The following is a 72,089-nucleotide window of genomic DNA, read 5'->3' on the forward strand; positions in this document are numbered from 1 at the left end:
TCAGGCCAATTTGCCAGATAAGTTTTGGGGAGAATGTGTCCTACATGAAGCCTACATAATCAATAGACTTCTATCTACTGCCATCAATAACCAAGTTCCATATCAAGTTCTGATTAAGAAGACCCCATCCTATCAACACTTGAGGGTTTTTGGATGCCTAGCATATGCCACCACTGTTGGGCCCAAGACAAAGCTGGAATCTAGAGCCAAGAAATGTATTTTTCTTGGCTATGCAGGTGGAACAAAAGGGTACAAGGTATATGACCTTGCTTCCAAAGAGTTATTCATATCTAGGGATGTTGTCTTTCATGAGCTGGTATTCCCCTTTCAACACTCTATGACTCCAGAAGTGAGATCGGAGATCATACTTCCTACCATGGTTCCTGCATTTCTTGAGGACCATGATGTGCCTCAGACTCAAGGTCAAACTAGCAGAGAAAGTGAACAAGCTTGGCCTCATTAGGATCTTACTCCTCAGCAGTCACCAGCTAGGGAAAATGATCACAACCACTCTCATTCAGCACAACCACCAAGTGAGATGCAGAGTTCAACTAGCAGTTGTGATGAATATGTTGTGTTTCCTCCTGAACTGCTATCCAATACAATCCATAATTCTCAACAACAAGATACCAGGAGATCCACCAAGCACAGGCGAGCTCCAAATTACTTGCAGGATTATGTCTGTCAAAGTACCAAACTAAAAACTTCTCCTCATCCAATGTGCAAGGTGATAGATTACAGTGGCTTGACATCATCCTTCCAGTCATTTGTGATGAATATATCTCACCAATCTGAACCTAGAAACTACCATGAAGCAGTAAAACATGAATGTTGGAGAAAGGCTATGCAAGATGAGATTGATGCATTGCAGAAGAATAACACTTGGCAGCTGGTGGATTTACCTCCTTCTAAAAACCCATTGGATGCAAATGGGTGTATAAAGTAAAATACAAGGCTGATGGCAGTGTTGAAAGATAAAAGGCTAGACTTGTGGCAAAGGGGTACAATCAGACTCTTGGTATTGATTACTTAGACACATTCAGCCCAATTGCTAAGATGACTACTATTAGAACATTGTTAGCAGTGGCAGCAGCAAAAAACTGGGAACTTCATCAAATGGATGTGAATAATGCTTTCCTAAATGGGGACTTAGAAGAGGAGGTCTACATGCAAATGCCTCTTGGATATTCAGGAAAGAGTAATAACCAAGTATGCAAACTGATCAAGTCCTTGTATGGCCTAAAACAGGCCAGCGGGCAATGGAATACCAAGCTCACACTTGCCTTACAAAACATGGGGTTTAAGCAGGCAGTCCCTGACAACTCCTTGTTTACTAGAGGTAAAGAAGAGTCCTGTGTGGCACTATTGGTCTATGTTGATGATATTGTGATTGCAAGTGCATATTTGAAGGTTATACAAGAAGTCAAACAGCAACTCAGCACAAATTTTCAAATAAAGGATCTAGGTCCTTTGAAGTATTTCCTCGGCCTAGAAGTGGCAAGGCACAGTAAAGGCATTGCAGTGTGTCAAAGAAAATATGCCATTGAGCTCCTTGAAGATATAGGTTTCACAAATGCAAAACCTGTCTATAGTCCTACAGTCCCTTCACACAAATTGAGCAAAAATGAAGGTGAACTTCTAGAGGATAACAGCCAGTACAGGAGGATCATTGGCAAATTACTCTATTTAACTGTCACCAGGCCTGACGTTAGCTTTGCAACACAACAGCTTTCTCAATTCCTTGACAAACCTACAAATCTGCATCTCCAAGCTGCCTACAGAGTGCTGAGGTATTTGAAAGCAGCTCCTAGCCAAGGACTGTTCTTCCCATCCTCTTCTGTCTTACATCTAAAAGCCTTTTCTGACTCAGACTGGGGTGCATGTGTTGATACCAGAAAATCTGTGACTGGCTTTTGCATTTTCCTTGGGAATGCTTTGATCTCTTGGAAGTCTAAGAAACAGCCCACAGTCTCCAAGTCCTCATCAGAAGCAGAATATAAGGCACTGGCAACTACAACATGTGAGATTCAATGGTTAAGATTTCTACTATCAGAATTTGGAATACAACATGATGGGGTGGTGGCCATATATTGTGATAGAAAATTTGCTATTGTAATTGCAGAAAATCCAGTATTTCATGAAAGGACAAAACACATAGAGCTTGACTGCCATCTTGAGAGAGAAAAGGTACACAAAGGATTCATCAAACTCTTTCATATCTCCTCTGAAAATCAGTTAGCAGATCCATTCACCAAAACTCATTGTCCAGCTTCCTTTCAGAATTATGTTTCCAAGCTTGGCTTGATAAATCTGTACAATCCAGCTTGAGGGAGGCTTTCAGCAGATTTTATCCTAGCATGACACTTGTCACCATCCTAGGCCCTTGGCAGTTTAGAAGTTGAAGTGTTGTTATAACTGCTTTTCCCACCTTTTCTTTCTGAGTTTTTTTTTTCCTCTGTTGTATAAATGAACTTCGGTGTGTATCTTTCACAAGCTAATGAGAAATTCCCTTCTTTCTTTCTCCCTTCTTTTCATCTTTCCTGAGCTCTGCAACATATTCAGTAGGTGATTATTATTTTTAAGAAATATTAAATAGACTAAATATTGGGCCCTGCCGTGCATTATATGACAAATACATAAATGCATGCTGAAATGTCTTCGTTAGTTCCTTGATGGCCGGCAATTTATATCATGGACCAAGGTCCACATAGTATTGTGGACCCTAGATCAAAACGATGTTGTTTTGACATTTAAGCGTTAATAGATTCTGTAGTTTCTCGTTCTTCATGTTTCAATACAACTTTTAATTTATTTTAGGTATAGAATCAATACTTTTAAGATACAAAATTTAATAACACGAGACATAAAACTCACAATACAAGACATACGCATGTTATATATTTATTTATGAATTTACTATCGAACTTGTAAAGTTACCAATTTGTTCCTCGAGGATTTTTCGTGCCCAATTAAGTCCTCGACTTTGAAAATGTTAACTATTTTAGTCTTCCGTTTGTTTTGTTGTTAGACATCTGTTAACTCTGGAACAAATTGGTAATTTTGCTATAGTCAATGGACCATTTCAGTAATTAACTTTCGGAAAAAATGGTGCGCGTAATGACCGTAATTAACATTTACGTGAATTTTTATTTTTTTTGGAAATTCGTGAATATTTAATATGTTCAAAATTAGAACTAATTACATTTACGCACCTTAAGCTATAAAACTACTCACCTTGAGTTTTGAACTGATATACCTTAAACTAGAAAAGTGACGCACCTTAAGCTATAAAATTACGTACGCACTTTAACCTTAAAAGGATGTCACAGAAAGTAGTAGCTTTTTTTTTTTTTAAGAAACCGCTACACTTTTAAATAAAAGTGTAGTGTTTTCTGATATATTTATTTATAGTTTTTCATCACACTTTTTTTTTTTTAACTTTACACTACAGTTTTATTAAAAGGTGTAGCAAAAACACATGCTTTTATGTTAATTTTTGTAATAGTGGGTAGATAAAAGTGAGTCCAATAAATTACTTAAAGCCCATTCTAAAGTATCCCTTCTAGATGGCAATTTATACCCTACACCACGGCGCGCGTTGCAATATGCGCCCAGATGCAAAACGATGTCGTTTTATTATTTTTTTTTTTTTTTGAAATTTCCCGCCCCAGTGAATGGCAGTAGTTTTTTCTTTAAAAAAACCCCACTGTTCAAGAATGTACATAATGTTATACTAGAATACACATAATTGTATACATGAATGTACATAATTATATAACAAAATATACATACTCTTTTTAAAAGATAATGCACATAATCTAACATAATACATAATAAACATAAACTTTTAACATAATACACATCAACTATTAACATAATACACACAAATTTTCTGATTCGGATGTACATAATTGTATAAAAAGAATGTACATAATTGTATAAAAAATGTACATAACTGTATGAACCAATACACATAACTGTATGAACAAATACACATAACTGTGTGAACAAATACACATAATCCCAGCAACTTCCTATCGCGCCTCCCAAAATGACCCCAAAACGACGTCGTTTTGGGAGGCGCGCGACGCACAGTGCTATGTGCGCCGTGGTGTAAGGTATAACGATTGTTTTAGGTCTTCCTATGTTTGAAGGCCTATATGTTTTTTTTTTTTTTAGGAGGAAGGCCATATGTTATGTTTTTTTGAAGAAAGAAGGCCATATGTTATAATCGTATGCATATATACATTTTCATATTTCGATTTCAATTATTAATTGTTAATTATGGAATGGACAAATTTATTGAGAAGTAATAGTGTACTCAAAAGTCTAAAGCTTGGAAAATAGCAATCCCAACTGGTCTCTTGGCTTACCGATTATACACCCTCAACTAGTTTATATTATGTTACTCCAGCGATAAAGTTTGTTGTGAATCATAAATAAAAATTTATATTTTAAATATATTAAAAATAAATTATTTATGTACTGAATGTATAATATTTAATAATATGAAAAATAATATACATTCAATATTCAAATGATCTATTTTCAAATAATGTACCTTTAATTTTTTTTTTTTTTTTTTTTTTGAGAATAAGAACTTAATGTACCTTTAATATTTTTAAAAGAGTTAATAACTAAAATGGTCCCTCGACTATGTTGTAATTACCAATTTGATCCTTGACTATTATTCTTACCCAATTAAGTCCTCAACTATGCAATTTTTACCTAATTTGATCCTCCGTTAATTTCTCTGTTTGTTAAGTGTTAAAATCAGGAGCAAAATGGTAATTCTACAAGCTTTTCCCTTTTTCCAAAGAAATATTTGCGTCGGCGTCAACCAGACAGCAACCTCCAGCAACGGCAACGTTGACCATAGGAGATTCTCCCTTCGACGACGAGGAGGTTACAGCGCCGACGTCATAGCGGCGTTAGCAAACCGGCGGCGACCTCCCTTCAACGGCGATGTCCTCCCTCCAGCGACGCGGCCTTAGTGTGAGTGAATCCCAAGCAGCGGCGTTAGCAGACCGGCGGCAACCTCTCTTCAACGGCGACATCCTCCCTCCAACGATGTTGTAGCGGCGTTAGCAGACCGGCAACGAGCTCCCTTCAACGGCGACGTCCTCCCTCCAGCGACGCGGCCTTAGTGTGAGTCAATCCCAAGCAGCGGAAGAATTATCTGTTACAGCGGCGACGTCGTAGCGGCGTTAGTAGACCGGCGACGTCCTCCCTCCAGCGACGCTGCCTTAGTGTGAGTCAATCCCAAGCAGCGGAAGAGGCTAGGAGTGGTCTCTAGAAGTCCACCACTCTCCAAGATTCACTCTCGGTTACCGCCCATCAGGACCCCCAAAATCCCCGGCACTCAGGTTCTGCTCGTAGAAGCCGTTGTAATTTTCCATGTATGTGTTGAACCCTTTAATTTTGATGCTCCACAGTTTTTGATGATCTGACTGATTATTGTGATCTTGCATAGTAATTACTTTGGATTAAGTACATAATGAAAGGGAAGTGCAGAATATATTCTGCTTTGCATGTCAAGCTAAAACAGGGTCATGAGGAACCAAAATTCACTATCGAGATACGCTTTTGGTGCTGCTTCGCCTAAAGGCTCATCATCATCACCCATCTCACCCTTAAGTCAGGTTCAGCCGTTCAGGAGCTCGGCTGCTTCACTTGGGGAAGAATGGGAGAATGCTTATAGAATTACAGTTTTGCCCCCCATTTTAACGGTCAACAAACTGATAAATTAACAAAGGACTAAATCATGTAAAGATTGTATAGTTGAAGACTTAATTGGATAAGAATGATAGTTGAGGATCAAATTGATAATTACAACATAGTCAAGGGATCATTTTGGTTATTAACTCTTTTTAAAATGTTCATTTTATTCATATTCATCCAATAGTGATTACTCTAGCTCAATAACACTCATGGACTATAATGATTTGTTCAAATATAAAATAAAAGATATTTGGACAATAACCCATATGAACAATCCTACATGGACAATTGTATACACTTTTGTAGTAAATAAGCAATCGTTATGCTATGGACCCGTGTCTAGCATGCACTGTGGACACGGTTAGTGGCACCGTTATCGTTCACTTTTTTTTTTTTTTTTTTTATAAATTTCAGACCGCTTCGTTATAGGTGTATATGTTCATAATTTTATCACTATATATTCATAATTGTAAGTTCATAATGTCAGAGCTCTGTGTTCATAATTCCGTAACTGTACATTCATAATTCCGTAACTGTACATTCATAATTCAATAACTGTAAATTCATAATTTTTGAAGCTCTATGTTCACAATTTTAGAGCTCTATGTTCATAATTTTATCACTATATGTTCATATTGTAAGTTCATGATGTCAGAGCTCTGTGTTCATAATTCCATAATTGTACATTCATAATTCCATAAGTGTACATTCATAATTCCCTAACTGTACATTCATAATTTCATAATTGTACATTCATAATTTTCGAAGCTCTATGTTCACAATTTTAGAGCTTTATGTTCATAATTTTATCACTATATGTTCATAATTGTAAGTTCATAATGTCAGAGTTCTGTGTTTATAATTCCATAACTTACATTCATAATTCCATAACTGTATATTCATAATGCCACAAACGAATAACGCCGTTAATGACGAGACAAAATCAATGTTTTTTCCTTAACAAAAATACCGCGTTTTCTTTAAAAACGACGTCGTTTTGGACTCGTGTCCACAATACATTGTGGACACAAGTCCACAGCATAATTTGCAGTAAACAAGTAGCATGGCCTTATGACCTATATGCACTAGGCCCATATTCTAAATGGAGAGACGTTATGCCATGGAACCGTGTTCACCATTCATGGTGAACACGGTTCCAACGGTGTTAGTGCACCGTTATCTTTTTTTTTTTTTTAAATTAATTACGTGACTGCCTACACATTCACTTTAGAACCATGCCTACACATTCACTTTGGAACCATGAGATTATGAATTTTCTGTTATGAGATTATGAATTTTCTGTTATGAGATTATGAATTTTCAGTTATGAGATTATGAATTTTCTGTTATGCGATTATGAATTTTCTGTTATGAGATTATGAATTTTCATTACATTCATAATTTCGGAGTTTCGGACATTCATAAATTATGAATTCATGCATGCACATTCACTTTGGAACCATGCCTACATATTCCCGTCCGAAATCACGGACATTCATAAATTATGAATCCATGCCTGCACATTCACTTTGGAACCATGCCTACACATTCACTTTGGAACCATGAGATTATGAATTTTCTGTTATAAGATTATGAATTTTCTGTTATGAGATTATGAATTTTCAGTTGTGAGATTATGAATTTTCTGTTATGCGATTATGAATTTTCTGTTATGCGATTATGAATTTTCTGTTATGCGATTATGAATTTTCTGTTATGCGATTATGAATTTTCTGTTATGAGATTATGAATTTTCATCAAATTCATAATCTCATAACAGAAAATTCATAATTTGATCAGTAACGCGCCGTTAACTCCACATCCGCGATTTTTTTTTTTTTTTGCCTAAAAACGACGTCGTTTTGACTTGTGTTCACCATTCTCGGTGAACACGATTCCACGGCATAATTTGCGCTAAATAGATCACAACTCGAGTAAACTCCAACCCAACTCAACTATAAATAAATACATTAAAGCAATCAAATGACATTTCATGGAGAAATTATCAATCGTTATGCGTTGGACCCGTGTCCAGCATGCTTGCTGGACACGGGTAATAGTGCCGTTAGGCACTGTTATCTCTTTTGTTTTTTGTTTTTTTTGTTGTTTTTTTTTTTTAAAAAAAAATTTTAGACCGCTTCGTTATAGAAGTATATGTTTATAATTTTATTACTATATGTTAATAACTGTACATTCATAACTCCATAATTGTACGTTCATAACTCTATAACTGTACATTCATAACTCCATAACTGTACATTCATAACTCCATAACTGTACATTCATAACTCCATAATTGTACATTCATAATTTTCGAAACTCTATGTTCACAATTTTAGAGCTCTATGTTCATAATGTTATCACTATATGTTCATAATTGTAAGTTCATAATGTTAGAGCTCTTTGTTCATAATTCGATCAATAACTGTACATTCATAATTCCATAACTGTAGATTCATAATCTCATAATTGTAGATTCATAACTCCATAACTGTAGATTCATAACTCTATAACTGTACATTCATAATCTTCGAAGCTCTATATTCACAATTTTAAAGCTCCATGGTCATAATTTTATCACTATATATGTTCATAATTGTAAGTTCATAATGTTAGAGCTCTGTGTTCATAATTTCATAATTGCATAACTGTACATTCATAACGGCATAACTGTACATTCATCATCCAAAAAAAATAACGTCGTTAACGGCAAAACGCGCGCGATTTTTTTTTTTTTAACTAAATGACGCTTTTTTTTTTAAAAACGACGTCGTTTTGGGCCCGTGTCCACAATTCATTGTGGACACGGGTCCAGGGCATAATTTGCCGGAAATTATTCTGTGGGCTCGGATCAATCTTGCAAGATGAATTCCGATTAAAAATACACAATTTTTATATTAAATATTCACAATTTACATATTAAATTTTTATAATTTTACATACTAAATGTTTACAATTTACAATTTTACATATCCAATGTTCACAATTTGAATTATGAACATTCAATATGTAAATTGTGTATTTTGAACATAGGTTCACCTTACAAGGTGGACCCGAGTCCATAGTATTGCTGTTGCATTTCATATTAGACCTTGTTTCCTTGTATTGCCTCTACAAGTACAACCCTTCTCTTTTTGGCATAAAGATAAAAATCATAGTTACTATTCATTAAAAAATATAAATTATAAAAAAAAAAATAACTTTTTCGTTTTTGTTTTCCTCTTTCAACCTTTTATTTCTTGATGTAATTTTCGTTCATTTAGTACTCAGGAATTGACTGATTTGACCAATAATTAAGAAAATTAATTAATAATTAAATAATATCATGTCAAGAAGGATAGATTAAAGAGAAAATATAAAAAATTGACTAGATAGTATTACTCTTACAAAAATGCACTCTTCATTGAGTTAAGTCGAAAAACTTATATACTACGCTTACTTCAACTCTTTATTTTGCTTTCTCAAATCTTCACTGGCATATGTACATAAATAATGCTACAATACAAGAAAAAATAAATTTAATTACAAAAAAAAAATATAGGTATTTAATTTACCAATGGGTTTTTGTGAGTATTCAAACAGTTACGGAGTATTATTTAATCTGCTACTATACCTATATGTATATTTTGTTTTAAAAAAATAATATATATGAATATATTTTATTATTCTCTTGCATGGTCGGTTTTAGCCATGTCTGGCCAAGGCGACAGTACAGGGTCCCTAATTTTTGAGGGCTCAATTTTTTTTTAATTTTTTAAAATATAATCTTTTTTTTTTAATTCATAGATTGATCTTAATTGTAATTGAAAATAAAATTTTAGAAGGAATTGACATCGAAATTTTGGTGAATAATTTTGTATTTAAATATGAACAAAAAATGGTACTTCTATATTAACTATTGAATTATATTCTTTCTTTGTTAAATTTTTATGCATAATATTTGAACAAAAAATTTTAATTACATTTTTATTTTTATCATAGAATACAATTTAAAAAAAATAAATAAATAAATAAAACCCTACTTTTCCTCTCTCTAATTTCTCCACCAAAACCTCTCTTCTGTCTTCTGAAACCTCGCCTCTCTTTTAGCCGCTGGCCTCTGGCCAGATCTGGCTGAAGCTTTGATGGAGCTTCGTTCCAGCAGTGGTCTTTGGCCGGCGGTCTCCTATTTCCCTTTGTTCTTTGTTTTTTTAGTTCAATAACTTCCATTGCCGATTCAGCCACCATCCCTTCAAGGAGGACACGGAAGCTCCAAAGCTCGAACTCAAGGATTCTGCCAGAGCTGGTTAAAGAGGTGGATTGAGTCTAGTAGATCCGTAAAATAAATCTCAAGAGGAGGTGTACTACCGCTTCCCTTTTCGTTTGTGTTATGTATTTGTCGATTTATCTGTGTTTTCTTCTCGTTCGTGTGACGAGTTTGTTTTCCTCTCGTTTCTTTGACGAGTTTCTCCCTCTCGTTTCTTTGACGAGGCTTTATGGAGCGCACATGAACCATGATTTGCTATTCAGCTCGGTCGGTAGGCAACCCTATGATAAACTGGTCAAATTTCAGATGGGAATATTGTCAATGAAAAGAAGAATGGAGATTAATACCCAGGTGTTGTGCAAGACTTTTCAACTAGTCGTGTATATGTTTAGCCAGATCATTGATGACTCTAAAGAAGCATTAAGTTCCTACAAGGATCTTAACTTCCAATTTGTAAAACAGTCTGCTATTCAAGTTTTCTATAACTTAGCTAAGAAAGTTGTTTCTATATCAGATTGTAACGATATCGTTTAACATTCCTATCTATATATATATAAAAGTCACTAATTTTCAACCAATCAAATGGCTCCATTTTCCCACCCAAACTAAACTACACCGTTTTGTATTGTTGTTTTTTTTTTACTTAATTTTTATTCTTAAATCAATTGTTTAGCCGAAATATACAGCTCAATACACAGCATTTTGGCCATATTCTAAAAGTCATAGCAATTGCGTGTAAGAAACCCCTTTACAGACAACTTTTCCAGTCCTAATCCCTAAGCACCTATGCCGCTCTGCTCTGCGTCTTTGCCGGTGCTAGCTGCTATTTTCAAGGCACCACTTCAGTTTTGCTATTTCCAAGGCACCTCCTAAAAAATTAATTTTTGTTAATGAGTACAACACAAGCAAGCATGTACATAAGAAAAGCCTATAAATAGATGGTTCTGTGGTGAAACCCACATCATTATTTGTTTCTCATTTTCTTTGCAGGAAAAAAGAGGCTCGGGGAGGCAAAGCTGAGCATGAATACACATGCTCAGAAAAGCTAATAGAAACCCTTTTTAAGGATTTCAATAGCATACCACCTCCATAAATTTCCAAAGTGTTCTTGCTGCCAGGGATTTCAATAGCATACCACCTCCATAAATCTCCACGTGTTCTTGCTGCCATTGACACCTGAAATTATTAAGAGCAAAGTATGATCATAATAGCAATTTAACTCAAACCCAAGTAAGTACATGCCTATTCTTACATTCTCAATGATAATGTGCTCATATCTTAAATAGTTATCTTCCATTGTTGTCTCTTAGTTATGGTGTGTTATGTTCATCATATTCATGCATCTTAGTGAAGCAAATATTCACATGGAGCTATATGTTAATTGCACTTAAATGAAAAGTATGCTATATATCAAAATATAAGAAAAGGAAAACGAAATTGAGTGTGCAAGAAGCTGATTGGACAACATCAGATAGCTATAAAATAACAGAAAAAGGATTCGAGAGTCAGATCCAAGGTTAAAGCATGTATGGAAGTAAAAAAATGGCACAAAACTATTTATGCTATATATAATATATCAGAATATAGGAAAAGGAACATGCTTGCACTCAAGCTGAGTGGAACGTTCAAATACATGGTGAATAGGAAAAGGAGCATGCGAACATTCAACAAGTCAATAATTGGCAGCAAGAAATCAACTTTCCTAAACCATCACAACAAGGCTCAATTTTCAGACACAAACTACAATATGAGGTAATTGATGGAATCTTCTGAAACTAGAAAGATAACAAGTATAGGAAGTTGGCATTACTGTACTTACAGCTTCAAATGAACTCTGCTCCCATTCTGTACGGTCCTTGAAAACCCATTTATGACACTTATCAGATGCAACTTTCCCCATTAACCTGCAATCAATTTAACCAATCAACCCACATACTGGTAAAATTTCTTGCCATTTTTACTCTTTTTTATTTGTTGGTTTACATATACTCCCTTTTTTAACTATATACATAGAGACAGTGAGAGGGATGGAGGGTTAGAATCCAATACCAAATCACCTATCCAGAACCATATAAATGACAAATCCAAGGAACAAAAAAACATCAAATGCAAGGCAGTCAAATGATCTGTTTACCTCATGCCTGTTTAAAATCCAATTTTCCTCCATATAAACTTTATTTTGAGAAAAACGAATATGCTAAATGGTTCAGAAATTTACACACCCAATAACACATTACCAATAATAGATTAACAGTTTGGACTGGAAATTAAAAAGAATGCAGTAGCAGTAATTATTATATATGGGCTGTCTGCGAAAATTATGAGCAAATTGACACATATGTAATAGACTAATAGACAACATCTATACCTATTTCATCAAATATTTGTGCCGCATATAATATATATATTGCCTAAAAATGTTCCTTTTATCAAACCTTCTGTAATTTCTGTAATTTCGTATATTAAAAAAACAAATACAGCTCAATACTGCAATTTTGAAAAAATGTATACAAAAGAAACACAATCTATTTACACGGAGAAAAATGAAGATTACATAGAGAAAAATGAAGAGAAATTAATAGGTGAAACCCTAACCCTAATTCTTATGTGGGGAGTGAATAATGAGGAATGCAGTAAAAATCGAACATGTACCTTACAATGAAGCGGTTCAAACACACCACCTGTTCGATGAATTGCCTCACAAGTATGCTAAGAGAGGGTCCTCGAGCATGAAAGCGTTGCGGGCTTAGAGCCGGAGACGGCGAGGGAGGAGAACTGGAACCAGAGAGGCTGCGACACAGAGAGAGGCATTGAGAGCGCCGAGGGCAGAGAGCTGGAGACGCCGATGGTGGAGAGCCGGAGACGCTGCGAGACAGAGAGAGAGACGATGCGAGGATAAGAGGCGAAGAGTGTCGTGAAGAAGGCAGAGGGATGGGTGTTAGATTTAGGGTTGTATTTGGGTGTGTGTGTGTGTGTCTATATACATATATACGCAGCCGATATGGTGGAATTTGGGTCGGGTTTGGGCTACAACTTTGGGCCTGGACGTTAGATTTTATATAATATACATATAATACATAATAATATGTATATAGATAGATTGGCCCAATTAATTAGAAATTGAAATATATATATATATATATATATTAATTTGATATATATATTTATTTCAGAAAATATTTTTAAAATTTTTTTAAGTGTAATTTTATATTTGAAAGACCAATATATTTGTGCATCACAATATATAAGCTCAATTATATAGTTTTATATACATGTTTTATGTTGAATTTATTGTTTGCCAAAAAAAAAAATGAGTTTACTTACAATGATATTTTCATATCATTTGGTTAATGTCATATACTATCGATTAATACTATTAGATTATATTCTTATATAATTGATCGAATTAATACCGTACAACGTACATGTGATATACTAGAATAATTTTAATATGTTGATATTATTGAATGCACATACATGTGGCATATTAGATTTTAGTGGATACCACTAAACTATAAATTTAAATTGCATGCTTTTATTTTTATTATTTTTAAACGCATTAGATTACATATTTATATCAAGATTATGTGGTCTAATAGTATCTGGGTTGAACTTTCATTTGGAAAGTTATGAGTTTAAGCCTTAGTGGAGGCGTTAATGGTTTTTTGTGTTTTAGTAAGTTGAGAACGTATATGAACAGATACTATATTGTAATAGAGCCAGTAGCATTCAAAAAAGATTACATATTTATAATAAAAATCTATAATTATATATTAATTCATTTTCAAAAAATAAATACGTAAAAAATTTAGTATTAACCCATAATAATTCATTTAAGTTTTTTGTTTTATGTTGTATTAAAATTTTCATACAATTTTTATTTTTAGTAATTACCCAAATTAAATATCAATTTTTATTTTAATTATAAATATTTGAATTTATAATCTTATCATAGCAAATCAACTTACTTATTAAATAACAAAAATTAATAAATAAAATAAAATTTCATATTTCGTTTTTATATGTAAAATTTAATAACATTAATAGTTTATAATAATATATCATACTTTTAATATTTTAAATATTTAATCCGTGCATCGCACGGGTGCAATACTAGTTTATGATTAATGAATTATTGTTGTTATAAATCATAGAATACAATAACTTGAATTCAAATAGATTTGAACTCAATTACCTCAATTATATAGATTTTCTAAATCTTCTAGACTTCTATCTTTATCTTTTAGAGGTGTTTTGAGATTATGTTTCTTACCTTTATAAATAGAAATATCTATCATTATAGCAAAATTTAAATATTAAAGAAATCTCTTCATATGTTCTTGTATCTCTATTATTGTCTTTGTATTTGCAGTTTACTCTATTATATTTAGATTTTATCTAATAACAAAAACAATGAAGGTGCAAATTAAATTATTAGACAGAGCCTTTATTTTTAATAGAACTGCATGTTCTCTTGTAGTGCTTTGAATTGAAAAATTAGTATTTTTTTAAAATAACAAAACACTCCCTCATAAGTTTTAAGATAGTTACATCCTCATTACTCAAACCGAAAAGAACTATTCCATCTCATTCATACCCCGTAGCTTAAGAAATTAGTAATTTACACATACTATACACGTGTATGTATACATAATAATTCTTGAAAATAAATGAGTTATTGGGATGTACAAATCAAAATAAACTCCATCGCCTAAACCGGCAATCTAGTACAATGTATTACATATAATGCTTGTCAACTTCATCGTATTTTTCTCGTCCATATGAACGAGGTTATCCATCCACACTAGTACAAAACAGGGCATAGGAGACTGGCATTTAGCTACTGTTTTAAAAAAAACAGTAGTGTGTTCTTAATTCAAAAATTCGCGGTGGCAATTTCGTAATAATTGATAAATAATCCGCGACTGTTCTTAGCTGTAACGGGTGCAAATTGAAAATTTAAAATAACGCTTTTGGATTTCGCTATTGTTTCTAGTTGAAACAGTAGCGAAATAGAAAAATAAAACGCCACCGTTTCTCTTTGAAACGGTGGCGGAAATTATTTTAAAAAAAATAATTAAAATTCTTTTTTTATTTCGCCACTGTTACTTCTAGAAACAGTGGCGAAATATCAATTAAAACCCCTAGCTACGTACCCAGCCTGGCCAGGAGCAATGACAAATAAAAAAAATTCAATCGCGAATTGAACGGCCATCTCCTCCGATCCGACGAACGCCCGAACACTACACACTCATCTTCAACGGCGAACGCCGCCACAGCCGGCGAATGCCCTTTCCTCCGCCATAGCTGCGGACGCGAACGCCATCTCCAGAGCCCTAGCGACGACCGTCGCCTCCGCCCGCCATAGCTACCGTCTCCGCTCGCCACAGCCACCGTCACTGTCTCCGCCCGCCATAGCCACCGTCACGGCCTCCACCATAGGTTTGTTCTTCATTTATTTATTTATTTATTTTAAATTTTATTAGGTTTAGGGTTTAGATACAATGTACAAATCTTGATGTAGTAAATTAAAGCATAAAGCAGCCAGAATTAACCTAATAAAACAACAATGAGTGCATAACTGGAATGACTTCTATGGATTCAATTAATAACCTCCTGGACCTAATCTTTGCTTTTAGCCTTTTGTGTTACCATAACCTCCTTAACTTGTAGTAATTCTGTTTTCTGTGTGCATATTAGAAGTTATTTGCCATATCATATTTGTACATTTTTTCTTGTCTTTAGTCCTCCTTTTATGTGGGTGGTCCCATAAAAATAGGAGTAGATTTGTTGGTTATTTCACTCTTTTCCTCCAGCATTTTCATTTACTGCAAACTTAAAAGTGTTTTAGTTTCTTAATCTATGTGGCATCTTGGATACTTTATTACTTATTGAACAGTAATTCAATTGCTTATGTTATTCCTTTTTTGTGTGGCCTTCTGATCAGTCTCTTGATGTCGATGAGGATACTTAATTCTCAGCAGTATGTCACTATAGTAGATGTCATTGGTAACTTTGTACAGTGGCCTATGCATTTAGTGACTTTAGATGAGGTATGCATTCTTTTATTTAGTTATTAAGTTAGTTTTCTTAAAATGTTAGTAAAATTACAATTATTTTATATTTGTAAAGTTTGCCAAAACAAAATAAGAAACTAACAGACCAAAGTGGTGATCTATCCGCTACTGGTACACGACCTCCCCTTGTTGATGATGATGTCTTACAACACTTGGGGGACAATTACAAGTATTTAGTCAATGCGTTGTAAAGCTTTCCATCTGATAAAGATTATATTGAGTTGGGATTGAATGAAGAAATCTTTCATCATAGAAACACAAGTTCTATTTTTGTGATGATGAAAGATATAAAGGATTTGATGCTGATGAATTGGCTAGACGTCTCAATCATACAAGTGTTTATATTGTAATTTTTTTTTAAACAAATAAAATTATTCTTGTATTTTATATATATATGTTTTTTATATTTATTGAAATTTCTTATTAAATATTTCTTAATTTTCATATTTCTTAATCGGTTGTGCAATCAGTTTAAAGTTAGGTCAATCGGGTTTGTTTGTCCAACTCAGATTTGCAACAGTATGCTTAAACGGAATGCCACCAATGTTATATCATATTTCATCCACGTCATGGAGCAGAACAAAGATAAACAATTTATTTTAGCACCATATCATCAAGAGTATGAAAATTGTTCTTTTACTTTATTAGTATTATTTCAAGTATTAGGTATTAAATTTTTAATATGTATGTGTGTTTTTTAAATGTAGATCACATTGGTTACTTTTGGTGATTTGCATGCGCTCAAAAAGCGTATGTTTCTTGGATCCCTTGCCTTCTGATCGCGACATTGGTGAAATTAAAGCTTCTATTAATTTGTAAGTAAATATCTTATTATTTATATAAGTATTTTAACTTCTATTATATTATTTATAAATTTTTATGTATGTTTATAATTAATATAGGGCATTTCGCTCTGTTCTTACGAATGGACGAATTAAGAACATCGATTGGAAGCCATTCAAAGTATGTATAGAAATTGAATTTAAGTTTTAATTAGTGTGATATTATGAATTACAATAAATTGCTTAAATTAATATATATATATATATATATATATATATATATATATATATATATGTATGTATTTTGTAGTGCCCGATACAACCTGGAGATTATGAGTGTGGATATTATGTCATGTGATACATGTTTGATATCGTGACAAAATATTCATCTATTGATGATTTGAATAAGGTAAGTGAATTTAAATACAACTATGTATAGTACAGTTAAGTTATATTTTATTAATTAACATAAATTTGATTACTTAAATTTTTTTGTAGGCATTTGAAAGCGATAGTCCGTACTCCATCAATGACATAAATGAGATTCGGGAGCAATGGGCAAAATACTTCTTTTCGGAGTGCGTGTAACTTTTGTTTTATTGATAAATAGTTTTGTTTTGATGATAGTATTGTTTTGTGCATGTTTTGATGATATTATTATATTAAAGTGTAATCGAGGATATAAAGTAGTATTGTGTTTTGATGATAGTATTGTGTTCAAGTGCATTTTGTTAAAGTATTGATGATTGTTTGGTGTTAAAAGTATTGTAGTGTTTCTATGATATTAAAGTGTGGCGATATAAAGTAGTGTATTGATAGATAAATTGTGTTGTGTAGGACTTTAACTGTAACAGGTACAACAATTATTTAAAAAAATAGTGAATTTAACAAAAATAAATTAAATAATTAAAAAAAAAATTATTCCGCGACTGTTTCTATGTCAAAACAGTCGCGGAAGACCACTGAATAAAGAAAATAAAAAATAAATAAAAATACAATCCGCGACTATTTGACATCAAGAACAGTTGCGAATTAATACCCAATTCGCGACTATTTCACAACAGTCGCGTAATGTCCGAGGCTTTTTGTGACGCTAGTATCTGCGACTGTTGTACAACAATAGCTAAATGTCATTTACAACAGTAGCAAATGATCAGATCTGTACTAGTGCCAGTAGTTGTTAGTGCTGCCATAACAACTTTACTAAACAAGATAGTGTTAGACGAGGAGCACCAAAGAAGTCATCATTCATACTTATTTTTCCAAATCCATACATTTATTTACAAAATTGTAAGCTTCGGTTTCCATTTTCACTAAACCGTCATTTGTTAGAAGTAGCCCGGGCAATTTTGTTTCAAATGAAAGTGCCTAAGGTCTTTTGGTCTGATGTTGTTCATACTGCATGTTTTCTTATCAATCGGATGCCTTCGTTTGTCCTTCAAGGTCAAATTCCTTATTCTTTGGTGTATCTGACGGAACCCCTTTTTCATCTCCCACCAAAAATATTTGGGTGTACTTATTTTGTCCAAGATGTTCGTCTTCAGCGTAGGAAACTTGATCCAAAATCACTTAAGTGTATATTCCTGAGGTACTCGTGTACTCAGAAGGGTTATATATGTTATTCACCTGACTTGGGGCGGTATTTAGTGTCGGTTGATGTTACTTTCTTTGAAAACATGGTGTTCTCTGGGAATGTTGGATCGTCTGGCTATGGGTCTACTCCAGATAATGACTTCCTTACATATACTATTACCATACCAGTCGAGTCTGTTTTTAGGCCCCAAATTATGCAGGTTTATACTCGGCGGCCGAGAGATGAAGTGGCACCGCTCGAACCGCAAGTGAATACTTCCTCCTTACCAGAATCTTCGTCAAATGATCTGGATCTTCCCATTGCCCTTCGTAAAGGTAAATGTCGTTGTCAAAACCCTATTTCCTCTTTTGTGTCTTATGATCATTTGCCAATATCATCTCGCACCTTTGTATCACGTTTAGATTCTGTGTCAGTTCCAAACACTTTGAGTCAGGCTATAGCTCATGATGAGTGGAGACATGCAATGGAGGAGGAGATGATTGCTCTTGAGGACAATCATACTTGGGATTTGGTACCCCTCCCGGCCGGTAAGACTGCAGTTGGTTGCAAGTGGGTTTATGTTGTGAAAATGAACCCTGATGGGTCGGTAGCTAGACTTAAAGCTCGTCTAGTAACAAAGGGGTATACACAAACTTATGGTGTTAATTATACAGAAACTCTCTCACCTATAGCTAAGTTAGCTTCCGTTCGTATCTTTATTTCCTTAGCTGCTTCTAATCATTGGCCTCTACATCAGCTAGATGTCAAAAATTCTTTTCTGCATGGTGATTTGGTTGAGGAAGTCTACATGGAGCAACCCCCTGGGTTTGTTGCTCAGGGAGAGTCTGGGAAAGTATGTAAATGAAGAAGTCTCTATATGGCCTGAAGCAATCTCCATGAGCTTGGTTTGGGAGGTTTAGTAGTGTGATTATGGAGTTTGGTATATAGAAGAGTATGTGTGATCATATTGTCTTTTTCAAGCATACTAATGTTGGGTGCATTAATTCTCCTGGTTGTTTATGTTGACGATATAGTAATCACAGGTAGTGATGCAGGAGGGATTGAAGCTCTTAAATCTTTCCTCAAAGAACGGTTTCACACAAAAGATTTGGGAGTGTTGAAGTATTTTCTAGGGATCGAAGGTGCTCGTTCTCGGAAAGGAATATTTCTTTCCCAAAGGAAATACGTGCTAGATTTGCTTGATGATACTAGGTTGTTGGGATCAAAAGCATGCGAAACACCTATGGAGCAGGGTGTTAGACTTGTAGCTGGTGAGGGGGATGCCTTTAACTCTCTCGAGAGATATAGGAAGTTGGTGGGGAAATTGAACTACCTCACCATTACGCATCTGGATATTGCTTTTCCAGTAAGTGTGGTAAGTCAGTTCATGCAAGCACCTACGCGAATTCATTGGGAAGCAGCAGTTCGAATTTTAAAGTATCTCAAGAATGTACCCGGGAAAGGTATTCTATATGCTGATCGTTGACATATGAGAGTTGAGGCGTTTTCTGATGCTGATTGGGGCAGGCTCGTTGAGTGACAGGATGTCTACAACAAGGCATTGTGTGTTCGTCGGAGGTAATTTGGTTTCTTGGAAAAGCAAGAAACAAACTGTTGTGGCTCGGTCAAGTGCAGAATCTGAATATAGGGCGATGACTCATGTGACATGTGAGATAACTTGGGTTCACAATATTTTGAGAGAAATTGGTATGGAAGTGATGAAGCCTATACGTCTATGGTGTGATAATCAAGCAGCTATACACATTTCGAATAATCCAGTGTTCCATGAACGGTCCAAGCATATTGAAGTAGATTATCATTTCGTGCGTGAAAAGGTCAACAAGGATTAATCTCTATGACTCATGTTTGTAGTGGCAATCAACTAGCTGATTTGTTCACTAAAGGGCTCAGTAGGGACAGGGTTGAATATATTTGTAACAAGCTGGGCATGATTAATATCTATGTTCCAGCTTGAGGGGAGTGTTAGAAATGAATAGACATGGAAGTTAAACAGGTTTAGGATGTGAATAGACATGGGAGTTAAGGTTGTGAATACGCTGTAGAGCTTCCCTTGTTGTATATATATATATACCAGTATTGTGGCAGTGAAGGATACACAGAATAAGAAATAATAAGAGACTAGATTCTCCTTTTTTAGTTTTCTTCATTAGCAATTGATGAGTATCAAGTTATTCCAACTGCGCAAAAACAATAAAATTCCTCTGTTAATATATGGTTACAGACCCACCACACTGTTCCATTGCAGTGATTATGGTTAGAATCTAACAACAGGATGAAACCACAAAAGAATTTTGAGCAGCTTTAAATTGTTTCTACTTCTCAAAATCATTCCAGGAGGTATTATTTTCTTAAAGACCCAAAAACTTAGGTGACAATCACTCCTGCTCTCCTCCAAAAACCAGTTGCCCATCAGCCGCTGCAGCAGCCTCAGCTCTGCAGACAGGGAAAGTTGGGTTCTTTTGGGCAACCAATGAAGAAGGCTTGGTAAAAAAGACGTGAAATTTCTGAAAACCATTGACAGATAGAGAAAAGGCATCAAGGGGTTTGGGTTTCAAAGCATTTAAACCATTCAACCTATGCCTTAAGCCTCCATGGGGTTGTTGGGTAAAAAGCTATAAACACTCAAATATATTAAATGAACCTCAAACTTTAAACTTATGCAATATTAGAGAAAAGAAAGAAAAAAAAAATCACTACAGAGTAGAAAAACTTATTCCAGGTGCTGCACTCAAATAGAAAAACAGTAGTATATTCCTTACACCACTTTGTTTGCATACATGTTACATACGACTAACTTAACTCCACAATATTAATTTCTTATCCTATACCACATTTCATATCCTCAAACATTTTTAATGCAACATCATCTCCCCAATTTTTAGCAACTGGCTTTAGAATTATTAAACTATAAGTGTGAGTAGTGGTCATGTTACCTTCCTTCAACAACTCAAAAATCTCCAATAAACATCAAGCCTTCCATTCCTCACGATACAGGAAAGAAGGGAATTGCAGGCATGTAAATTAGGTCGAAGACCGGTAAATATCATTGACTTATAAAGTCCTAGTGCACTCTTAACCTTGTTTGATCTGCTAAGTTTCAAGATCCTCTTTGATAATATGTCTTCATTTCTTTCTTCCAAGTTATAATATACCCTATTTCCACTTAAACTAGCAGCCCCTGCACTACTATTTATATCCTTTTTATGTACCAAACTCTTCAAAAGAGGCAACTTTTGCAGAAACATATTTTCATGCAATCCTTCTTTTTCATCATTAGCAGGAGCATTCTGCTCTTCACAGGATGACTCAAATTCAATGTTAACAGCATTAATTAGATTGTATACTAGATTCTTTGAACCTAATTACACATTTTACTCTTGGAATTGCCAACCACCCATCAGAAATACACATTTCAAGACCACTGTTTCTCAATAAAAACATCTTTTTGGGTCTTTTGACAAACAGTAGAAGAAAGGTAGAGAATCTGAGAGAATTTTGAGATAAGAGAGAGTGTTCAATACACAATACAAGCATAATCCAAAAAACTGACAAAAATTACAATATAAAGGACAAGAGTTTGTTATTTCTTCCAGAAGAATGCGGCTTCATCCTCTGCAACTCTCCGCAACACAGCTCAGCCCTATTGATGCAAAACGTCGTCGCCTGAGCTTCTCCATAACGTCTCTCATTCAAACGACACCGTCTGGGTTAATGATAACGGTGATAACTTCCTTTTGCTAAACGCCGTCGTTTCCATATTTTTAATAGGAGATCTCTTCAAACGCTTGCCCGCTGCTAATCCTTGCCTCCAGTACTGCCTTTTCTCCCCTTTCAATTGCCATAGCCATGACATTACCATCCCCTTCAGTGGATCCTTGTCCTCAAGGATCATGTATGTAGATACTGAGCTTTTTAAGGAGAATTGAACATCATTCTCCCATGTAGCACCTATCTTCTTATGTTCAAGTGTCATTTCAAAATAGCCATTGCAATTCCTCTAAGATCTCTCATCAATCCAACTAAAACATGTTTCACATCATCCGAGCGGAATAATGAGTCTGGTATTGATTCCAAACTCAGGAAAACCTGTAGAAGTGGATCCATGGATGCTTTAAACTTCAAAAAGCTGTCTTCCAGGAAGATCAACAAGCCAAATATGTAATAGAATGTTGTTATGTTGCGTGAACTTCTATAATCTCTTAAAAAAAGAAATTGTTCCCTACTACAGTTGGAGATTATTAACTGAGTAGTAATCAACTTCAAAAGAAGCTTTGCAGTCATATATCCAGTAGCCAATTCCAACATGAGATATAAACTCTGATCAATAACTTCATCACTCTCGCCATAACATTTAAGGTTGGTTGTAATTTTTCCCACGATGACATTTAAAATGAGCATATGATCGTGAAGCCCAAGAAGTTCAGACAATTTAGCATATAACTACTTAGATGAATGAATTGCTTGGTCTCCAACATATGATTTTTTGAAGATTTGAAAGAAGATGAAAATAGCAGCGTCAGGCCTCTGTTTGTTTGTTTCAGCATATCTCTAAGTATGCAAACCACTATCAGTGATATTTATCAACCGAAGAACACATGTTGAAAGTTCTGCATCATGGATTTCTTGTGATTCCCCACTGTAACCACTGAGTTGTTTTTTTTCTTAACAATAGCTGCAACTATATGCACTGTCCAAGCAAGTTTAGTTTCAACAACAGAAATGACTTAGAGATCAACAGCTTCCATATACAACTGTAGAAGAGGAGCTGTAATCTGCATAATATATGAGCTACAGCTCTCGTACTGAAATCTGCGAAAGTAAGGGACGCAATCAAGCTGATCCTGTAAAAGCACTACAATATCAAGGGAATTCTCTAGGGATCATGAAGTCCTGCCTGAAAAGAACTAAAGCTCGATGTGATAAACAATTGACAATCTCAGGTACAAACTCATTTAGCAAGCTTGGAGTGTCCTTCTTCAAATATGGTACAGATGAAACCAGCCTAGACCAGATTCTCCTTGACTATAGCGAAATTATCAATTGGGTCCCAAGTTAACGGTTGACTAACGATCAAACAAAAGGTTAGTAATTTGCTAGGTCCGAAATTACCAATTGTTCAATATTTGTGCATGTAGAAAAAGAAGATACATACCATTTTGAAAATCTTCAGCAAAATCTTCAGTCAGATGCTTGAAAACTCTGATTGATAGAAATGGTAAAATGAATAACGTTAAAGTCTATTTATAGACTACACAGGGTGATATTACGATTCAGTTCATAAGACTACAGAATTTAGAAGGCGTGTCGTGAACAATGGGACGACAACTTTATTTTACCTTTTTTTTTTCTTTTGTAGTGTTTCAAGGCTTTGACATCTGATGACATTTCGTGTGAAATCAAATGTACTACATAAAAAAGATTTTTGAAATCCTTTTTATGTAGCAAAATAAATATTACTATTCAATATATGCTATTAGAGAAAGCATATATGTACCATTTAATACTTTTTAAAAATCTTCACAAGTAAGGTTACAGGCTATTATAAAAAAAAAAAAAAAAAAGTAAGGCCTTAGGGTGACATGACCGTTCAGCTTATAGCAGCTTGTAAATAATATGTACATAACAAGGATTTCTAAATTCCTTGTTATGTACATATTATTTTGTAGATTTTGGAATCCTGAACAGATATGTCAAATCCTACTAGGATAGACAACATAGACAATATTTGCTTGGCTTATAAATTCTATCCATTTGTATATCGACTATTACAGCCAATCAAAAAAAACAAGTGTTTTAGTGAGTACTACAACGAATCCGAAACCTTCGATACACACTCCAAATTCACACCTCAACCATCAAACAAAAGCAGGCTAAGAATCGAATAGGGCGGGTTAACACAACAATACATGTCAATTAGTTTTATTCTTTGGTGGTGAATTATCTCAATTCCGTATGCCAGTACAACTATCATACTCAATTCCAGCACATGCGGTGATTCCACTTCATGTGAAACTTGAATATGATTACGTGTTTCTTCTGATACGTCATGCACTAGGTGTCACTCCAAACACTGATATAGAGATAATCGGAAGATTGTTTTATGTAGATGGTATGGGTATGACACACATGATTCCATATCATATTCATAACGCGCAAGAGTGGCAGTGTTTTGTTCATGAATCTTCCGGAGTGGATCATCTACACGTTTACGTTCACCCAATATTGAATGAAGCATACGAACCTTATGTAGATTTCAGTAACTTTGCCACCAACATTGAACAACAACAGTCTCACCATGGAGAAGCATATGCTGCTGGAGCATCAATGGCAACGACATTGCCATCTGCAGCTGGACCATCAATGGCAACGACATTACCATCTGCAGCTGGACCATCGACATCACGTGCATTCCAAGATTTTGACGAAACAGAAGCAGAACCTAAACAGATATTATCTCATCACTCCGATAGTGGTGATGATGAGGAAAATACAATAGCAAGTTTCCCAATGGATTTCGATTCATTTGCACAAACACACCAAAATTTGGGAAATAATCAAAGCCGCGTTCAAATGGTTCCTGATTCCGAAATTCCTTACTATCACGCTCAGGTATCATTTAATACCGGTTTTTCAGAACAGGACGATGAACAAATGATCTCGTACGACCCATCAACAAATGAGATCAAACACGGGATGGTTTTCTCTTGTTTCCAACAGCTCAAAGCAGCAGTTCAAATGTACAGTATAGCCCATAGAAGGGAATTCCGTCCTGTGTTCAAAAAAGCCAAGTCATGGCATGTTGTGTACCGAAATTCAGAAAGTACAGAACCCCCATGTAATTGGTCATTGTCTGCAAAAAAAAAAAAAAAAAAAACTTAAAAGGGATCACAGACGAACGGATTATCACAAGTTCAAAAAACCACACACATGCAGAAATGATTTCCACCAGGGAGGTTCGGACAAAATGTGCACAAGTGCACTAATTGCCGATTTGATCTATCCAAAAATCGCCGGCTCGCCGCTGAACCAGATTACAAAATAAAACACATCCGAGCTTATGTGAAACAACGCTACGGGTTGGACATTACGTACAAAAAAGGATGGAGCGCCCGTCAGAAAACGGTAGAAAAAATATACGGAAGTTTGAACAATTGTACACTAAGCTCCCAAAATTTTTGCAAACGTTGAAGAGTTCGAACCCATGTATGATTGTTGAAATAAAAGTCAACAAATCCGATAGTAGTCCGCCGTTTGGGCATTTTTTGTATGTTTTCTAGGCTTTTAAGCCAGCGATCGCCGGTTTACAATTTTGCCTACCTGTTATTAGTGTTGACGGTACACACCTTTACGACAAGTATAAAGGTCATCTCCTATTAGCGGTCAGAAGAAACGCTAATAGGGAAATATACCCGCTGGCGTACTCCATTGTTGATTCTGAAAACGGAGACAGCTGGACTTGGTTTCTCAATCTGGTTGCAACGCATGTCTTTTCCAGTATTCCTTCAGTTTGCATCATTTCAGATAGTTATGTCGGGATAAACGCGGCATTTAACAGCTTGCCTCAACTACGAAGTTCTCGGGTGAAGCGTCGCTTCTGTTTGAGACACATTAGAAGTAATGTGATTACCAGGTTCAAAAATTCTCGTTTAAAAGACCTAGTGTGGGAAGCCGATACTGCCGTTAGCAAAAGGAGATTCTGTTCATCAATGCAAAGCATACAACAACCCCAGCCAGATGCGTACAATAATTTGTCTGCAATCCAGCCTGAAGCGTGGACATTGTCTCACGATGGTAGTCACCGGTTTGGCCTAATGACAACAAATTCATAAGGGCCCTGTTTGGTAAAATAGTTAGCATATAGGCCAATTTTGGCTTATTTGATCACTATTAGCTTTTTTATTTGGTTAAAAAATCAATATAAGTGTTTGGTTAATTAGCTTTTTGTAACTCCAAAATGCTAAAATTCAAAAAGCTGTTCAAAACACTTTTTTCAATTAGCTTTTTGAGAAAGGAAATTATACCAAACAACTAACAGCTAATTTGCCAAACACTTTTCAACAATCAGCTAATGTTATCAACTAGTTATACCCTCTAATTAACCCAATCAGCTAACAGCCATTTACCAAACAGGGTCAAGGAGATTTTCACGGCGAAAACTCTGGTGAGGATGAAGAAGATGCTGGCTTTTTAATACTGTTTTCAAAGATTCAGATGGCGATGAAGCACAAGCTTCAGATGGCGACGCAGGCTACCATGGACGATGGGATGAAGCAACAATGATGGGAGAGTATACCTACGGTGAGATGCATGTGGGACATGCGTCCGATGTATTTTTATACATCAGACGCAAGTCTCACATGGGTCAAAAAATAAAAATAACAAACGCATGTGGAAAATGCGTTTCTAACATCAAACGCATCTCCCAAACGTTCATTTCTCATTCTATTTCAAGATTTTAAATCTTTCCATTTTTATCAACAAATATTATTTTCTGTCCATTCCAGTCTTTAACCCCATGTTTGTACCCACATGAGTTGGCCCATGCATGGTCCAAATGTTACTATACTTGGGCCAGCACAAGTCGCACGGCGCGGTATAGTATATAGGCCACATTGAGTGCAAATTTTACTGTGGATCATCCCATGAAGTAAGTATCATTCTAATTACATTTTAGTTTCATTTGACAATATTTCTCTGTTTTACAGTTTCATTTTCCACACACACTAGTTTCATTATAGCAATACCAAAAGTATCATTTTAATTCTACAACAGTTTCATTTGACAATAGGAATAAGGGTCAAATAGACCACTCAACTGCGCACCAAATTACAATTGGGCCATCAAACTCAAAGAGAATGCAATCGGGTCCCTGAACAACGCAAATGCATGCAATTCAATCCAAATTGACTTGTGTACCTGGAAGGTGGTTACCCAATTTTTAAAATATTTTTTAAATAGTTTTAAATAATAATTTAAATTTAAATTAAAAAAATACAAAAAAAAAAAAAAACCATTCGTTTCCGCCGGAGACAAAGAACTTCTTCGTCTCCGGCGGAGACGAAGGGGTTGCTTCGTCTTGGGCCGTCTCCCCGGCCATGGAGACGGCCTGAGAGTTGCCTGCCACTTCGTCTTCGCCGGAGACGAAGTGGCAGCTTCGTCTTGGGCCGTCTCCCCGGCCATGGAGACGGCCTGAGACGAAGCCACTTTCGTCTCAGGCCGTTTCCCCGGCCAGGGAGACGGCCTGAGACGAAGATCCCTTCGTCTCCGCCGAAAATGAAGAAGTCTTCTTCGTCTCCGGCGGAGACGATGTAGGTTTTTTTTTTTTTTTTTTTTTTTTTTTTTTATAGATTTTTTTTAATTTAAAATTATTAAAAAATATATTTTTAAATTTGGTAACCGGATCTCCAGGTAAACAGGTTATTTTTGGATAGAATTGCATGAGATTGTGTTGTTCAGAGATCCAATTGCATTCTTTTTTAGTTTGATGGCCTAATTGCAATTGAATGCGCAGTTGAGTGGCCTATTTGACCCTTATTCCTTTGACAATATACATTAGGGAAGAGGGTCAAATACACCCTCCAACTTTATGTAAGAAGTCAATTAGGCCCTCAAACTTTTGAAAGTTGCAATTAGAAACATTAACATATTCATTTAGTGCATTAAGACCCAAAACCCTAAATGTAACCTACAATAGCAGGTAAATAATTCACCGGCGGAACTCCGGCGACATTCCGGCAAAGGCAACCATGCTTAGCCAAACATGATGATTCCAAGTACGGTGAAGATACAAATCATCTAAACAATTATTACCAATTCAAATTAAACTAAGCTAATTACTCAACAGCACCAAATGAAATTGAAAGCTCTGTTCGTAATCATCACAGCAAGTTAGCAATTCGAAAATTGCTAATTGAATAGTAACATATTAGCTAATCCACACCAATTGAATAAAGGAAAAAACAATATGTAAAAGGAGGAGCACCATATTACATGTGCTGCCCAATTGGAGAGATTACTGCTGCCTTGCTGGAGTTACGAAGCTGTCGACCAGAGAATTTGCTGCCTAATCCAGAAAATCGCTCCTCAGCCCAGAATCAATGCCGCTGAAGAAAAAGTTACTGAGATTATAGAAATAATTTGCTGTGAAGGAATTTAACGCCGAACGAAACTCTACACCGCCAGATTTCGCTATCGAACCACATTTCTGCCCGCCGAACCTGTCGCTTTCTCCTTCGTTGGAGATGGCAATCAGTTTGGTTGCCATCTCCAATCGACGGAGATGGTTGGTCGCCATCTCTAGCAACGGAGAAGGCGAACTGGTCGCCTTTTCCGGCTACTTGCTGGTCACGCCTTTGCCGGAATGTCGTCGGAGTTCCGCCGGTGAATTATTTACCTGCTATTGCAGGTTACAATTAAGGTTTTGGGCCTTAATGTACTAAATTAATATGTTAATGTGTCTAATTGCAACTTTCAAATGTTTGAGGATCTAATTGACTTCTTATCTAAAGTTGGAGGGTGTATTTGACCCTTTTCCCTATACATTATTCCATGAGCTCTAATTTGTAGTTTCATTTTGAGTTTTTTCCCAAAATGGTCCCTCGACTATTGCTCATTCTCTATTTTACATTTCGACTTTCAATCGCACCAAATGTGGTCCCTCAACTTTCAAAAACTCACCCAATTCAGTCATTTGTTACATATTTCGTGATTTCGTCTAATCAGTGTTAAAATAGAAGGAATTTTCGTCCGTTTACCTATTGTACGCCTAATATATATTGAGAAATAGTCGAGGGACCATTTTGAAAAAAAATAAAATCTTTTGTTTATTTCATTTTTGTTTATTTTCATTTTTTTAGACTCTATCAAAATAGAATTTTTGTAGATTTTTTATCGCAAATATAAATAGTTAAAATCACACAATCCAACCTCAAAATTTTTAACTTTCTCTACAGACTTTTTCCCTCTGTCTGAACATACAAACTTTTCCTCTATTCCTATCAAGTTTTACAATAAGTTTCATAAATTTCATAAATACTCATATACTTTTTATTTTTATCATTCTGTGTGTGTGTAATATATATATATATATATATATATATATATATATATATATATATATATATATATATATAATCATACTAAAAACTCAATAATCACTATGTATCACATTAAATATTATTTTTATCATTGAAACTAACATTATTATTATTATTATTATTATTATTATTATTGTTATTATTATTATTATTATTTTGAGCTTAGACACACAAAGAGTGCAAAATGTAGGAAAATGTTGGACCGAAAGGTAAGTTTTTCCTGTAAATTTCTCAGCTGAGTCGAAAAGTAAAATCTCGTCTATGACCGGAAGGTAAGTTTACTTCTCAGTCACACGGCCGATAGTGCACTTCTAGGTCATAGAGGTGTTTCTGGCACTTCTCGGAACTAAGAAGTACGCTTCACTTCTCGGTCAATGACAAAATATAATGTTGGAAAATATTTTTAGAAAGTAGGCTTAACTTAGCCTACATGACTATTAGTTCAATTCCAAAGTTAGTACAAACTAATGCCCAGACCGAAGTACCGATCGGCACTCAGTTTAGGTAACCCGATCGTTTCGGTACTCAGTTAAGTTAGTACAAACTAGTGCCCAGACCGATGTACCGATCGGTACTCAGTTTAGGTAACCCGATCGGTTTGGTACTTAGTTTAGGTAACTCGATCGGTTCGGTTTATCCGAACTGAACCGAATAACCGATCGATTTTTTTTTTAATAATAAATATATACAATATCAGTTTTTTTTTTTAAATAAATATATACAATGTATTAAATGTCTAAAGTAAGATTTGAACCCTTGACCACCAAATTATAAATCAAAAGCTTTACCCATTAAGCTATAGGCACATTCATGTCAATATTTACATTTGTATGTTAATAAAGATATACATTTTTTTTATTAAATGTTGTACACTCCAATTGTAATGGACAAAATTGTCCCTACTACATTCTTGTTAGACTAAAATACCATTATACCTTTATAACACTGTTACTATTTAATTCTAAAACTTTCAGAATTCTATCATTATTATCATACACCTATATCTAATTATCTATGATCGATATCTTTTTCCTATTCTCTAATTATCATTTTATTAAAATCATTATATAATTACTTTAATTGTTGATTATATTTTAATTAAATTTCTATGAATAGTAAATCATATATGTGATTGTATGTATGTATATATATATATATATATATATATATATATATATATATATATATATATATATATATATATATATATATATATATATATATATAGGTCCGCACACGCGCCAATATATGTGACCGGGTACTATATTAGTATTATAGATATTTTATTTATTTATTGTAAAAACAAAGTATAAATTATATCAAAATTATTTACATTATTAATAAACAAAATATAAATTTTATTCATCTCTATAGTTTTCAAATACGATAATTAAAATTTACTACTTTAAAAAATTGCGAATATAAATCGCCATGGTGACGAAGGTCTTCGTCTGCGGCCATGGAGACGAAGTCTGCCAGAGATGATTCGTCTCCGGCAATTCTAGTTTTTTTTTTCAATTAATTAATTATTTTATTTAAAATTATTTTAAAATCATCAGTAACCGCCATTTCAGGTAAACAACTCATTTTGGACCTAGTTGCATGATTTTGTGTTGTTCAATAGGGGTGTGCAAACTTGGGATAATTTTCGGTTAACCAACCGAACCGACAAAGTTCGTTAACCGTTTTCGAACCGAACTTTTTCGGTTCAGTTAATGGTTAAAGAAATTTTAAAACTTCGGTTAACGGTTAATTCGGTTCGAAAGATCGGTTAACCGAAGTTTTTAATATATATATATATATATATATATATATATATATATATATATATATATATATATATATATATATATATATATATACCGACCGATTAACGGAAAAAAAATTTGATTTGGTGAATTCGGTAGAGCAAACTTCGGTTAATTCGGTTCGGTTAACCGTTCACCGAACCCAATTGAACACCCCTTGTTCAGGAACCCAATTGCATCTTTTTTGAGTTCGATGGCCTAATTGCAATTTGATTTGCAATTTGGTATTTGGGTGGCCTATTTGACTTTTATTCTAAATTTTAATAGTCAATGACTAAAATTGATAAAGGTATAATAATCGAGGGACTAAAACTGATATTTCCTCTATTATTATTATTATTATTATTATTATTATTATTATTATTATTATTATTATTATTTTAAATTAGTGAATGCCTCCGTAACACAATCTTCTTCCCGCAGGCCGCAACAACGTATTAATCTTCGCTTTCTCCGCAGCACTACCAACTTGAACTATGCATTGTACTTGTTAAAGTTGAAACCCCATGTTTTTTTACGTCTAACAAAGCAAAAATGATGAAATCACATCCTACAAAACATGATTTTTGGATAACCAGAGAAACCTGTAAATTCCGGTTTGTGATCCTAATCGATAAAGAACCACAATGAGGCTAGATTGCTTATAAGAAGGCCAATAAGATATTCTCACTGTGAGTTGAACTTGAAACCTTGTGATTACCATCCAACAGTCTAACAGACTTAGCTAAGCTAAGGCACTGAAGAGGCTCCACTGAAATCAACAGTATTCTTGTAATGCCATACATGAAGAAGGGAATATTTTTCACATTATATAGTGGCAAAGGAATTTAGGATTGTCTATCAAGATCTGTAATCTACAATGTGTGTACACTGTAATCAAATTTTGTGAAGAAAGGGAAAGGATAAGAATGTACATCATTATTTTTTAACAAGGCTATACAGACCAAATTCGATTGATTAGAACATCAAAGCTTATGTTTCATCACTACACTCATAATTAAGGTTTTCCTTTAGACACCAAATTTGGTCCATGGACAACTAAACTGGCATATCGAACGGCAATCTGTCAAAAAAAATTGATGTGAAAGTCCAAGTCTAGAGCGTTATAGTCTAAACTGGCTTTGCATCACCATTACCACCACCACCACCACCGCCACCTTCACGAGCAGAGTTCAATGTTGGGGAGGAATTTTCACGCCGGTGGCTCTTAGAATGGGGATGGATGGAAATGGAATGCCCGGTAAATGTCCTACCAACAAACTTACCGGCTTTGCTAAGCCCACTGCTCACTGCTCCCTTCCCACTTCCAGTCGCTCCAATGCCCGCACTCATGCCACTCCCCACAACCTCCGCTCCTGTACCAACAGCGGATCCTGCCCCATCCATGGCATCCCTTCCGTTCCCAATCGTACCTTCTTCTCTCTGCTTTTTTCGCGCTTCCAGGGTCCTATTCTCATACTCCATGGCAGCTAGCTGCTCTTGCTTGCTGAATTCGTGGTACAACACCTGACGTTGGGAATTCATGATCACCATATTGGAACAACTATTTCCTAATTCACAAATGCGAATATACATATACACACATGCCCCCGAATATATAGAATCAGGATCAAATGAGAACAACCCCAAGTGAGAATTGCGGATAAATATCTTCGGATGATCAAAGGCAAGGTGGCATTTCTGTAATTACGATTGTGCATTTGAAAATGCTTGACAGCCCATTTAGAAACTCTTGTGATGACATGGAGGAGGAAGGTGAAGAGAATCAGGTAGTGCCTTCCATGCACTCAAAGCATTTCCAAATTCACTGTCAAGCATTTCTAAATGCACAATCGTAATTACAGAAATGTCAGCATTTTTTTCCATTTTTCATTGATTTTTAGCCTTTGACCACCTAGACGGAAGAATCATATTTGTCCACATATATATATAGGTAGTAATTAGTAGTGGAGTAAGAAAAATGAAATGCCACTCTGATAGGCAGTTAAAAGTACAGAGACCATGTATGTAACCTTAATTGTAATGGTCCCTCTGTCCTTCTTGTCTTTGACTTTAAACATGTCAAGTTTTGGCAGCAGTCTCAATTCATGTTGTTTGGAAGTCTCAGGTACCAGCTCATTCAGAGGTAACTTTGCAACACCCATTAGCTCATCTTGCCCAACATCTTCATCAAAAACCTGTTCAAAGGGATTTTGATTGTTAACAATGCACCCTCACATCAATCAAGGACCCGCATTTTACCCATATTCTTAAAAAGAAGGCGGCGGTTTCTTGCTCAATTTCATACCAATACAAAATTGAACCCCAACCAAGTTGGCTAAAGATCGATACTTGTAGTCACAAGGTCATGAGTTCGAATGCAGTTTGAGCCGGTCAACTATGGACAACCTAAGCTGGTTTACTTCCTTGTGGTCCTTTGCTGGCTAAGGTCACAAGGCGAGATTTACCCTCAGCCTCAGGTGGGCAACCTAAGCTGGTTTACTTCTTTGTGGTCCTTTGCCGGCTAAGGTCACAGGGTGAGATTTACCCTCAGGTAGTGACTGCAGGTTTCCCTCGTCATCCCAAAATTGAACCAAACATAGTCAGCCATGTGACCTCTTTTACTTGGCAACAAGCACTAGCAAGGAACTTCCAACAGGCAACAATATATAAGAGCATTTAGTAGTTTGGGCAAAGTGGGATTTTGATTCCAACAAAGATGAGTGTATGATTCAAACCTCGAGGATAACAGCTTGTGTCTCCTTGTCTTCTGCAATCAACTCAAATGTCTCATTCCAAACAGGGTTAAGGTTGTCATCGATAGTTTTTGTTTTAACCTTGAACAGTGGACGGATATATACAATTGCATACGGATCAGATTTTCCAATCACTTCCCTGTTCTTTAAGTCATTTGCCTTGATTATCGTTATCGTAACCTTCGCCTGTGGCTTAAGCTCCAAATCACTGCATCAAATCAGAATAGTTTTAAGATGAAAGAAGAGATGAAACGAGGAAATTAGGAGTTACCTTGTATCCACAGGTAAACCACCAATTGGAACAACAATCCTATGGGGCCATTGTAGCGTATCCGTGACAATAGAATTCACAGTAACCTATGAAACAATAATATTGGTGGTCAGTCTACCGGGCGGGCAGGGGATATCAAGCAAGAAATGCCTAAGCAGAGATCATATCGAAACTTACATCTATCATATCTGAAAGTCCAGGAATGGCGGTTAAACTTCCACCGACAGCCTTCAATACATAATCGATTCTTGGCTTTGGCTGATTGAACAGAGAAGGTATTTATTAGTCATTCTCATATATTATAGGAGTTTAATTGCACCAATCACGTAGAACGTTTGAAAAAGTCGAAATGTTTTATATGGAATTGAAGAAAATGTTAGAATCAAGAATGTGGAAAAACAAAATCCCACACATAGGCAGTTCATAAGAACAAATCCCAGAAAACGGGGAATAAACAATATTGTCAAGCATCATCATAAAAAATATACCTCGGCAAGTAAAGCAACAACAACAGCAGATATGCAAGGAATTTCGTCAGCAAGTTGGAAGATAACACGAATAACTGTGAAGACTTGAAGGTCTTTCAACTGTCACCAAATTAAAAGCGCGAGCGAATGATTAGCTCAGAATATATATATAAAACTAAAAAGAAAACTAGGAGTAGATGAATGAGACACTGGAGCGAGCCACGGACCTGAATGGGCAAAGAAGCAACTAGTGCAGCTTCAACAGCTAGAATGATACTGGGATCTCCACCCCATCGGAAGTCAACATCCATAGTAATTTGACCCTTTTTAAGGCTCTGAACACGAATACCTGTATCAATTTACCAACAAAAATTGAAGCATCTTAACTAAAAGCTTAAACTGATAGTTGGACCGGATTATATATTATATTATATGCTCAACACGAAATCCACTACCTTCAATCTTTGGTGCCACAGTTCCAAGGGACAGTTTGCTGAACTTCAAATTAATCCCGGGAGGGCGATATTCTTCTAACAAAGGTTCAACAGACTCTCTTATAACAGCCTCAGCCGCCTGCAGATAATCTCACGTCCAAACAATAATATATCGTTGGTTTAGTGAATCACACAAGCAGAAAACTAACGCATAATTCGCTAATCTAACTAATTAAACATCACATGATAATAACTCTTACATCAGCAACAAAGGGCCACAGCTTACTCAGTTGTTTGTTCAACCATTTCACCTGACAAAGTGAGACAACATGAGAGCCACAAACATAACATCAAATCAAATGTAACATACATACCATCATTAAAGTCAATGTTATACTCCCTTCGTCCCATTCTATGTGTCTGGTTCGGTTAAAAAGGTTTGACTGAAGTAAGTTATTTACAACTAATTTTTTCATAATAAAATTTATATACTTAGAAACTCATTCAAAAGTAGTATTAAACACAAAAAAATCAAATAAACAAATTATTGATTGCAGAAAATATAAGAGTGCATGAAGTAAAGAAGGAAGTGCACCTGCTCATAGACAGGGAATGATACCCATTCAGGAAAATTATCACCGCAGATTTTCTTGAGATCATCCCTGTTTAGGCTACCCATTAGTTTGACGTCAACTGCCTGTGAAGAAAATAAATGAACAACGTTGGAAATGCTCAAATTTCTGGGAAACGATGAAAACAAAAAACATTTAAGAAAGAAAGAAACCTTGGCGATACGTTTGGTGCTGCGGTATCTCATTACATGGCGCCAAATCGCCATCAACCCGATCCCGAACATAATGCCCAACAGCGTCCCCGAAATCAAACCCATCTTTGTTTGATAATGCCAGCCCCAAAAAACACATCAATTTGAGGATTTTGTGTATTTATTTATTTGTATATGGATCGTGGGAAACAAACAAAACAACAATCAGACTCAAACGTTGTATACGTACACTGATACTGCTACTTTAAACTCATTCACTTCCTTTTTCCTCTTTGCAAACAAATGAGGTCTGTTCTGTTCTTTTCTGTTCTGTTGGGATCTGAATTCTGCTTCTGCCCAACGGAAAGTAATCACGACAGAAGAGACCTTTTTGAGTCTTTCATTCTAATTTTTTTTTTTTTTTAATTCTATTTGTTGATCCATGTATTTTTAAAATGAATGTGTTAAAATGTATTAAAAATATAATAATTGTTGTAAATATTTATATTTATGGCCATTAAACTATTTAGACCTTTCATTTGCTTATCATTTAATCATGTATTGATGTTGTGTACTTGAAAGGTTGTATATGACCACTATATAAAGTGAGTGAAGATGAATGAAATGGACACACTTACATGATGGTTATACTATAACTTGGTGTTCTTCTCCTCCTCATTTTTCTTCTCTTTACATATACAAACACACATACATATATATATATATATATATACGCAATTCCGGGTGTATAATTGTGCAAGCACCACGCGGGGACTAACGAGTGAATAGGCCAAAACTTAACACGTTATCAAGCACGCTCTTCGGTGAACGGTATGCTTTATACATTACTTTTCTTACAAAGTGCATATTTGTTGTTAATAAAATATGTACTCTGTATGATTGAATTATATGCATTGTCTGTAAATGCTATGCGTATCCTTTATAACATAAATTGAAAATATTGCATACAATATTTTATTCAAAAATGCATATAAATATTCTGCCATGTTTATTTGTTCAAATATACATGCTGGAATGAACAATGTTGCTAATCATGAATATGTTTTTCCAATTCTATATCCTGCGAATTGAATGAAATATATGAACACAATATGCCTGGTTATCTTCCTAATATATTATATTATATTGTCTAGATAAGTATGATATTGTATATGTACGCATAGTTTGTATATATGCCTGCAAATTCTTGAATAAGGAAATCTAAAATCTTTGTCTCTTCGGAAGAAATGTACGTACTGCATATTTGGCTCATAATGATTATATTTGATCCTTTGTATTCTTGAAATTTACTTTCATATGATAAATAATGTGTGTATATAATCCACTATCTGATTGTATATATTTTCCAAAAAAAAAAATAGATATTTATATATTTTGTGAAAATCTTGCATCTAGAGAGTTTTAATTCCTTCTCTTTGTGAAAATAGAATATGGTTCATTAATTTTGTTTTCGAATAGCAATTACAATTAAAATGGATTGTTTCTTTAGATAAACTGTTTTTTTTTTTCTAAATCTTTTTGGATGCATGTCATAAATGAATTATTTGGATGTATGTTATAATCAAAATTTTGGATGTATGTCATAATCGAAATTTTGTAATATATATATATATATATATATATTTCTATTTTATTTTGCTTCTGTGAAAAACAAATGTGATTTTGCTTCTACAGTGTGTGCACAGTTCGTACATTTAAAAAAAAAAAAAAATTGTCTTGTCTTGTCCCTCTTGATTAAGTATTGTATGATGGAAGAATTGATTACATATACATAGCAAGAATAGATTTCTATACGTATTGTCTTTTATTATTATTATTATTATTTTTATCTCTAAGAATTTACTTTCTTTATTCATTCATATTCAAAATTCATTTTTTGCATTGTACACATGAATTTTGATAATGTAATGTGCGTACACAATATAATGTATTGATAATGTATGATGCGCATAAGAGCATCCAAATTAAATTGCATAGATGCTATTGTTAAATTATGTTAATCATGGTTATTTTGTGATTTATTACTGCAATATGAGCATGTTATTAATAAGGTTGCTATGCTTCAATACGGAAGTTTCCCTCTTGCATGAATCTGAAAGGTCAATTTGTTTTTCAGTTTTTACCTTTCAATTTCATCTCTTGAAGTTTGCTTTGCATCTAGAGATCCTATTAAATTCCTTATTTTGCTATGAGAACATATGATTTTATGAATGTATATGAAACCATACGATATATGTTTTGTAGATCATGTCTTCTATCGCCAAAAGAGAATTTAATGAGCTCGCACTTGACGGTAGCAACTATTTGACTTGGGTTTTAGACATCGAGATTCATCTCGCGTCTAAAGAACTAAGCCAAACCATTGTTGCTGAGTCACAGTGTACAAACGCCCAGAAGGCGCAGACTCTCATTTTCTTACGTCACCACTTGAACCACGACCTGAAAAATGAATACTTGACTGAAAAGGACCCTTTGGCATTATGGGAGTCCCTGAAGGACCGCTTTGACCAGCAGTCATCGATTGTCCTCCCTCAAGCCCAATTTGACTGGCTTCACCTGAGGTTTCAGGACTATAAGTCAGTTATTGACTACAACTCGGCCCTTCATAAGATAGTCTCGCAACTAAAGCTCTGCAAACAAGAAGTTTCAGAGACAGACTTAATTGAAAAGACTCTGTCTACCTTTCATGCGAGTAACCTTGTACTCCAGCAGTAGTACAGGGCAAAGAATTATGAAAAGCATTCTGATTTGATATCTGCACTTCTTGTGGCCGAGAAGCACAACCAGTTGTTGATGAAAAACCATAATGCACGACCTGCTGGGTCTGCCCCCGCGCCTGAAGCACATCATATTGCCCAGGGAAGCAATTCTAGAAGGGGTCGAGGAAAGGGTCGTGGTAGAGGTCACGGTCGAAACAATCGAAGTGGTAAAGGCAAAGGCAACAATGACTCCCGGGCCCAAGATAAGAAACAAAGTGATCAAGGTTCATCAAGGTCACAAACATGTTATCGGTGTGGATGTACGGGACACTGGTCTCGTACATGTCGTACACCAAAGCATCTGGTTGAAGCTTACAAAATGACGCAAAAGAAAAATGATAAGCAACCGTCAAGAAAGGAATCTCATCACACCAACACTGATTTGCCTGAAGCAAATGCAGTGATGAATGATGATGATGATCCTTTAAAATATGAGCTTGAAGACTTTGGTGATCAAGAATGATCTGTCTTATGCTCTTGGTTTATGAACCTATTTTTCGTATCGTTTTTTTTGGATTATGAACTTATGTTTTTTTTTCATATCGTTTTATGACTTGATTTCTATGTTTTCTATTTTATCATGATGAATGGTTCACCTCTTTTTTTAACCTTCACATGCTATTTTTTGTACCAAGGCATTGGTTAATTAGTAACGAACAACCACTGTTCGAGAAGTAACCCCGAAGATCTTACAACATTACAAAGTTGTTGTTCGCACAATGGAGCATGAACCAACATTGTGTTTGGTGGATAGTGCAACCACGCATACTATCCTAACGGATATGAGGTTTTTTCGTACCTTAAACAAATCAAGTAGTAATATTACTACCATTTCTAATGATCAGGTACAAATAGTGGGCTCCGGAAGAGCATCCATCATCCTCCCTAAGGGTACAAAGTTACTAATTGAAAATGCTTTGTTGTACCCTCAATCTAAACGAACCTTGCTGAGTTTCAAGGATATTCGTTCAAATGGTTTCCATATTGAAACCAAGACTAAGAACAAAGAGGAGTTCTTGACCATGACTCAGTTGATCACTGGTCAAAAGCGGGAGATTGAGGAACTTGCCTCTTTATCCTCTGGGTTATATTATACCTATATACAACCCAATGATTCATTTGTGGCACTTACCATGAAACTAAAAAATCCACATTCTTTTCAAATGTGGCATGACCGTCTGGGTCATCCTGGGCAGAATATGATGGGCCGGATCATATCTAATTCTGCTGGACATAACCTGTCTAGATCTCAGGTACTTTCGCCAAATATGTTTACATGTGTGGCTTGTGCGAAAGGTAAATATATTGTACGCCCGTCGCGTACTAAGGTTGGACATGAATCGCCTATATTTCTGCAGAGATTGCAGGGCGACATTTGTGGACCTATTAGTCCACCTTCTGGACCATTTAGATATTTTATGGTCCTTATTGATGCTTCCACTCGTTGGACTCATGTTAGTCTACTGTCCACGAGGAACAAAGCTTTCGCTAAATTTGTTGCGAAAATTATTGAGTTGAATGCCCAATTCCCAGATTATCCCATTAAATCAATAAGAATGGATAATGCTGGAGAATTCACATCAACGGCTTTCAATGATTATTGTATGGCCTTGGGCATCAAAGTGGAGCATCCTGTACCTTATGTCCATACTCAGAATGGCTTGGCTGAGTCTCTGATTAAGCGTATTAAATTAATCGCTAGACCATTACTGCAGAAGTTTGGTTTACCAGTCTCATGTTGGGGACACGCAGTATTACATGCTGCAGCTTTAATTCAAATCCGACCTAGTGCATATCATGATTATTCCCCCTTGCAACTACTACGTGGCGTAGAACCTAACATTTCCCATCTGCGTGTATTTGGGTGTGCAGTTTATACCCCCATACCACCTACAAATCGTACCTCCATGGGCCCTCAACGAAAACTAGGTATATATGTTGGTTATGAATCTCCTTCCATCATTAAATACCTAGAGCCCATGACAGGAGATCAGTTTACCGCGAGGTACGCTGACTGCATTTTTGATGAAGATCATTTCCCGGCATTAGGGGGAGATAAAAGACCTTATTTAACGAAATGCCGAGAAATCTCATGGGATGAAAAGGATCTTCAGTATCTAGACCCACGTACTAGTCAAACTGAACTAGAAGTTCAGAAAATTATTAATTTGCAAAATTTAGCAAATAACCTGCCAGATGCTTTTACTGATAACAGAGGAGTGACTAGGTCCCATATCCCTGCTGTGAATGCTCCTTCGAGAGTTGAAGTCCCCGTGGGACCAAGTATGCACACTGACACTCCCCATCGCCAGAAGCGCGGGAGACCACTTGGTGCACAAGATTTAAATCCACGGAAGACGAGAATTGGTAAAATATCTCAGTCACTCTAGAAAAATGTTAACCGTCCCGAAGATGGAGAACCCAATGAACCTGCACGTGCTCTAAATAATACGAACACTGGGAATGCGGAACATCCAGATTAAAATATTTTGGGAAATGACGATGATCTGGTTGATGTCAATATAGAAACGACCATAAATTTTGTTGATACAGGAGAAACATATAACAGAGATTTAATAGTCGTCGACGACACTTTTACCTATGCAGTTGCCTGTAATATTCCACGAAATAATCTGGATCCAGAACCAAAGTCAATAACCGAGTGCCGGAAGCGCTCTGACTGGTTGAAGTGGAAACAGGCAATTGAGGCAGAGCTCAACTCGCTTAATCAAAGAAAAGTTTTTGGTCCCACCCCGTACTTTCCCCAAAAGATGTGAGCCCAGTAGGATCCGGGTGGGTATTCGTACGGAAGAGGAATGAAAACAATGAGGTGGTTAGATATAAAGCGAGATTGGTAGCTCAGGGGTTCACGCAGAGACCCGGAATTGATTTTGATCAAACATACTCTCCTGTTATTGATGGCATCTCATTCCGCTATTTAATATCATTGGCAGTAAGTATGAAATTAGATATGCAGTTGATGGATGTAGTGACAGCTTACCTTTATGGGTCACTAGATGCTGATATATACATGAAAATACCCGAGGGTATTCAAAATTCCAATATGAGGGATAAAGATCGAAACATGTATAGCATCAAACTTCAAAGGTCATTATATGGCTTGAAGCAATCTGGTAGAATGTGGTATAACCATCTGAGTGAATTCCTCCTGAAGAAGGGATATGTTAAAAATGATATTTGCCCTTGTATATTCATTAAGAAGTCATCTAATGGCTTCTGCATTATATCTATCTATGTCGATGACATGAACATTATTGGAACAAAGGAAGACCTTATAGAAGCATGTTCATGCTTAAAAGCAGAATTTGAAACGAAAGACTTGGGAAAAACCAAGTTCTGCCTCGGCCTGCAGATCGAGCATCTTCCAAATGGAATTTTCATTCACCAAGCCAACTACATTAATAAATTATTGGAGAAATTCTATATGGATAAATCTCATCCGCTTAGCACCCCAATGGTGGTCCGATCCCTTAAAGCGGAAAAGGACCCATTTAGACCTAAGGAGGATAATGAGGAGTTTCTAGGACCTGAAGTTCCTTACCTAAGTGCTATTGGAGCCTTGCTTTACCTGGCTAATTGCACAAGGCCTGATATTGCCTTTTCAGTGAATTTACTTGCTAGATTTAGTGCATCTCCGACCAGAAGACATTGGAGTGGAATAAAGCATATCTTTAGATATCTCCAAGGGACAAAAGACCTTGGTCTTTATTTTGAAAACAACCAGGACATTACTTTGAAAGGGTATTCAGACGCTGGTTATATGTCTGACCCTCATACTGCTAAATCGCAAACTGGTTATGTTTTTCTTTGTGGAGGTACAACTATATCTTGGAGGTCCATTAAACAGACCTTAGTTGCTACCTCATCTAATCACTCGGAGATAATTGCTTTATATGAAACCGCACGCGGATGCGTATGGTTGAGATCACTGATACAACATATTCATCGCTCATGCGGAACAATGAGCAATGTTGATTCCCCGACTGTCCTATATGAGGACAATGCGGCATGTGTTGCACAGATGAGTAATGGGTACGTTAAAGGAGGTCTTACTAAACATATTGCTCCTAAGTTCTTTTACCCACATGAACTCCAGAAGAGTGGTGAAATACTCATTGAAAAGGTTCGCTCTAGTGAAAATCTGGCAGATTTGTTCACTAAGTCCCTGCCTACATCCACTTTTGAGAAGTATGTTTATAAAATTGGGAAGCGGAGTCTAGGAAGACTGTTGTCTTCAGGGGGAGCGATAAACTCGGTCTAAGAGACTTTTAAATCCTGAAGATGATGCCAGAAGACTTATGGTTGTACTCTTTTTCCCTTAGCTAAGTTTTTTTTTCCCACTAGGTTTTTCTTAGGCTAAGGTTTTTAACGAGGCAACCGATGCAACACATGATTGATACTACATGTACTCTTTTCCTCGACTAGGTTTTTCCCACAGGGTTTTTCTAGCGAGGTTTTTAACGAGGCATGAGTATAATTATTTAATGGCCAAGGGGGTGTGTTATAAATATTTATATTTATGGCCATTAAACTATTTAGACCTTTCATTTGTTTATCATTTAATCATGTATTGATGTTGTGTACTTGAAAGGTTGTATATGACCACTATATAAAGTGAGTGAAGATGAATGAAATGGACACACTTACATGATGGTTATACTATAACCTGGTGTTCTTCTCCTCCTCCTTTTTCTTCTCTTTACATATACAAACACACATACATATATATATATATATATACGCAATTCCGGGTGTATAATTGTGCAAGCACCACGCGGGGACTAACGAGTGAATAGGCCAAAACTTAACAATAATATAAAATTTAACGATTAATCAAAAATTTATTCCTGTCGGAAGTGGAAACTGATGCAATACTTAATGCTACACCTTCAACTCATTAACTATTGACAATATTAACTAGAGTTAATTCCAGCAAAGGTCATCCGACTATCATGATTTTCCACATTTGGTCCTCGTCTTTTAATTTGGACAAAAAAGACACTTGACTATCAAAACCTTTCCATCAAAGGTCCTTCCGTTATCTTAGCTTCACTTTCACGTTAATTTAAGGGGTATATCTGTCATTTCAAAGCATGTGTCTTCTTTCCTCAATATTCGACTATATATTGCGCACATTCTTCTCCTATCTTCATTAGACTGGCCACCACCGCCAGCAAAACCATCACCGCTTGTGGCACTGCACTTTTCCACAGGACTTCTAATTTCGTGATTCCATTTGCCACGCACAGACCACTGCCTCCACTTCCCGAACGTAACCAACATCTCCTACAACCACAACATACACCTCCTCGTCGACAGGCTGATGTGGAGATCGACCCACTGCTTACTCTGGCCGGCAACGGAGGTGGATGAAGAAGCTGGACACAGTCACACAGAGGTCGAGCAGTACAATTACCTATCGTTCCCCAGCGAGTTCAAATGAGAGATTTCCAGTGGGGTGTTAGACAATCACCTACCATTGATGAATGCTTAGAGAGAAACCCAGTTGTTCAATAGTATCTGAGTCGCCTGCTTTTGAGGGAGAAGAAGAAGATGATGATGATGAAGAAAAGGAGACAAAAAATGGGAAGAGGAACCCAGTTGTTCACATATCTTGCTCACGTAGCTTCCTCAGTGGCCGAAATTGCTCGCCTAGGGTGGTTCCTCCATTATTGAAACGTCTACAAGGTATAGTAGTGAAGCTCTTCATCTTCAAGGAATCAAGAAATGTCTACAAGGTATAGTAGTGAAAGCTCTTCGCCTCCATTATTGAGCACCTTAATTAGGAGCGTAACATGGATGCAGAGGCGATGAGTATCTGTTCAAACAGAGCTTTTCTGTCGACTACTTTTCTGAGCAGAGCCAATTGTTCCACGGAGTAAACGCAACAGCCTCTGGACTAAAGGAACGTCTGAGCCGCCGGCGAGTTCACCAGAACTTCTAGAAGCTGTTGCCGGGAGAGCCTCGCGAGTGTTCCGTGCAGGGCAGGGGTAGTGATTGGAGAGGGGAGAGCACGTCGAACCCGCATGTTCTAGAGGACTCTAACCTGCGTCTGGAGGAATCCATAGCCATAACCATAGTCCATAGGATCCGATCGAAGTGATGAGTATTGAACTCCTGCCTCGGCATTTTCGAAAACATGAGCTCCAAGTCTCCGCCGCCGCCGTATTGGAGACTCCATATCAAAGTCGGCGAAAATGCAGTAAAGGATCCGAATGCCACATTCTCCGGCAACGGTAACGACGTTGGAGGATAAACATCATACTGCAAGCAGTTGAAGTTAGAAGTAGCAGCAGTACTCATGAGCTGAGGAGGTAGTAAATGTAATAGAGTTGTCTGTTCCTCGTGGTTGAGGCACAAGCTTAACAAAGCTCGGAAGCTCAGCTTATCGTGCATTCCGTTGATGATATACGCTTCGTCGTCCACCGCAAAAACCTGTTCATCGCCGTAGAACAACGTACGATGACAACATCTCAAATTCTCTCTTCATATTACCTAACCATGATATGATGCACATAGATAAATGCTATTCGCGAATCTGCAAAGTTGTATATATACATCATGTATGTATGTATAGACAGTTTAGTATCCAGGGTCCAGGGAATGTTGAGAGGGACACACAACGGTTAGTTCAATAATGGAGGAAGGACCCTAGGCGAGCAATTTTGGCTCTGAGGAAGCTACGCGAGCAAGATATGTGAGAAACGATGGAGTTCTTCGATGCTTCTCTGTTTCAGTTTCCTTATCTGCGTCAATTTGTTTCTCTGCGTCAATCTGCTTCTCTGTGTATATATAATGAGAAAGAAGAAAGCAAAAAGACCATTTTAACCCTCCACAAACGGCTAAGAGACGGAAGTTAGACGGGAGGACTATTGCTGGAACAGATTAGAAAGTCAAGTGTCTTTTTTATCCAAATTAAAAGTCAAGGATCAATTTTGGAAAATCGCAATAGTCGGAGGACCATTGTTGGAATTAACTCATATTAACTATATAATACTACTTCAGACCATTAACGTGAAACAGACTAACAAATTAAACTCTTACCAATTCATACACACGCGGGTCTTTAACTCGTTATACTTCATAATGGCGGGAGAAAATTCTTTATATTTATAAAATAATAAAAGATACTTTTAAATTTTAACGTGTCACAACAAATGATAAATATGTATTTGAATAAATTTTGTACATAGGTCGCATTTATCTTTCTTGATATTACAAAATTAGATTCTTAGAAAACTTTAAACTTTCTAAGTCAAAGATTGGCAAACATATTAATAACTTTCTATCTTTTAAATTCCTAAGAAAGATTTTTTTTTTTTTTTTTTTAGTACTATTGACTCTATTACAATGTAGTATATGTTCTATACTTTTTTTATCTGTTGCAAATTCTTAAGACAGTTTGAATTTTCTTGATTACCAAACACCCTCTTAAATTAAATTTTTATGAATTTGAAAAGAGAAAAAATCTTAAGTAACTCAAATTTTCCTAAACCATTTTTATATGTAAAAAAAAAAAAAATTTATTCACAAAAATCTTTTTCTAGACTTTAAAATGTTCATTTAAGTTATTGATATTCATTTTGATTATTTCTAAATGTTTTTTGAGTCTAAGATACTCAAGACCTTATACATATAAATACCCTTCATGTAAATACCCTTCATGGTTTTTTTTTGTTTTTTTTGTTTTGATTTTTTTTTTGTAACCACGAGGTGGTCCGGGTCTTTCTCTTAACGGTCCAAGTGCACCCGATTAGTCCCCCATTCCGGGATGTCATGAAAATTGGTTCAGGAAGAATCGTCACTTGCGAGAGTGAACCTGAGTTATATCCCGAAATTCTTCCCAATAAAAAAAGTTCATTTGACACTTGAACTATCACCCAGGGTTTCCATGATTTTTCCTTTTTTAGCATAAGAATACTCTCTAAAAGTGTGTTAAAGTCTTGATACTCGATCTCAGTATATATTCTTTTTTATACTCTTTCTTTAAGATAAACTAGTATAGCACCCGTGCGATGCACGAATAGTAATATATATTTAATAATTAAATTATTTATTAAATATAAATAATGTAAATAAATAAATAAATACTCAAAATATTATATAATATTCTAACAATATCTTATTATAATAAAGTATGTATAGTACGTAATATCAAATTTTGCTTTAATTTATAATGATTTAATGTTGGGATTAATTTTTTTTTTTAAAGGACTATATACACATCACGTGTGTGCTATCTCATAATATTTGTTCTATATGTCTATAAATATAAACATTAATGTTCATAAACACTAAACTAAATATACAATTATATGTATTTACATTTACTCTATAGTAGTTAGGTTCATAATGTTCATAAAAACAAAGTTTAATGTATATAAATATTACTATAGACGCGTCATGTATAATAACATTCATCTCGTACTATGTTCATAATATTTAGAAAAAAAATTCACTTTTGATCCCTTGACAATTATACATGAATCACATTTGGTCTTTGACTATTAAAATTTTCTAATTATGTGCCTGAATATGTAATTTGTATCACATTAATTTATTTCGGAAGGAACAATTCTGACAATAGTTGGTCGAAAAATTAAATGGTAGGACCAAATGTAATACAAATTACATAGGCATGCACCTAATGGTCCTAATTAGAAAATTTTAATAGTCAAGGACTAAATGTGATTCATGTATAATATGGTCAGTGGACAAAAAAGTGAAATTTATTCTAATATTTATTCTATATGTCTATAAACATAAGTTGTAATGTCCAAAAAATCCTAAATTAAGTGGCCATCATTATATGTATTTCCATTCATTTTATAGTAGGTTCATAATGTTATTTCTATATGTTAATAAAAACAAAGCTTATTGTATAAAATATTACACTAAAGTAATGACTTTATGTACCTATAGATTTCTTAAAAAAAAAAAAGTATATCAATATGGATGTCATTCAAAAGATCTTAATTAGAGCTTTTTAATGATTTTTTTATACAATAGTTTTATTTTTACAAAAAGAAAAAGAGAAAAATAAGCTCAAGTTGAAAATAACATAAAATTATCATATGAAAGAAAAGTGTAATTAATTTTAAGAGTTAATATCATCTAGGGTCCTCCGAGTATGGTGGTTTTGTCACGTTTAATTCTAAACTTTCAAATTACCCCCCATGGTCCTCTGACTTTCAAATTGTTACCATCCGTAGTCCAAGTTAACCACCTTGGTCCTTCAATTTTCAAAATTTAACCAGCTGCGGTCCTCTTAAAAGGATCATGGGTGGTTAAAATTTGATAGTTGAAGGACATGGGTGGTTAACTTGGACCACGGATGGTAACAATTTGAAAGTCGAAGGACCATAGGTGATAATTTGAAAGTTTAGAACTAAACGTGGCAAAACTACTATACTTGGAGACTCTAGATGATATTAACTCTTAATTTTAATATTAAATGTCATTTTTTTCAAATGATTGATATTACAAAAATGCCCATAAATTTTGAGGGGAAACCTTTTCCAGGCACTTCTAATATATATATATATATATATATATATATATATATATATATATATATATATATAGAGAGAGAGAGAGAGAGAGAGAGAGAGAGAGAGAGAGAGAGAGAGAGAGAGAGAGAGAAAATTACACTTTTGGTCCTATGACTATAAGGGAGGTGGTAATTTCAGTTCGTGACTTTTAAAACTAACAGATTTAGTCCTTTTAGCATGCTTTTTTTTTTTACACATTAAGTGTACTACTTTGTGATAGAATGACCAATTAGTGTACTACTTTGTGATTCTTTCCATGGCTTCATTTGACCACAAAAGTGGGATCCACCATATGAATTCATCACCTCATGTGCTTTATGTCATTTCATCAATAATTCAACGACTAACCTCATAATTAGTCTTCTATATTAAAGTAAGTTGATCATCTCGATCAAATTTACGTACACTTTAACGTGTACTTTATTTACTCACAAATAATTCTCTTGAAATTTTCATGTTCAACATGAAATATTCTCTTTTACCATTACTTTCGGTATCACAAAGAGACTTATAGAAAAGAAATATATAAGGAGTTAATTACCCCTACAATGCAACACTTACAAATACTTTTCTCAAAAGTATTTGATCTTTTACCCAGATTGATCTTTGGTGCCCAACATTAGCTCCTTTGTAGACTGAGTTTTGCAGATTTACTTTGTGAAACATTATAGTAGCTCCGCACTTTAATTAAATACATACTCAATAGTTGAATATATTTTTACAAACTTGGTTATTTCAACCCACCATTTAACTACAATATCTAGACTTTTTATTGTGGTGAAGATTAATGAATTTATCTCCAATAAATAATAATTCATAAAAAAAAATTCAAAGATTTAAAGAATAAAAAAGAAATGTAAAATTACCTATACACTTGCTGCTTGAAAAATGGAAGAGAAATGCCTTTGTGTGTATTGATGTGATTTGTTGTTTCTGTATGCGGTATGCCTTATCTCATTTGGTTTGAAATTGGGTTGATTTAAGTGAAAACTTACGCAAGAAGCTTTGTTTGAGGAAGGAAAATGTTTTAGTGACTAATGAGAGGGGCCATAATTGACTTTCACATTATTAATACAATTTTTTTTTTGGGGGGGGGGAGGGGGTAGGGCAAGGCCCCCTGCAGCCCTGCTAGTCACAGGTGCCTTCGCCCCTGCTTTTACTTGACTTTCTACATTTTAAACTGAAACATACTTCACATATTTATTTCAATACATTAAGAATATATATAATTTACATTATGCATAAAAATAAAAAATCAAGATAGACATGTTCCATAGAATATTATATCAATTCCATGCTTATTCTATAAATCAATTGTCACATAATAACATTATACTCCGTACTATTTTAGGGATGAAGTTGTAACATATAGGGGTCCTTTACTTCATTTATCTGTTTTTACATTTCTAGTTTTCCATTTCTCCATTTTTCCTTCTCCATTCTTCCATTCTTCCGGTTTTCCATTTCTCCATTTCTCCAATTTTTCATTTATCTAATTTTCTATTTTATTAAGTACAATCACGTACCCATATATTATTTGTACATTTCTAATGGCGAATTGTGTGTTTGAATTGCATTGTTAATTAATGGCGAGGAGCCAATGAGCACTTCCTTTTTTTAACTAGAGTTATAGAGCTGCCAGAATAGGAGAGGAGGGGGGGAGGATGATATGCAATTTTCAGAAACCTCAGTAAAAATGCATTTTTCTATTCCTTTTTATTCATCCACAAATTTCAATTATAATGTGTTTCTACGGTGCTGCCATTTCCCAAAAACACTTTATGCCTTTGCAAGTAAGATTGTATCATTTAAGCTATTCTCTAATGGAGATCAATATGTATTGATCAAATTGTTCTGTGGCCAGTATTTTGCAGATCGGGATATATTCTGTGCTGGCCGTGTTACTGAGGAGGATCTGCAGAGGGTGGCAGCTGCTACTGGTGGAACAGAACAGACAACTGTGAACAATGTTATTGATGAGGTGTTTTTTTTATTCCCATAAATTTAAGAAATACTATGGCAAGCATGCTATAATATTTTCAGGATCCTTTTTTGTTTATGTTTTACGAACTGTGTTTTTTTTTGTGGAGAAGGTTCTTGGATCATGTGAGAATTTTGAGGAGAGGCAAGTAGGAAATGACCGGGTTCAACATATTTAGTGGATGCCCATCTGGCAAGACTGCTACCATTGTTCTTCGTGGTGGAGCTGATCAGGTAGATATTATTGTACTAACATATGTTTTTGGGACACTTAAAAAGCATTTGTTCAAGGGAGTGATTGCTGATGTTCACACTCATTGGAGAAGAATAGGCTACATTGAGAAAGGCGCAGATGCACAAACCGGTACAAAAAATTAAAATACAAGAAACACTTGGAACCGAAGCCATCCATGCATCTTGTAAACTTCTCTCCTCTAGCCACGGAATTGAATATCGACAACACCGCTACTGGCGTCCGCATCTACCGCCAATTCGTCGCTGTTCATGAAGCAGCGACGGAGGCCCCGGTATTTCTCACTTGCTAATTAAGATAGGTAATGGCCAGAATTAGCAAAGAGCATTATATTCCACATTTAAGAATGTTGAGCTTGCCATTAAAGGTGGATGAAACCTTCTACAAAAGCAACACTCACTGGTATCCAGACAAAGCATCACAAACGGAACCCATCCAAGACCTTGAGGCCTTTAGAAGCCCATCCTTGCAAGCACTGGTTCAACTTCTATTCCTTCTCAAACAGGTGCGATGGAACATACATATACGTAGCATGCATGCACTTCCAACCTATGTGTACGTATTATTACCATTGTGAAGATTCTGAAGTTTGAATTTTTATTATTTATATTTTAATTTTAAGGTATTTTGTTTATTCACTAAATTCTTACAAAAGTTATATTCTAAAAATGATGATATTTTAAGAGTTAATTCCAGCATTGGTCCTCCAACTATCATAATTTTCCACAATTTGTCCTCGACTTTTAATTTGGACAATTTAGACACTTGATTATCGAAATGTTTCCAATATTGGTCCTTCCGTCCCAAGCTGGTTAAATGGACGTTTAGCACCACTTCACCCAGAGTTGGACCGCCGTGCTTCATGCCCGCTCCCGTTTTCGGGTAGACGACGTACATTTCTGCCATTCTGAGGGTTCTCAGCCCTTGTCTTCTCCGTCGCTGGGAGCTTGTTTCACTGGTCCTTCCACGAGCAGGAGACTACGATCCCGGCGGTGACTACGAGCCCTAGTGACCCTGGTCGCAATAGAATTGCCGACGGCGGCGACGCTCCGGAGGTCAGGATTTGAACTGGATGTGGCAGAGGCTTTGTGTCGCCGGAATTAGTTGTCAAGCCCTCGGAGCTTCTGATGAAATCCCCTGCCGAGGCATGAATCTGCAAAATTTTGAGAATCAAACTCTCTACACTACTCTCCATTCGAATCAAAATCCTTCGGAAACGCCGCAAGCGAAAACCTCCACTTGTTAATGGATCCTGACGACTTCCTCCGGATAAAGCACCAGCTATCGATCAAAGTGACTGCCGAATCACAACCGTTCTGCTTCCGATCGAGGGACTATCATGAAACTCTCCAAGGATCTGAGGCAGAAAGTCCTTGGTATTTTGGACGTCGAAGTCGATCCCAACAGAGACCCAAGGGTTCAGGAGGCGGCGATGAATGTCGTGATACAAGGAAGGGAGAAAGACGGCGAAATATACACTCATTATTTGAAATGACGTTATTACCCCTCAAATTGACGTCCACTTAACCTTCAATTTGACGGAAGGACCAACATTGGAAAGAATTAGAAAGTCAAGTGTCTAAATTGTCGAAATTATAAGTTGGGGACCAATTGTGAAAAATCAACATAGTCGGAGGACCATTTCTGGAATTAACTCATATTTTAATGTACTTCTTGAATGCCTAAGTTTTTTTCAAAAATTATGAAATTTCTAGTGTCTAATCTTAAAGTTGAAAATGAGTCAAATTACATAATTACATAATTTAATAAAATTTCTTTAGTACGTTTATTAGAAGCATGCTAATGATATTGAATAGGAATTTAAAGTGTAGCTAAGTGTGGGTACTGAGTTCTTTGATTTGATAAAAAAAAGTTATAGTGGAATTTAATTTGATAAAATAATGACTAAATATTATGCCCTTGCTTTATTTGGTGATCCTAATTTGACTTCTTGAGTTATACTAGTTCATTGAAGAAGTTGAGAGAAGTTTGCACGACGCAATTATGATTGTTAGAAGAGCTATGAAAAACTCTACTGTTGTTGCCGGTGGTGGCGCGATTGATGTAAGACCTTAGCACCATTCTCTAATTCTCCGTATCTGGTTTCAATGATCTCAACAACTTGATAATGAAATATATTGCTGGGTGCAGATGGAGATTAGCCGTTATTTAAGGGCATGCAGCATGCACGCACAATAAAAGGGAAATCTCAACTCTTTATAAACTCAGATGCCAAAGCCCTTGAGGTAGTACATTAATATTGTTACTGATTTGTGTTTAATTTTAGTTGTGTGAATGGTTTAATCTGTGCCTTAATTGTACTGGAGTGTTACAGAGTATTTATTTATCCTTTTCTGCATTGTTTTTATTTATAAAACAGTGTTTCAGTATGTTCAGATGTCTATGAGTCTATCCCAATGTGTTTGTGTAGGCTTGAAGTTTCTTGGTTGTAGTGAGCAAAGTAGGCCATATGTTTTATTATTGCAAATTAAATAATTAATGCATTCTCTTTGTTATTGTTGAAACCTTAGGCCCGTTACAGTGAGTCCATTAGGTTATAGCTAGTTTTCCAGTATAAATTATTGTGATCTGTACAGTTCTATTTGAAAAAATAGATGAAACCCTACACACTTTTACATGGTATCAGAGCCTAAACCCTAAACAATCTCTTTCTTCCTTCCCACCGCCGTCGCCGCCGCTGCCGCCACTGGAGCCACACTGCTGCCGCGACTGTCTTGTTGTTCCGACGTCCACCTGGTGGTTTTTTTTCCAAACTGACACCACAGGGGTTACCGGAACGTCGTCGCGAGCCTACAGCAGGAATCCGGTCGCTGATCTCCGCCGCACGCGCCGCCGACGTCACTGGACTGCCGCGCGCTTTTCCGGCCAGATCTCTCTCCTCCAGCCTCCGATTGCGACACTGCCACCGCCGTTGGATTCATCTTGACGAGGCGCTTCCGGGAGTGTTGACCGTTTCCCTCGCCGCCGCCGGTCGAAATAGATGAAACCCTACACACTTTTACAGTTATATATGCCATATTTTTGTCCCTGGCTTATTTCAATTCCTGAACATATTTGTCTTGCTAATGTCATTATTCCATTAAAAGTTTTATGATTGTTAGGGTTCCCATGCTGTGCTAGTTTCTTTACGATAGATGTGTTAACAATATGTAATTATGGGATAATGTGATATTTTTGCTGTTACATTGAGTTCTTTGAAATAGTTTGTGTTTTTTCTTTAAAAAAAATAAAATTGTTATTTTGCCTTTGTGCATGCTTAAATTTTTATTATTTTTTTTAATATAAAAAACTCATTTTCTGAATGCAGATTATTCCACGCCAACTGTGTGACAATGCTTGTTTTGATGCAACTGATCTGTTGAACAAACTTAGACAAAAACATGCCCTCCAATCAGGTGAGCCTACTTATATTTAGTTGATATATTGGTATGTGAAGTCTGGCCGATTAGGATTTATGGTATTTATTTTGGAATTTGGCTTCTTATTTAAGTTTAATTTTTAACTTTGTATATATATTTTGTAAGATAGTGGTTCTATAACCTTTCCTCTTTAGATTTGTTTGTTATTAATGCTGCAAGTCCATGAAACAGGTGAGGGTGCACCTTATCAATACTGGTGGAATAGCTGATTCTTTTGGTAATTTTTTGTGGGAACCATCTGTTGTGAAGGTGCTTTGACTTCCATCGCTTTTTATTTATTTTTTGCCTTCCTAGTGTCTCTTAAATTACAATCTTGATCTCTTTTTTAGATAAATGCCATAAACGCATGCAGCTTGCCTTGTCCTAAGTGTGGATGAAACAGTGAAGGTAATTTGTTTCGGGCTTACCATTTAATGTTGAACTCCATTGCCTAATATATAAACATATTGGCAATACGACATTTTACCATTCCCCTTAAGTTCCTGTTAAACTTAATATCATGACGGTGGTTATGACCCCATATAATACCATTTGACCAGGCTATACATTATATATGTACGTGTTAACTAGTTTATATCATGTAAATATTTTATCACTTTCTGTTGTAGCACGGCTATTTCGTTCACGTTTTCTATACTCGAACCATTTGGAAACTGTTAAAGTCCCACATCCATAAAATAAGAGAGAACATATGGCTTTATAAAGCCATGGGTTAGACTAGCTAATTGGTTGGATTTAATTTTTTAGTGTGGTTTGGCCCATGTGCATTATAGCCCAGTTGAGTGATCATGGTCCAATCTTAAATTATAACATGGTATTAGAGCCTGTTCGGTCCACTTTGGGTTCACCCATACGGTTATGGGTGACGTCCAGAGCTTTCGTTTACTTTATGGGTTTATCAATCGTTATGCCATGGAACCGTGTTCACCATGGATGGTGAACACGGTCCCAACAGTGTTAGTGCACCGTTATCTTTTTTTTTTTTTTTTTTTTTTTTTTTCTTAATTAATCGCGTGACTTTTCTTTTTCATTTTCACATTTCGCGGTTTCACTTTAATTTGAGGTGAGCAATGATTTCGGACATTCATAAATTATGAATCCATGTCTGCACATTCACTTTGGACCCCTGCCTACACATCCCCGTCCGAAACCATGATTGCTCCTCTGTAGCGCAAGCTTCTTCAACATTCATAAATTATGAATTTTCTGTTATGATATTATGAATTTATAGTACATTCATAATCTCATAACAGAAAATTCATAATTTAATAAATGTTTTTCTTTTATGCGATTATGAATTTTCTGTTATGAGATTATGAATTTACAGTACATTCATAATCTCATAACAGAAAATTCATAATCTTACCAAACGCGCGCCGTTAACACCACATCCGCTATTTTGGTTTTTTTTTTTTTTTTTTTTTTTTTTTTTTTTTTTTTTTTTTTTTTTTAACGTAAAAACGGCGCCGTTTGGTAGGGCATAATTTAAGGCCATGGGTTAGACTGGCTAATTGATTGGATTCAATCTTTTAGTGTGATTTGACCCACCCAGTTGAGTGACCATGACCCAATCTTAAATTATAACAGAAACAATAATCCATTGTGTCTTCAATCCATATGCAGTCTGAGAGTGCCCAGGGAGAAGCTGCAGGTGCCATGGGCGGCAGTGGGGGTGGATGGCAGAGGGCGTGGATTTGCACCCCGTGGTCGTGGTATGCGGAGGTGATAAGTTTGTGTTCTTTGAAGAATCTCTTGTCAGCTAATTATCTCTAGTTCTCCACCTAATTTTTACGATTTCCCCTGGTTTTCTGTTTCAAGAAAACAAAAGTTAAATACTATAGAAAATGGAGTAGAGGATTTGAGTTGGTTCATTTCATGGTGTGATTGTATGTTAATGTTCAGGAATTGGCACTTATTATTGGTACACTGATCGAAAACTGTGTCAGAATTTTTGACAGTTGAATCTGCAGTTTTATTTTTGGATCTCAGATCCTGAAATGTATTTCCTTTATTGTTTTTTTCTTTATGAGAGTTTTTTTTTTTTTTTTTTTTTTTTTTTTTTTTTTTTTTTTTTTTGTCTTTAATTTTTTCCTTATTGTAGTTCCAATTGAGAATGATGAGTTCAGTGCGTAAAAATCAATGTTGCAAAAATCCCGCTTAGGCACAGATGAATCGGCAGCTGATCGTCTAGTGTATCTCACCATAATTGATGGTCTAGGTGGCTGATTACGCTACTTAGGTGCTAGATGATTGTCTAGTGTATCTCACCATAATTGATGGTCTAGGTGGCAGATTAGGCTTGCCTAGGCATTTTTTTTTTTAAATGAGTTATTTCATACATCGTTTTAAGTGAAATAATTTTAACTTGTTCAACGACCAGTGCTACCCATCGAGTATTTCGACGACTAGTTTCTCAAGAAAATAGGGAAGGAGATCGGAAGGCCGGTTAAGATTGACTTTACAACCAGTCTTGCGTCTAAAGGCAAGTATGCGAGAGCCTGTGTAGAACTTGATATCAAGAAGCATTTACTGACAAAGTTTGTAATTAGCGAAACTGAGTGGACGATAGAGTATGAAGGTGTCCACCAGATTTGTTTTGAGTGCGGCGTTTATGGACATCGACAGGAGCAATGTGGAAAGGAGGTTAAAACTGCACAGAGGGAAATAGCCAGGCTTCAATAAACCAAGATCCTCTCAAAAGGTATGGATCCTGGATGCTCGTTACCAGGAGAGATCGTAGAAATCGCAGCAGAAACACAAATCAGCCGGCCACGTCTCAACCAGGGGCTGGGCAACAGGCAGCCGCCGGTGCTCACGGTTTGGCCTTTGAAGGGACTGGCACCTAGTCCCGTTTCGCGTCTCTGGCAGACTTAGAGGAATATCCATTGAGCCAAGGCCAGGACGTTGCCCCTAGGCTATCTGAATTGCAGCAACCAACAGAGAGACTTCCAAGAATCAGAACGGCGGTGAACATTCAAGAGCGTCCAGCCCAAAATGTGTCGGAACCACTGCTAAGGCCAAGAGGCCAGTCTGAACCAATAGCACAACAGCAAGTGGTTAACCGTGGTAGTTTCAAGGGAAGGATTGGGAGAGGGGGAAGAATCCCGAACAGAGCGGCGAAGGAATCGGAACACACAGTAGTCCGTAGTTCAAACCAAGGAAGAGGAATTTCTACCACGACGGTGTACCATGCGAATTTTCAAGCTGGGAATCATGCAACTGAGGGTCTTGAGAATATGATCAAGGAGAACCCTCCGGACCCTGCTCACATTTCCATACGCTCAGTTGTCCAGCCTGGAAATCAAGGAGCTAAAGGTTGTGAGAATGTATTCAAGGAAAATCCCCCGGACCCTGCTCACATTGCTACGAGATCAGCCGTTCCTCCCGATATAACCGTGGGTGATGTGGCTGAGTGTTCTGGCCGTGTTGGCATGGAGGTGTCTTCCCCCTAGCGCATCTAAGAGCTATTTGTTTTCTTGTTTTCCTTATGATTAGTCTTACATGGAATTTTGTGGGTGCGGCCTCTGCTTCATTTAGGCGCACCCTTAAGCAGTTTGTTAGGTCCTATAACCCTTATATGGTCTGTCTTCTTGAACCAAAAGTATCTGGTAGTCAAGCCAATAAACTATGTACATCATTCGGTTTTGACGAATGGATTAGAGTGGAAGCTGTTGAATTTTCAGGCGGTAATTGGATCATGTAGAAGAATGCTTTGAATATTGTTGTCCTTGATACTCATTCTCAGTTTATAACTGTGTAGGTGTCTGAAGAAAATGTGACACCTTGGATGCTTACTGTGGTGTATGGCAGCCCTTGTCGTCAACTCAAAAGGCATCTATTTTCTGATATGTCTCATTATCATAACCAGCTGAATTCGTGGCTCGTTGTAGGTGATTTCAATGCAGTACTCCATGAAGAGGAAGTCAGTAATAAAGATAATTCCGCGTTATCCAAATGTACAGACTGCAGAGTTTAGCAAATGGATATTCCGGGAAGGCCTAGTTGATCTTGGTTTCTCAGGTTCGCAATACAGTTGGATGAGAGGGGTTGATTCAACATCTTTCAAAGGCGCTCGTCTGGATCGGGCCCTTAGTAGTGTAGAATGGAAGTTCCAATTCCCGGAGGCCACCGTTGAACATTTGCCAATGGTGGGCTCAGATCATGTCCAATTGCTGTTAAGGACAAAGCATATCCAGACTAGTGTCAGTAATAGGAGTTTTCGCTTTAATGTGGCATGGTTGACACATCCATCTTTCCAGTGTTGCTGGTGCGCTTGTAAACTGGAATAGAAATGTTTCTAGCAATATTTTTCATAGGAATTGAAGAAACGTTTGCTTGCTCGACTCACCGGTGTCCAAAGAGAGCTTGCCCTCATCAAAATTTGATTAGGTTGGATAGAAAACTCATACTAGAACTAGAGGATACTTTGTATCAAGAAGAGCTTTTGTGGTTCCAAAGGTCTAGAGAGGAATGAATAACTTCAGGGGATCGTAATACGCGATTCTATCATGCGGCTACGACAGCTAAAAACTCTAAAGTTCGAATTCTTGCCCTTAAAAATGATGAAGGCCAGTGGATCACCGAGGATGACCAAGTCTGTAATCATGTGCGTAGCTATTATATGAACTTGTTCTCAGAGCAAGAGACAGGGACTGCTCCCAGATTGCCCCTGGGCGGTTTCCAGCATTGAGTGCGAGTGATTGGAAATTAGTTAACTCTCTTTTCCCGCTTGAAGACATTAGACATGCTTTGTTCGACATGGCGCCATGCAAAACACCGGGGCTTGATGGGTTAAACGCTAGTTTCTACCAAAAGTCATGAAATACAGTAGGGGTATCTCTATTCAAGTTTGCACAATCCTTCTTTGAAAGAGGAAAGTTACCGGCTGGCTGCAATGACACCGTTTTATCTCTTATTCCCAAGGTCCCTAACCCGGAGTCGGTAAAACAACTATGACCCATTGGCTTATGCAACGTAACATATAAGTTAATTACGAAGGCTATGGCATCTAGAGATGTTGTAAATAAACTCATTGGGCAACACCAAACAAGCTTTGTTCCTGGTAGGATGATTGTAGACAATATTATTGTATACCTGGAAATTCTGAACACAATGAAGAATAAGAAAGGTTCCACTTCTGAACACAATGAAGAATAAGAAAGCTTTGTTCTTGGAGCTTCATTGAGGACACACTTCGCGACATAGGATTTAATCAGTCTTGGATTGCTTGCATCATGGAATGTGTGTCTTCAGCCAGGCTTTCTGTTTTATGGAGTGGGAAGCAAACAGAGTGGTTCAAACCAAAGCGTGGAATTAGACATGGAGATCCCTTGTCCCCTGTATTGTTTGTTTTATGCATTGAACGCCTTAGCCACATAACTCTAGACTCTGTGAGTAGTGATAGATGGAAGAGCATTAAAGTTAAGAGGCAAGTACCTAATGTTTCGCACTTATTTTTTGTAAATGACTTGGTGCTGTTTGGGGAAGCTACGGTTGAGCAAGCATTGGAGATGAAGCAGTGCATGGTTGTATTTTGTGCAAGCTCAGGCCAAAGAGTCAGCCCCCAGAAATCCTCGATCTTCTTTTCTAAAAATACTACTGTGGAGATGCAGTATAGTATTACGAGTGCAGTGGGCATGCCAAGCGTGTTGGATCTAGGAAAATACCTTGGTATGCCTTCAATTCATGGGAGATTGAAAAGGCATACTTTTGATGGCATTTTGACGAGGATTAAGACTAAGTTAGCTGGGTAGAAAGCAAAAGCACTCACGCTTACTGGTAGACAGGTGCTTGCACAATCTATGCTCTCTTCAATCCCATTTTATGCTATGCAAACGACTATTTTACCATCAGGTGTAAATCAAGTAATTGAAAGACTGATTAGGGACTTCTTATGGGGAAGTAAGGAAGGTCAGAGGAGGTGCCATCTTGTTAAATGGGAGACCATTACAAGAAGTAAGTCGTTTGGTGGCTTGGGGATCTGAAAGATGGAACCCATGAACCTCGCTTTCATGGCAAAGTTAGGTTGGCGCCTCCTTCACGAGAATGGAAGCTTATGGGCTCAGGTGATGAAAACAAAGTATAGCCTTTCAAATGACTGTTCTATGTGGAGGCCAAAAGCTATTATGTCTAATACTATGAAAGGAATTCTCAGAGGGGTTCCGGTTATGCAGTCTGGAATTATGAAGAAGGTGGGAAACGAAAATAGATCCTCATTTTGGCTGGATAAGTGGTTAGGAGATAAGCCTCTTTTAGATCGAGCATTAAACAGTCTGCCACCTGAAGATTTATTCAAAAAAAATCTCTAATTATTAGAGTTCAGATAGTGGCTGGAAATGAAACCGTATTAATTCACTTTTGCCGGAATTAGAACTATCTACTCTGGCAGCGTGTATTCTTTCAGATGACCCTGAGGCTACTGACTCTATTCGCTAGGTTGGTGAGGTTTCAGGTATTTTTTCTGTCTCCTCAGCCTATGATCTAGTGGTTGGAGAAACTGACCTCTTAGGTGCAGCAAAGTGGAATAGCATTTGGAAACTCAAAGTGCCAAACCGCATCCGAACTTTCATCTGGTTGGTTTGTCATGATAGAATCATGACTAATGTGAATAGAGTTAGGCGTGGGTTTTCTAGCAATGATAAATGTTGGTTGTGCCTAGATGTAAGGGAAGACGCTGACCATGTCCTGCGAAGTTGCCCAGCTGCGACTGAAGTTTGGAAAGCTTTATACCCTCAGAGTTTTGCAGCGATGCTACGAGTTCCCTTCTCAGCATGGATCATGAACGGTACAAGGAGAAGTAATGACAAGAGATGCTCGTCAAACGACAATGTGATATTTGCCATAGCCATTTGGTGGATTTGGAGGTGGAGAAATGATGTAGTTTTCAACAATGGCACCAAGCCTCTTAAATATAAATTGGCTTTGTTGAACACTCAGGTTAAGGAACCGGTGAAAGCATTTGCAAGAGCTATTGGCAATTAAGGCGAGACGGAGAGATCGTTATGGAGGCAGACACATTGGACTAAACCCCAAGCTGGTTTTGTAAAAAATTAACATTGATGGTTCGGTCAACCACAACACTGCCATAGCTTGCAGTGGAGGGCTCATCCGCGATGACTCCGGAGCTTGACTGCAGGGCTTTGCTTAAGGTATTGGTAATTGTTTACCACTTGCAGCGGAGGTATGGGCTCTACTAAAGGGCATGCAACTGGCCGCTTTCATGGGATGTAGCAAAGTCATCTTTGAGACAGACTCTAACGATGTATGCCTGTATTTTAATGACTTTCCTCCAACAACCTCGGTAGTGTACAACCTATTGCAGGCATGTAGAAGAGAGCTGCAAGCCTTTGAAGTCTGGCAGGTTTCCAGAATTGATCGAGAACAAAATGTAGCGGCGGATGCACTTGCAAAGATGTCCACAAATCTTCCTAAAGGGATTCACATTTTCCAGAATCTTCCATTAGATATTGTTGGTCCCGGTGGGGTGGTAGAAAGTCTAGAGGGGGGTGAATAGACTTTCTAAACTTTTTTCACAATTAATAACACTTTGATAATTTTAATTCCCAAGTTACAAATAAATAACAAGATATTCAACTTGGGTGCACAGCGGAATAAATCAACAGTAAAGTGTTACGTAAAAAGTGAGAGTTATATTACATGCAATACGTTAGATATGCTTGAAATAGCTCAAATAATATGTATGCAAATTTTGACTCGCATGCGGACGTGGAAAGGACTAAACCCAGATGAATTTAAAACAGTGCTTGTATGAATTGATTTAGTCCAATAAGTTATGCCATATTAAATATAAAGTTATGCATGTATGGTTTACGTATGGAAATACTAACTAGATAATCTCTTATTATAATAAAGCAACAACTTTCTATCAAAAAAAATTCCCGCTCAAAGCAAACGACGTCACTTTGTATATAAGAGATTATGTCGAAACTAAATGCTGTTAACTAATGCTTAACGCGTGATCATTAATTATGCCGCCTACTTTTTTGTTAATATCAACCACAATAAAGCAATTTTAATAGAATTTAAATAGAATTCTATTAATTACAGACTTCTAAGGAGAGTGTTTAGATTAAACACTACTTCGAAAATATACATCTCCAATCTAGATAAAGTCAATATAAATACAATTATAATAAAGAAGCTCAATGATCTAATGTCTGATCCCCATGCCTTTGGAAACTGTAAGGACGCCCGCATACATTCATAGTTCCTAGACACATCATAGATTTTGAATTGCAGTTCTCCATTCTATATAAACAGATCACTATGGAGACCTCCACTACCTACTCCACATTTGCTTCAGTTCGTATCACCTGTGAACCAGCGAAAAAGAAACAAATTATTTGCAAGATAACCATGTCAATGTATGTAGCTGTGAAGGATATTGGTCCTCTTGATAGGGAAAAAGCAATCAGGGTAAAATGTGTGCGGTGTTACGAAATCTATGAAAAAGGCTCTACAGAGATTAAGAGTCGAGAACTTTTGTTTTGTGATGCAGAGGTATGATCTTCCCTTTTTGATATTGTATTCTTCTGTTCACTGTAGATAGATATACCACATTTTATTTACATGTCTCTAGCAATAATGGATTTTCTTATGCAAAATCTAGAGTCTATACAGATTTTTTATCTACACTGTTTAAGGCTATTCTTATGCTAATGTTGCAGGGCTCTTTCATCCATTTGAACCTCCAAAGTAATGATGTCAAAAAATACAACAATGTTTTCCAAGAAGGGAAGCTGTATTCAGTCAAAAATTTTGTTGTTTTCACCCATTATTATATGTATAAAACTTGTGAGCACAAATATATGATCAGACTAAACTCTAAGACTCAGGTAAAGGCCATAAAATCCAAAGGTTTCCCTACTAAGATGTTCCAGCTTAAAAGTTTTGACTCTTTGAAAGACCCTACTCAAGTGAATGACAAGGTGCTGTTTGGTAAGTAAGCTGTTTTTAATTTTGCTCTTTTTTTCTACTGTGTAAGATGTTTCTACTTCAAGACTTTTTGATTTCTGCTCATGTTGTATACTGTCTAAGCTGTTTTTATTTCAAAAAGTTTTATTCTTCTATTTTGTGATGAAATAGATTTAATAGGCAGAGTTGTAGAGATCCATGCTCCTGTAGACAAAATAATAGGGGGTAGACCAGCCAAACTCCTAGACTTCAAAATGGCTGATAATGAGTAAGTTTCACTTTAAAAAATATGTTCCTATATTTCCAGACATTATATTTTGTCTAACACACTTTGCTATAGGGGTAATTTCTTGCAATGCACTGTGTGGGACAGTCATGTTGGTGCCATGCTACCATACTATGATTCAGGTCTTAAAGAACCATTAATTCTGGTTCTTCAGCTATGTCGGGCAAAGGTGGTCAATGGTAAGTTAATATACAGTATTATTCTTTCATTTATTTATATATTTCCATAGTTCATTGCCATCTAACATGCAAAATTAGGTGAAGTCAGAATAACTAGCTGCTATGATGCTACCCAACTCCATTTCAATGCATCTTTCCAAGAATTTGCTGATTTTAGGTCTCAGTAAGTGCCTGGATTTTTTTCCTAAATTATACATTTTATCAACTATTGTACTACACATTAATAAAAATTTGTGTTCACCTGTAGGTTAAATGCTGCAACCAGTCCTTTGCGAAGTATCAGTACTGCGACAGTGCTGTCCCAATCCACATGCATTGATGATTTTACAAGTGGTGCCTTGACTGTAACTACAGTAACAGAGCTATTGAAAAAGACAAAGGTTAGTCCCTATATGTAATCAATGTAGTCTGTATACATTTAATAACATAGATTACATTACATAAGAAATACTAACAAAGGAATTTATATACAATTGCAGAATGGTGAATTCTATGTACCTGCTGAAATTGTTGCAATTGAAGGTTCTTTTGGATGGATGTACATATCTTGCATGTCCCCGGGATGTAACAGGAAACTTTTTAATGATGGGACTGATCTTGAATGTACAAGTTGTGATAAGAAATACAAATAGGGTATGGCCAGGTATCGTGTAAGAGTGATTGTCCTAGATAAAGGTCTTGGAGACGCTCCTTTCCTATTATGGGATAGGGAGTGTTCTGACTTGGTTGGTATCCCGGCACACAGTTTGTACACAAAGTATAATAAGGTAAAAAACTGTCGCTTATATGACACATCCATATAGACCTTTTTTGAGTTTCTTTTTTACTATTCTATTTTCTTAATGTTAGGTGGCTGACATCCCAAAAGAGTTGGAATCATTAGTCGGAATGAGAATGATATTCAAGATATCATTAAAATTGGAGTACATGAAGGGATCTAATGCAGCATACACTGTTATGAAAGTTCTAAGGGATGAAGCCTTGGTGTCAGCATATTGTTCTAAACTCATTGAAGAACAAGACAAGGACTTGATATCAAGAATGATAGATGAGGACGAGGAGGAAGAAGATGAGTCTAATCAGGTTTTGTTTTCTATTATACTAAAGTCAAATAACTAATCTCATTTCTTAACTTACGTTTGACATATTTTACAGTTAAGCTTATTTTAATATATAGGAAGCTTCAAATGGAGGCAATGAGGTCAACAGCCCATTACCTATGCAACAGTCTCAAAGCCTAGACCATGAAACTATAGAGCCTGATGGTGTTAAGCGATCTCTTATGGACCAATTCTCCTCCTCTTGCAAGAAGGGGAAAACAGTTGCTGTTAAGCAAGAGAAGATTTAAGAGATCCTTTAAATGACAAACTGTTACCACATTTATGTGGTTGTTCCTATTTTCAAGACAAACATTTGGCCTGTTTAATTGCACCAGTGTGCCCTGAACAATTTACTTTTAATTTGAATCTATGTTTGGACTGTTTGCAACTGTTATATTTACCTATACCCTGATATCAGTGGACACTGATAATTGTCTGTTTATTACCCTTTACTGTTATATATATATGCAACTGTATGCAGGACAACAAAAACGCAAATACAAGGAAGCAACCAGAAGTAAATGTAGGCAGGACAAATAACAAGCAAGCGCAAGGAAGAAAACACAAGTCACCAAGCATGAAAACACAAGGACCCAACCAGTCACTTTATGGTGCAAAAACATTCAAGTGAAAAACCACAAAAATGCATACTGTTTTCAGTTTTGGCCATCACAATTTATGCTTGAATACAAGGAAGCAACCAGAAGTAAATGTAGGCAGGACAAATAACAAGCAAGCGCAAGGAAGAAAACACAAGTCACCAAGCATGAAAACACAAGGACCCAACCAGTCACTTTATGGTGCAAAAACATTCAAGTGAAAAACCACAAAAATGCATACTGTTTTCAGTTTTGGCCATCTAGCTTATTTGGACAATTACTAAGTGTTTAATCTCAATATGACTATGTAATGTACAGTTCTCAAACTACTGATTGTGTGGTTCTAAAAGTTATAATAATAATATTTTACCATGAGTATATGTATGTCATAAATTGTGCTTTAACAATCAGTATTGACATTTACAATAAATTACTACTATATTTATATCTTTAAATAAAGATTGTTGATACAAGTCCAACATAAAACACAATTAGTGATAAAGGAATTTTGGTCTGTTTTAAATGTAAACAAATTTTCAATCCAGAACTTGAAGTTATTACACACTTTAAAGATCATCATTGGCAACCTAAAGGACTGCATTTTTTTACTTAGTCAGTTTCAAAATGTAGTAATTTTAACTGCATTACTATTATATGATGATCTTTAAATAAAGATTGTTGATACAAGTCGAACATAAAACACAATTAGTGATAAAGGAATTTTGGTCTATTTTAAATGTAAACAAATTTTCAATCCAGAACTTGAAGTTATTGCACACTTTAAAGATCATCATTGGCAAATTGAAATAAAAGACTTATGACAGTTTGTTGACACAGTAACATGCCACATATATAATAAAACACTTCAAAAATTTTGCTCACAATTTAGATGCTATGAATTAAATTATAACAGAAGGACTGCATTTTTTTACTTAGTCAGTTTCAAAATGTAGTAATTTTAACTGCATTCACAATTTAGATGCTTGAAGTTCCACATATATCATACAGCAATGGAAATTGATGAAGAAACGATATGGTTTTAACCCATTTACTTTAAGCAACTGTGGATACAAAATTATAGGCAGGGAAATGTCTACAATTTAGTTATCCAAAACAAATGAGTAGTCATATGCCAGACATTAAATTTAAAAGTAGATGTGTTAAGTATAATTTCATTAACCTTATTATAACTACATTTCAAAATGTAATATATAAAATATACAAATTAGATGGAAATTCGTGGAAAAACAATATGGTTATAATATTGTAACTTCAATTAACTGTTGCTTCAAAATTAATAAACAGGGATGTATTAATGTAGTAACACACATATGTAGATCATTACAAAAAAAAAAAAATACTCCTTTCAAATTACAAAATTACATATAAGGCCTATTTCTAATTAAAGTAGCGAATGTAGGACTCTAATTTGGGCCAATACAGTCTATATCATGCCTAATATTGAAAAAATATCTGTACTAAAAACTTTGAATACAAAAACTAATGGGATGACAAACAACTACTAATAGTTCAAATCAGAATCACCAATCATGTTCATGTCATTCTCTTCAACCAATTAACCAAATCTGTAAACTAATGGAACGACAAATGTAGCTTCATCAATTGTCAAAACATAATAATATAGTAGTTGTCAGAAAATAGAATAAACAAAAAACATTTACACCAGACTTTGTCCAAAAAAATGGCAATAGATTACAAAAGTAGCCATTTAAATATTACCCCTATACCAATCCACTAAGTTGTTACAACATTGGCAGAGATTAAATGAAGCTACAATGGATTAAACAAATAGTCATGTTCAGTTTATCCTCTTTGATCCACTAAGTTCTAATACATCTGTAGTGGCATCAGAATTGTAAATTCATCATTTGCCAGACACTTCAAAATTTGGTTAGTCACAATGAATATTGAAAATACAAAATAACCCATGAACCAGGGGAACATGTATATTAAATTTATTAAAAACTACTTTAAATTGTTGTTTTCCAATAAAAAATGAAGAGTCATATCAATGCTTTTAATCATTCCTATTAAAGTGAAATCTTAAATGCACAGAACCAAATAAAACCATCACCTATTTTAATCCAAGTATTTGAAATACAAATCCAATAGCAAAAACAGACTGGAACATACACAATATCAGCTCAAACATGAGGAAAATCACAACTTCTACAATAATAGGAAGCAAAAGGAAGCACATGATCGACAGTAAAGGTAACATAAACACATATTCAAACTACTTTTTATACTCTAGCTGCCTGTTTCAGTTAATTGCACAATATTATAGCTTTTTACCTACTATTACAGAGTCATGAATGCTTAGCTTCAAACCTTTGTAGGGTAGATATATCCAAAACCTGCAATTCCATTTTGCAGATTTGGTTAGTATATGTTCTAGAACGAATACTTTAGAGCAAATATTGTATGATCTTTGACTATAATAAAAAACAAACAAAAATATAATAAATATAAAATGTACGGTATATACTAAGATTAAAAATACCAGAAAAAAATAAACTTCAAAAACACTTATCTTCCATTGGATTGCGCAAAACTTTACTGTAATTTTCGGCAAAGGGCATGAACACCGTACGGTGATTACAGTATTATATATCTACAATTAAGAAACAAAATAAGCTTTAATCTCTAACTAATCAAATACGAAATAATTTTAGCTGTTAACAAACTTACCAAAGATCGGATTGTAGTGTAATAGGGTATGCCGTGAAGATCTGGATCATCGATCATCGTTCGAACCGTCAAAAACCCACATCCCAGTCTAAAAATGAAGATCGGAGAATACTAGCATAGATCCTCTCACAAAAACACCGCCGATCTATAAATACGGTTTCATCAGTGAGCCTTAATCTACTGTTAGGTGAGATGAACACCTTGCATTAGCGTTGAGATCTTCTACGAATTAAAGTGTGTTAGACAATCGAATGGCCTGAAATATCGGATTGGGGATGGTTTTGTCTGAAGAGTGTGAGAGATAAGGTTAGGGAGTGTTCTATCGCTGTTAGCTGTAAGAGGGATTGGGAGGTGAGGGTTCAAGAAATGACACACCGCAAGAAACCCCCTATTTGGAAGTGAAGGTATGAAAACAATCAGTGGGTCGGGTTTGGGCTTTGCATTTTAGGTACATAGATTTGGGTCTGATCTTTGAGGGTAGAAATGAGCTTTTAAATGCTGGATAGAAATGGGCTTGGTCTGAAATAGGTAGAAGTGAAGGTATGCAAACATTATTTATGATATTTAGTGGTCCACAATATTGTGTGAACCATTGGTCCATGATGGTCTCTTTTAAATATATATGCACATTATGTTCAATTTGTTGTTATTTCTGTACTTAAGTTATATTATTTTTAGACTTTATATATTGTCCAACATTGACAGGTATCTTTTATAATAAGAGATACTTTATTATGTCCCTTGAATCTTTTCAATGCAGAAAATGATGAGAATTCGTCTGTTATAAGCACTCACAACCGTATAGTGAAAAAATCTGTCACAAATTTAGCCACAAACTTAACACCACAACAACCATTTACTTCAAATGCGACACCAAGAAGTTGTCTAACAACAGGTAAACGCTTTACACTTCTTGGATTTATATATCTGTATATCCTTCGGTATAATACACTATATAGAAATGTTGTTTAACCTCCGAATTATTTTGTTGCAGTTAATCAGGATAATTTTAATATATGTATGAGTAGTTGTCACATGGAGTATACAAAAGCTAATAGCAACTCCAGACATTTTGTATTAGGCGGCAAATCTCCCTATTTATCAAGTACAACAACACCTACATTGACCGGTTAGTTAATCTTATGCATATACATAATGTTATTGTTTTCGTATCAAAACTCTAATATCATTATTGACAAATCGATATATATTGAATTTGTGATAAAAGGTATAGTGACTAGGTCGGATGTCAGACGGTCACCTCTACAGGATATATCAAACAGTATGTATTTTCCCTTTCGTTTTAACTTTGTAATGTTTATTTTTAGGTGACAGGACTCTTACTTATTCTTTAAATAAATTAGGTACAAGACAATGCATAAAGAGCTCACTCATGAATGATGGAAAAGACCATAGTCAAGATAATGAGGTCAATCGCGATTTGTTTCAAGATTTTGAGCAAGTTTGCACTACTAATCGCATAACTCCGGTGCAAGAGGAATATAGTTGTGGTAAGTTCAATATCCACAAACATCTGTAAAAATGTGCTTTGAAATCTTAAGAGGCAATTGTATGTGGTTAGTTGTTTAAATGAATTTTTTTTTTCTTATTTTTGAAGGATTGGTGGGAATTGCAAAGCAACCTATACAACAGATTGCTAATGGTAATTAATTTATTATTTGATAGCTTGTGTGAATTAAAAATTTATTTAATTGTACATTATTATTTAACTAACTAATGTATCCATTTAGTTGAATACAAAGATCTTGGGGATGCAAATAATACCTGTCAACATTGTGGAGCTCTATTTTGGTACGAAGAGCGGATCAACAAAACAGTTGTTTACGGCACGCCAAAATATTCAATGTGTTGCAACAGTGGTAAGATCAAATTGCCACCAACCATGAGGCCACCCAATGCAATTTACAATTTGTTTTTTGGAGAAGGAGAAAAAAGCAAGCAATTCCTACAAAATATTAGAACATACAATAGCATGTTTTGCTTCACCTCCATGGGTGGTAAAATAGATCGGAGCGTGAACAAGAACGGTGGTCCACCCATTTTTCGGATCAATGGCCAGAACTTCCATTACATTGGTAGTCTCCTGCCGGTGGACGGGAGAAAACCACATTTTGCACAGTTGTATATATATGATACTAATAATGAACTTAGTAATCGTATCAATGCTGTGAGGTACGTACCTGTTATTTACTTCTATATATAAGTTCTACAATATTTGTATCCAAATTACTTTTTAGCAACTTCTAATATTTTTGGTCGTATGCTAGGCAAAATGGTGACCAAAATGGCATCCATGTTGAGATTGTGAATGATATTCAACAAGTTTTGGATACCAGTAATGTCTTAGTCAAGTCATTCCGCATGGCACGATCTGAGCTGCAAAATAATCCGCTGGCCGAGGTAAAAATTAAATTGCTTGGGAAGAGATCAAAGGATGCAAGAACATACAATTTGTCGCAGGTTTCGGAAGTTGCAGCCTTAATTGTGGGTGACATTGATACAAATATTGGAGAACGTGACATTATGGTCGAAACCAAGAGCGGCCTGTTGCAACGAATTAGTGAGTTGAATCCAGCATACCTCCCAATGCAATACCCTTTACTCTTTCCGTATGGTGAGGACGGATACAGGGAAGACATTCCCTTCTCTACATTAAAAGGAAACACAAGTGCTGGCCGTCAAAGGATAAGTCCTCGAGAATATTTTGCATACCGTATACAGACAAGGTTATCTGAGGTATCTACTTTATTGCATTCAAAGAGGTTATTCCAACAATTTTTGGTAGATGCCTATACAATGGTTGAGTCAGGAAGGTTAATCTATATAAGGACACATCAAAAAAGTTTGAGGTGTGAATCGTATAATTGCTTGAATGATGCATTAACACGCGGTGAAGTTGACCCCACTACTCAAGGAAAGAGGATAATATTGCCTTCAAGTTTTACAAGGGGTGCTAGATACATGATTCAAAATTATCAGGACGCTATGGCTATATGTAGATTGGTTGGATATCCAGATCTGTTTATCACATTCACCTGCAACCCGAAATGGCCCGAGATACAACGCTTCTTGAAGGATCGAAAGTTAAAAGCTGAAGATCGTCCTGACATAATATGTAGATTATTCAAAATGAAATTGGATGCTCTAATCTCAGATTGTCGGAAGAACAAGTTATTTGGGCCAGTGATGGGAGGTACGTAAATTAAATGCCAATATTTAAAACAGTTCCTATAGATAATTGTTAGAAGTTTTTTGCCAAACGTAATGTTTTTTTTTTTTTTTTCCAGTTATATATACCATAGAATTCCAAAAAAGAGGTCTGCCGCATGCTCATATTCTGCTGTTTCTTGATAAAGTCAATGGATATCATACTGTTGACAATTTGGACAACATTATTTCCGCTGAGCTGCCTGATCAAGAAGCTGACGCAGAATACTTCAGAGCAGTTGAGGAGTTTATGATGCATGGACCTTGTGGGAAAGCCAGATTGAGTTCTCCCTGTATGGCAAATGGTAAATGTACTAAACATTTTCCCAAAAAGTTTGTTAATTGCTCAACTTTTGATGAGGATGGCTATCCTATATATCGGAGAAGAGACAATGGTCGGTCTGTGACGCGCAATGGGATTGACTTGGATAATAGGTACGTGGTACCACACAATAGGCATTTGTTGTTAAAGTATAGGGCTCATATTAATGTCGAATGGTGTAATCAGTCCCGTTCAATCAAATACCTATTCAAGTACGTGAACAAGGGTCATGACAGGGTAACAGCAGAGTTTTACAGAACCAGCAATGATCAAGATGGTGCACAAGTTCTGGATGAAATTAGTATGTACTATGATTGTAGGTACATATCTCCGTGTGAAGCATCGTGGCGGTTGTTCGGTTTTGATATACAGTTTAGGACACCATCAGTGGAAAGATTAAGCTTTCACTTGCCGAACCAACAAAGTGTTGTTTTCGCAGATGATGACCCCGTTGATAACATACTCAGTCGGCCAACAATCTTGCAAAGCATGTTCCTAGAATGGTTCGAGGCAAATAAAAACTTCCCAGAAGCAAGAAAGTTGACATATGCTGAAATGCCAACAAAGTTTGTCTGGAAGAAAGATATTCGAAAATGGCAGCCCAGAAAAAGAGGATTCTCTATAGGTAGAGTTTTCTATGTGCCTCCTGGATCAGGGGAAATCTTTTATTTAAGGTGTCTGTTGAATAAGGTCAAAGGTCCGACAAGTTA

The 72,089-nt window shown here is 36.0% G+C and overlaps 5 protein-coding genes and 1 long non-coding RNA gene across 8 annotated transcripts in view; 5 read left to right on the forward strand and 1 right to left on the reverse strand.

Annotated features, from left to right (window-relative positions):
* LOC109157604 overlaps positions 1 to 4,994 on the forward strand; it is a 9,000-nt gene extending 4,006 nt beyond the window's left edge. The window contains exons 3-4 of the mRNA XM_019305457.1: positions 2,840 to 2,892; positions 4,778 to 4,994. Coding sequence (XP_019161002.1) covers positions 2,840 to 2,892; positions 4,778 to 4,994 — 270 coding nt within the window. The remainder of the gene's footprint in view (positions 1 to 2,839; positions 2,893 to 4,777) is intronic.
* Positions 4,995 to 15,923: 10,929 nt separating this feature from the next.
* LOC109157659 lies at positions 15,924 to 17,547 on the forward strand. Its single transcript, XM_019305513.1, has 6 exons — positions 15,924 to 16,020; positions 16,554 to 16,663; positions 16,752 to 16,859; positions 16,947 to 17,007; positions 17,137 to 17,235; positions 17,325 to 17,547. Exons 1-5 carry the CDS (start codon positions 15,928 to 15,930, stop codon positions 17,182 to 17,184), a joined length of 420 nt encoding a protein of 139 aa, XP_019161058.1. The 5' UTR covers positions 15,924 to 15,927; the 3' UTR covers positions 17,185 to 17,235; positions 17,325 to 17,547.
* A 9,691-nt stretch (positions 17,548 to 27,238) lies between these two features.
* Positions 27,239 to 48,956, forward strand: LOC109157661. Its single transcript, XR_002050268.1, has 3 exons — positions 27,239 to 27,332; positions 36,601 to 36,603; positions 48,945 to 48,956. It is a non-coding gene; the product is annotated as an uncharacterized LOC109157661 (long non-coding RNA).
* Positions 32,206 to 36,306, reverse strand: LOC109157658 (synaptotagmin-4-like). Its single transcript, XM_019305512.1, has 11 exons — positions 36,016 to 36,306; positions 35,827 to 35,928; positions 35,492 to 35,542; positions 35,253 to 35,370; positions 35,025 to 35,146; positions 34,819 to 34,917; positions 34,508 to 34,588; positions 34,331 to 34,416; positions 34,042 to 34,267; positions 33,337 to 33,501; positions 32,206 to 32,830 (listed from the first exon to the last, which is right to left on the reverse strand). Exons 1-11 carry the CDS (start codon positions 36,118 to 36,120, stop codon positions 32,435 to 32,437), a joined length of 1,551 nt encoding a protein of 516 aa, XP_019161057.1. The 5' UTR covers positions 36,121 to 36,306; the 3' UTR covers positions 32,206 to 32,434.
* Positions 48,957 to 49,966: 1,010 nt separating the features above from the next.
* Positions 49,967 to 56,460, forward strand: LOC109157660 (T-complex protein 1 subunit eta-like). 3 transcript variants are annotated; one of them, XR_002050266.1, is made up of 4 exons: positions 49,967 to 50,327; positions 50,440 to 50,560; positions 52,545 to 52,643; positions 52,731 to 52,753. XR_002050266.1 is itself a non-coding variant. In XM_019305514.1 (2 exons), exons 1-2 carry the CDS (start codon positions 50,016 to 50,018, stop codon positions 50,503 to 50,505), a joined length of 378 nt encoding a protein of 125 aa, XP_019161059.1. In that variant the 5' UTR covers positions 49,984 to 50,015; the 3' UTR covers positions 50,506 to 50,560. The 3 variants fall into 3 exon arrangements, 1 of the variants encoding a protein (XP_019161059.1); XR_002050267.1 differs by lacking the exon at positions 52,731 to 52,753 and adding an exon at positions 56,450 to 56,460 and having other exon boundaries at positions 49,986 to 50,327; positions 52,545 to 52,589; XM_019305514.1 differs by lacking the exons at positions 52,545 to 52,643; positions 52,731 to 52,753 and having other exon boundaries at positions 49,984 to 50,327.
* Positions 56,461 to 69,840: 13,380 nt separating this feature from the next.
* The window catches only part of LOC109157605, a 7,221-nt gene continuing 4,972 nt past the window's right edge, over positions 69,841 to 72,089 (forward strand). The window contains exons 1-3 of the mRNA XM_019305458.1: positions 69,841 to 70,022; positions 70,118 to 71,043; positions 71,138 to 72,089. The exon at positions 71,138 to 72,089 is cut by the window's right edge and continues 266 nt beyond it. Of these exons, the coding sequence (XP_019161003.1) occupies positions 69,841 to 70,022; positions 70,118 to 71,043; positions 71,138 to 72,089 (2,060 nt within the window). The remainder of the gene's footprint in view (positions 70,023 to 70,117; positions 71,044 to 71,137) is intronic.

The sequence above is a fragment of the Ipomoea nil genome, unplaced genomic scaffold (assembly GCF_001879475.1).
Source record: "Ipomoea nil cultivar Tokyo-kokei standard unplaced genomic scaffold, Asagao_1.1 scaffold2791, whole genome shotgun sequence".
NCBI lineage: Eukaryota > Viridiplantae > Streptophyta > Magnoliopsida > Solanales > Convolvulaceae > Ipomoea > Ipomoea nil.

Excerpts from the sequence above, each read along its gene's own strand:
- LOC109157659 (XM_019305513.1), top strand. The coding sequence starts at position 15,928 with ATGAGGATACTTAATTCTCAGCAGTATGTCACTATAGTAGATGTCATT. Across the intron at positions 16,664-16,751 it reads TTAGCACCATATCATCAAGA|ATCACATTGGTTACTTTTGG; the intron begins GTATGAAAATTG and ends TTTTAAATGTAG. Across the intron at positions 17,008-17,136 it reads TCGATTGGAAGCCATTCAAA|TGCCCGATACAACCTGGAGA; the intron begins GTATGTATAGAA and ends TGTATTTTGTAG.
- LOC109157658 (XM_019305512.1), bottom strand. The coding sequence starts at position 36,120 with ATGGGTTTGATTTCGGGGACGCTGTTGGGCATTATGTTCGGGATCGGG. Across the intron at positions 34,918-35,024 it reads TTGCTTCTTTGCCCATTCAG|TTGAAAGACCTTCAAGTCTT; the intron begins GTCCGTGGCTCG and ends ATTTGGTGACAG. Across the intron at positions 34,589-34,818 it reads TTGTTGCTTTACTTGCCGAG|CCAAAGCCAAGAATCGATTA; the intron begins GTATATTTTTTA and ends CTGTTCAATCAG.
- LOC109157660 (XM_019305514.1), top strand. The coding sequence starts at position 50,016 with ATGCAATTTTCAGAAACCTCAGTAAAAATGCATTTTTCTATTCCTTTT. Across the intron at positions 50,328-50,439 it reads TGAACAATGTTATTGATGAG|GTTCTTGGATCATGTGAGAA; the intron begins GTGTTTTTTTTA and ends TTTGTGGAGAAG.